At 36.4% G+C, this 72,089-nt stretch overlaps 2 protein-coding genes across 2 annotated transcripts in view; both read right to left on the bottom strand.

Annotated features, from left to right (window-relative positions):
• Positions 1-12,798, bottom strand: part of LOC117315184 (peptidyl-prolyl cis-trans isomerase G-like) — a 12,875-nt gene extending 77 nt beyond the window's left edge. Inside the window, exons 1-6 of the mRNA XM_033869329.1 lie at positions 12,708-12,798; positions 3,763-3,784; positions 3,251-3,444; positions 2,570-2,706; positions 869-935; positions 1-525 (exon numbers count right to left, since the gene is read on the bottom strand). The exon at positions 1-525 is cut by the window's left edge and continues 77 nt beyond it. Of these exons, the coding sequence (XP_033725220.1) occupies positions 1-525; positions 869-935; positions 2,570-2,706; positions 3,251-3,444; positions 3,763-3,784; positions 12,708-12,798 (1,036 nt within the window). The remainder of the gene's footprint in view (positions 526-868; positions 936-2,569; positions 2,707-3,250; positions 3,445-3,762; positions 3,785-12,707) is intronic.
• Positions 12,799-37,854: 25,056 nt separating this feature from the next.
• LOC117315183 lies at positions 37,855-55,806 on the bottom strand. Its single transcript, XM_033869328.1, has 4 exons — positions 55,683-55,806; positions 54,996-55,182; positions 42,700-48,168; positions 37,855-37,882 (listed from the first exon to the last, which is right to left on the bottom strand). Exons 1-4 carry the CDS (start codon positions 55,804-55,806, stop codon positions 37,855-37,857), a joined length of 5,808 nt encoding a protein of 1,935 aa, XP_033725219.1.
• Positions 55,807-72,089: the final 16,283 nt, after the last annotated feature.

The raw sequence follows: 72,089 nt of genomic DNA, 5'->3' as shown, positions 1-72,089 counted from the left end.
TAGTCCTGTAGTCATCATCAGATCTTGTTTTTGTTTTGGTTTGTTTTTCCCAGTTTTTTTCTTTACTTCTGTATTCATCATCAAGTCTAGCTCTCTTTTTGCATTCTCTTTCTTTAAGTTTCTCTTTAAACCTGTAGTCATCATCAGATCTTGTTTTTGTTTTTGTTTGTTTTTCCCAGATTTTTTCTTTACTTCTGAACTGATCATCAAGTCTAGCTTTTTTTTTACTTTCTTTTTCTTGAAGTTTCTCTTTGTGTTTGTATGCATCATCAAACCTAGCCTTTCTCTTGCAATACATTTCCTTTGTTCTTTCATTACTTCTAAAATCATTTTCAGCCCTGGTTTTTGTTCTCTTTTGTGCCTCTTTCAATTTGAAATATTTATCACTTCTTTGCATTCTTTTGTAATTCCTATTGTAAATCTTTCTTTGTTCATTTTTTTCATCCTTGCATGAACTTTCTTGCTCGCGGAAACAATGTTGGTCACCAATTTCTTTCATCTTGTTTGCACTTAGTTCTTTTTGAACTTTGAAATACATATCAAGTTTATCAAATCTTTCATGTTTTTTCATTTTGTGGCCAGAGAGGGATTCAAAATTCAGTTCAGCTTGTTTTAATGAACTAAATGATACAATATTCTGCTCAGACAAAATTTGTGATGAAATGGGCAAATGCAACTTTTGTTTTGTGCACAGGTCCTGGCTTTTTGTAACTTTGTGTACAGTAGGCAACAAAGACGACTTCTTCTCTATTGTATTTTGATCACTTTTTAACAGTTGTTCTTTTTTAACAATTACAGCTGTAACTTCAAATGGATCATGTGCAGAATAGTTCATTGAAAATCCCAAGTTAAGACAGTGTTCATATACCTTTTGAATAGTTGTGCAAGTCAAAAGGACGCTTTTTCCATTCGGAACTTGCAAACCAGAAACATTTCTTGAATGGGAATCAAAAACAAAGTAAATACTACTTTCTTTTATTACAATGAATGTATTTCCTTTGAATGTGATAAAAGCACCATGTGTTTCATCTTGATCTAAAGCCAAGTGCAATGCTTCATATAAGGTGACAAATAAAAATGCATCCATGTCTTGATCTGTGTTCCCCATTGTTCCTTGTAAGGATTCTTGGAATTCAAATTTGTAAGTTTTGCTATAACATTCCAACTGCCTTGGAATTTCTTGTATGGATACATACTCATTATGCATTGTAGAACTGCGAATAAGAAATCCATACAATTCATCTCCTTTTATCAATGTATGATTAAGATCTGAAGGTGTCCATGATGTCAAACATTTTTCTCTACTGTACATAAGCGCAGACAAGCTATTAAGTACACATTATTTTCCAGAATTTTCTAAAAACCTTTCATGACCCTGGTGAAAATGTCCTTGGACAACAGATATGATAGAGGATTGACCTAGACATTGTACTTCCCTTTCATTATTTTCCGATTCAGGAGATAACTGTACAAGGGAATCAACTGTTTGTGAAATAGATTTGGGGGACCTATGTTCATTTGCCTTGAAGTCTGTCTTTTTTGCACCAATAATAGACTCTGTACAGATATTTGCAATTCCTTTATCTCTTTGTGTTAAACTACCTGCAAATGTTTCTACATTTTTCTTGTAACTTTGAACATTCAAAACAGCATCATAGTGTGCTTGGTACTTATGAACCAAATATATGGCTTGTTGTTCGACCTCATTGTTCTTGTCTACTTGTTTTGCAGAAAATTTCATCCAAGACTACATATTATCCTCATAGATGTAAATATCTGTACGAAGGAATTCAGCAGATGAAAGGATTTCAACTTCTGTAGCCCAAGTACCATTGTCAAGCATACGGTTTTTTTTTATCCAGTCATGAACAGATTTGTAACCTGATCTTAAGTGGCTTACATATTGATGTTCCTTTGTAAACATATTTGATACAGCAACTTTTCGTAATAAATGGTAATGCATTTCATCACCAAATATACTGTAAGATAATGCTCGAATAAAGCAGTTGCCATCACCCTCAATGTTCTTTATTTGTATCGGTTCACCCAATAGCCTAACTTCAGAACAAATAGACAAAGAATCAACCTCGGTTGTAACACCCAAGATATTTGCAAGCTTTTGTTTTGTAGCTGTTGATAGAGGAACAAAAGTGAACATTTCTGGCTGAGATTCTTTTTCAAAAATGACATTATCTACTGAGTTTGTTTTACTAGAAGCATCATTTGCAAGTTTGTTTTCATATTGAGCCGCTTTCGACCAGGTTATTTCCTTTTTTTGTTTGTTTAGTTCATCTTGGATTGAACTGCCTTTTTTAGGTCCTTGTGTTTTTACAGAATTGACCAAATCAGCCAGCGGTTGGTGTAATAAGTTACAATCACTCTTTGATGAATTTGTAACGTTAGTTGTTTCAAGTTTCTTCTGATTTCTAATAATATTAATGCCTGCAGGTTTTAATTTACAATCTACGGAGCGTTTACATGATTTTTTACTGCTTCGGTTTTTGCTCTGTGGGTGTCCTATCATTTCACTATCAGCTGATATCTTAATCTTAAAATTTTTTGTTCTCACCCTTTTTCCGTTATTTGGCTTTTGGCAAGAATATCTCAATTTTGCTGTCGGTATCTTTCTCTTTTTCCTTTTGTCAGGAGCATTTTTGTGCAGCATTTCCTGTTTTTCCATTGGAGGTTTTTTCCGATCAGATTTTGCTGTAATTAACATGATATTATAGAGTGGTTTCTTGTGTGTTTTTACAGGGATTCCTGACTTCCCTTTACTTTTATTACACTGAAGTAATTTCGTATCTTCATTTCTTTCATCACTGTTTTTGCACAAACCAGTCTTGGATTGACAAGATGTTTTTTCCATCATGGTACTTTCATGCACTATGGCAGGATTGATTTCAGGGTGTTCTTTAGTTTCTATTTTAGTCTCCAGTAAATTTTCCTTTTCAAGAATTCTTGTGAAAACTGTTTTGTCGCAGTTTAATTTATAACAGCTTGTTTTAAATACATTTTCACTCACGCTGTCATATGTTGTTTCAATTTTTAGTTCATAGTTTTCCCCATTGATTGTTTGACAACTTGGTCGACAATTGTTTTGATCATTTGTTTGACAGTTTGCTTGATAGTTTGCTTGATAGTCTGCTTGATAGTTTGCTTGATAGTTTGCTTCATAGTTTGTTTCAATGACATTCTCAGATTTTGCTACTGTTTTAAGGAGGCCAGTAGTCTGCTTTTTTACTGTTTTTACCGAGGCCAGTATCCTCAGTCAAGTCACTTGTTAGGTCTCTGATACTGTTTTGAATGAGGCCAGTATCCTCAGTCATGTCTATGTCTCTGATACTGTTTTGAATGAGGCCAGTATCCTCAGTCACGTCAGTCTGTAAAACAGGTTGCACTTTCACTATCGACTTCTTCCAGTATCTTCTGCGTGGCATGGTTAACCTGAAATGGTACCAAAGAAAATAGCTTTGTTCTATCACACAACACCAAATGGAATAGGTATATTATAACATATTTTAACTAAAATTCTTACAGTTATCCAGTGTTTATGGTATTTTAATGATAACTCTTTAATAATGGCCCCTGAATTTGAAAAAAAAAAAAAAAACCAACTTAAATGTTGTCATCAAATGTTTGTATGAACTTTAAGCTTTTGCCAATTAAGTGTTTTGTTTCATATTCACCTCCTTACTGCCCCCAGTAATGTTTCTTTGAAATAAATGTGCTATATAAATAGTTCCAATACCTATTTTTGTTCACCTTTCAGATGAACTGGAAGTGTCTGAAAAAATATACATGCCTACCATAAGTTACGTAAGCTTTTGTATCATAACAATTTGTCTTTTTTTTGGCAGAAGGCTGATGAGTTGCCAAAATATATAGGCGTATAGCGCTTTTCATGAAATGGTAAACAGAAATTAACATTTTATTATCCTAAAGAGTTAAGCCTCTTTAACTAAAACTTGTATAATATAAAAACTACAAGACCCTGTTAAATTGAAGTATTTTGCATAAAACTTTTTAATAGAATTCATTCAAATTAGACGTAAAAGTTTTATCGCTGACTGCGAGATATCAAAGATTTTCTGTAATTTACTTAGCAAAGAAGAAACCAAACTTCATTGAAATGATGCAAAAGATTAAAGAACTATGACCATAGTTTTCGTTGGACAAAAAGATACTGATCATCATGAACATTATTCAGCAAAGAATCATCAAACTCCATTGGAATGACAAAACAGAAGTTTAAAACTACAACATATACTTATACATTTAAATGTACTTGTTAAGTTTCCTACTTAACTTGTGTGTATTGCATTTCGACTGGCTAGATTTATTTGCAATATTTCAATTACAAATACACTAAACAAAATGCATTATAAATATAGTGCAACACTCAATTTGTTTTGCTTTGTATTGTTTTTTGAACAAATCATTATCATAATGTAAATCATAAACAAGAGGCCCAGGGGCCTTAACAGTCATCTGACTCTAAATTAAAAACCTTATATAATTGTAGTATGTATTCTCTGTAGCAAGTTTATAGTGGCACCGTTTGCCATGGTGGCCATCTTGGATTTCTGACCAACCCAATAAATAACAACACTTGGTAAGGGCCATCTCAGGATCATTTCTGGTAAGTTACAGCTGAATCCAATTGAGGGAATTTGAGAAGAAGTTTAAAATACGGTAGGCATTGTTCAGGAAAACCATGATTGCACAATCAAGTTACAAATGGCCGCCATGGCTGCCAAGTCAATGATTTTACGAGGCGGAAAAATATTAACACTTTGTTGGCACTGATTCCTTACAATCCTCACCAATTTCCAACTCAATGGCACCAGTGGAACTGGAGAAGAAGTTTAAAATGTTTTTTCAAGATGGTTGCCATGGTTGCCATCTTGGATTTCTGGCCGAGCCGATAAATAACAACAATTGGTAAGGGCCATCTCAAGATAATTTCTGGTAAGTTAGGGCTGAATCCCACTGACGGAATTTGAAAAGAAGTTTGAAATAGGTGTTGTTTGCGCAATCATGTTACAAAATGGCCAGCATTGCTGCCATTTCAAAGTTTTTACGAGGCCGAAAAAATAACAGCACTATGTTCTTGGTCAGGACCATCTCAGGATCATTTCTGGCAAGTTTCAGCTCAATAGCACTGGTGGAACATGAGAAGAAGTTTAAAATGTGTTTTCAAAATGGCGGCCATCTTGGATTTCAAACAGACACAAAAACAAACAACACTTGGTCAGGGCCATCTCAGGACCATTTCAGGCAAGTTTCAGTTTAATAGCACTGATGGAACTGGAGAAGACGTTTAAAATGTATTTTTCAAGATGGCAGCCACGACGGCCATCTTGGATTTCGGACCGACCCGAAAAATAACAACACTTGGTCGGCATCATATCAGGATCATTTCAGGCAAATTTCAGCCAAATAGCACTGGTGGAACTTGAGAAGAAGCTTAAAATGTGTTTTTCAAGATGGCGGCTATGGCGGCCATCTTGGATTTTAGACATATATATTCTATGTAAATGACCCAGAATTTCAGGTTAATTTCTTAATACTCTCAGAATTATTTAAAACAAACACCAAGTTGTCTTACTGCTGGAAATATTTCACATTCTACTTTTCTGAAAACTTCACTTGCAAAATGCAAAAATCCAACAACAGAAACCACTTGTTAGGAAAAACACTTTTTTCAGCCCTGATTTTACTGTTTTTGTTAAATTTCTTTGATAAATCTTTAAATTAACTACAGCTCCCGTGAACCCTAACAATGAAGTAATTCATTTGAACAATTTTGCAGAACTCTGTCCCAGCATGCTACAGGCCAAATATCAGTACTCTAGGCCTTCTGGTTGTAGAGAAAAAGTCATTTGAATGAAAAACTTATATCAACAGACAATCAACAATGAGCAATAACTATTTGTCACAATGACCCTCTGGGTCTGATGACCTAAAAATGTGACAGTATATTCCAATTCCATATCTACTGTTATTTGGTAGGTTGCTTATATTACAAACTGGAGATTTCTTCATCTTACACCATTGGACATATTGAACATTACAATTCAGGCCTTAATGTCTATTAACTTTATGTTTCTTAATTAACCATTGTTTGCATTTATGATGAAATGATGAACGATGAAAATTAGGCAAAATTTAGGCACACAAATAAAACCACACATACATTGTTATACATAATGAAAACTTGAAAAGTAAGAACATGGTTCAGTGTTAATACTGAAATGCAAAAAAGAAGTAATATAAAGCCAGCCATATTAATTTTTGCAGGCCTTTTACCCCAATATATACATCTCAAATATGATGTAGTAGTTGTAATGGCAAAGAAATCGAAAACCGTCAGTTTTAAAACAATTGCATGGTACAAAAAAGTTTAACCAAACTTCAGATTAGCATGTCAACCAAGACGATTTCAAGTTACTTGACTTGCATAGTTCAATATACAATAACACCAGTTTTCCCAAAATTGGTTTGTTTTCCATAAGTAGCCAATTCAGAATGAATTCCAATAGAAATCAAACAAATCAGTCTAAAATGTGATTTCCCTATATAAACTACAGTAAAATGTACCCCCTCCCCAGGGGCAAACTGGTGACCCCATGGTCATGAAATTCATAAATTTAGTAAAGCACCATAAGACCCTTCCACCTATGAAGAGTATTTGATTCTACTTTATTTGGGTCTCTAGAAGAAGATTTTTTTTAAATTTCAGTCAATTTGACACTTTTTAGCCCCGCCCATCAGCCCCTGGGGTCAGTCAGGGCCAACATTTGCATACCATCAAACTACCATCCCAATCTGATAATGTTAACCAAATTAGAATGAATTCCAATAGAAATAAAATAAATCAGTCAAAAATGTGATTTTCCAATACAAACTATAGTAAAATTTCTCCCCTCCCCAGGGGTAAATGTGTGACCCCAGGGTCATGAAATTCATAATTTTGAGTAAAGCACCTTAAGACCCTTCCATCTAAAAACAGTATTTGATTCTGCCTTATTTCGGTGTGACAAGAAGATTTTTGAAATTTCAGTCAATTTGACCCTCTTTAGACCCGCCTATCAGCCCCTGGGGGTCAGTCAGGGCCAACATGTGCATGCCATCAAACTGTTATCCCATGCTGACAATGTTTACAAAATAGAATGAATTCCAATAGAATTCAAACAAATTATAGTCAAAAATGTGATTTCCCTATATAAACTATAGTAAAGTTTATCCCTCCCCAGGGGCAAATGTGAGACCCCAGGGTCATGAAATTTACAATTTTGGTAAAGCACCTTAAGACTCTTCCATCTATGAAGAGTGTTTGATTCCATCATATCTGAGAGTATAGAAGATTTTTGAAGTTTTCGTCAATTTGACCCTTTTTGGCCCCGCCCCTCAGGCCCCTGGGGGGAGGGGACCATATAATTTACAATTTTGGTTGACCTATAGTCATAGAAGCTTCCTGCCAAATTTCATAGAATTTGGTTTAGGGGTTTTAGAGAAGAAGTTGAAAATGTAAATTGTTTACGGATGCATGACGCACGCCGACAGACAAAAGGGGATTAGAATAGGTCACTTGAGACTGTGTCTCAGGTGACCTAAAGATAGCGAGAAAAAACTTCAATAGTCAGAATCCAAGATGACTGTCTGTCAGCCAAATTGTTTCCTGATTGATCCCAAAATGCAATATACAACACTAGGGACCAAGGGCAACCTATATATGAAAATTCAGAAAAATTTCTTCAGTACTTTCTCTGAAATAGCGCTAACAAACTTCAATTGTCAACAAGTATGTTGTTTTTCGATCAGTCCCAAAACGCAATATGCATCAACAGGGACAAAGAGGAATCTACATATGAAATCTACAGTACTTTTTGAGAAATAGGGACCAAGAGGAGCCTGTATTTTAAGTTTGAGAAATATCCCTTCTGTACTTTCTCAGAAATAGCGGTAACAAGAATTGTTTACAGCAGGACAGCAGGGGGCCAGATGGAGATGACAAATGGACGATGAACCACAGACGCAAGGCAATTTGAATATTAACCCACCATCTGATGATGGTGGGCAAAAAATGATTCAAACTGATATAATTTTGTTATTTGTGCTGAAATGCATTAGTTTTTTAATTTATATCACCAGCAGTTTTACATTATAACAACAACCATTAAAACTAGGCTGTTTTTAGATATTTCTTGTTTATTATAAATTTATCTGTGTTGATATTTTGACAATATTTCACTGTTTCTATAACTGAATATCTTTACTTGAATTTTGTTTACAAGCAAGCTATCCAAGTCATTTATTGTTGAGTTCAATAGTTTTTGCCACGAGAATCTTTGCAATGCTGTTTTCAATTTTAGATTACTGAGTTCATACTATCACACTGCAATGTCTAGTTTAACAAGTGTCTAGGACACTTAGCTATTTCCAAAGTAGAAGTAAATCAGGCATTATCATGATTACGATAGAAACTCTTGACGAGCTTAGTAATATCTGATCTAAAATTTTGTTGTTAACTGTTCTAGTTTGTCTAAGCTGAACAACTACCTGGTACTTATTCATTTATTGTTGCAAGTTTCAATTTCTTAAAGAATCAAGAATTTCATATGATATGCTTCATCAACAACAGGTTATCTTTACTTGAGTGGTATTGTTATGAATTAAGTTAACCATCTTGAATTCAAAATTTGCTGAAATAACAAGAGATCCAACAGGTCTTAACAGTCATTTGACTACCACGAGTACATCATCCTACTATTTCAAGTAATTGAAGGGGCATTTCTTTGGTTCACGATCAGAAAGATGCAACAAAAGGCCAAGGTAGGTGCCAAAGTCACCCTGACGTTAAAATTTAAAAATACAGAAAATTACCAAATGACTTTTTATAAACAAGGGCATCAACGTTCATCTGATTCTCAAGATCATTGTAACATGAATTCTATGAAGCAAATATAGTGGCATTGTTGGTCATGGTGGCAATCTTGGATTTAAGATAGACCAAAATAATAACACTTGATCATAACCATCCCAAAATCATTTCTGGTATGTGCAAGCTGAATCGCACTGGAAAAATTTGAGAAAAAATTTGAAATAGGTGTTTTTCAGGACATGTGGCTCCATGTCAAACATGTTTCAAGGCTGGAAAATAACAACACTTTGTTGGATCTCCTTCATTAACCCTGATCCCGCCACACATTCTATGTGTACATAAGCACTATCTACTAAGAATACATTTCTAGAACATTAGGAATTAGTGATTAATGACGTACCATGACGATCAATTTAACATTTCTGTTTACCAATTACAGCTTTGTTAAACCATGTAATCGATAGAAATCTATCTTTTTTTTTTATAAATGCAAGAACGAAAGGTCATACCAAAACTGATACTAGCAATCTACTTTTAACAGACATGCAGAGTCCATCTGTCTAAATTTCCATCTGTTTCTAAACTCCATATGCGACGTCACATTACTACCAATGATTGGGATGATAGTTTTGAAGAGAAGGCGCATGGAAGATTAATTTTAATATTGTGAATGGGTTTGTAACGCATTCACGAAAAGTCATGGTAGTATGTGTACTTAAAAGTGTGAGGATTTATACTCAAATCTGAAAGGATGGCCATACATGGGTCCTCAATGGGAATAGGTGTTATATATGCATCACATAAATCCTTCATATTTTGTGACATAATTACACATCCACATTAATATGTATATATATTTTAATTTTACATGTGACAACAAATTCCAGTAATAAATATTGAACAATATGACAAGTTTTTTTTACTGGCAGCTAGAAGAAAAACACGCTGATGGGATATGAGGTCGCAATATCCACCAATGTAGTCAGGTGGAATAAGACCTCATATACGAATAGGAGTATATGAAAGTGAGCAGTTTTATACTATCATTATCGTCCACAACTTGTGTGTGTGGTTATTACAGTAAATGTTTATTTGGTGTCAATTCAAGATTTCTCTATGTGTTTGTGTTTTGCCTTACATACATTAATATTGCAGAGTTCCAAGCAAAATCGGTATCAAAGCAGCACGTTTCACGGCCATGAGAAAATGTCAACGGACGATGCAACAATGTAACTGTTCAAACAGTTTTGTCTACAGAACACTAAAAACCCTAGTCAATGCTACGGTGTACTTACTCCAACAATGTTAGAGGTTTTACACGGCGAGATACTTTTGAAAGGTGAACTATAGTAGTCAGTACTTTGTTACTATACAGTTTCGGGGTTCGGGTACACAATTTCAAACCTAGGTTGGAATCAAAACCGACCCGTGACGGGTCACCCGCGTACTCGTTAAGCCCTTCACAACGGTAAACATATCCTTCAAATTACTACCTATCAATATCACCATTCCATCAATTAAAACTAAATAAAGATATGTCCATGTGTGGAGGCCTGATGGGTTTGGCCTAATGAATTGACTTTTCAAGTGATAATATTACCGGGTACGGTCCCCGGTGGGGGTTGGGACGTTGGAGACACGTGGTAATGAACAAAATCAACAACGAAATTCGTCACATTTTGAATCCTCTTCTGCCATGCTATTTGATCATCAATGGTAAAGCGTTCTTACAATATCAATAATTTATATCCAAGGTCAAAATGTAGGCTCAAAACATAAACGAAATGCAATTTTAGATCAGTTATAACAAAAACAGTTTGACCTGTCTTACCTAGGATTCCCAGCATGCATGATTACCGGACTTCCGGTTTGATATCATACTGGTGAAAAGTTTATGTAGGTGTTCGAATACCACCGGGCACGGTTTTTTTTTTCCTCTCCATGTCGCTTTACACATAAATAAGCTAAAATCTAAAGCAAATTATTAATAATAGGTCCAAAAAGTAATGAATTATAAAATATATAAAGAAATATATCATACAACATATGGAAACAAGGTCAATACATTTGAACAAACTTGGTAACCCTTCACCCCAGCATACTACAGACCCAATATCAACTTTTTGGGACTCTTGGTTATTTGGAAGAAGTCAGTTAAAAGTTTCAGACTATTTGATCCCTGTGACCTTGATTGAAAGTCAAGGTCATTCATTTGTACAAACTTGGTAGTCCTTCATCCCAGCATGCTACAGACACAATATAAACTCCTTGGGGCTCATGGTTATTGAAAAGAAGTCATTTGAACAGTTCAGCCTATTTGATCCCTGTAACCTTGAATAGAAATCAAGGTCATGCATTTGAACAAACCTGGTACCACCTCTATGTAGCATGCTATAGACCCAATATAATCTTCTTGGGATTCTTGGTTATTGAGAAGAAGTCGTTTAAAGATTTCAGCATATTTTATCCCTGTGACCTTGAATGAAGGTCAAGGTCATTCATGTGAACAAACTTGGTACCATTTCTCCCCAGCTTGCCATAGACCCAATGATATCAACTCCCTGGGACTCTTCATTATTGAGAAGAACTTGTTTAAAGATTTTAGCCTTTTCTGACTCCTGTGGCCTTAAATGAAAGTCAAGGTCATTCATTTGAACAAACTTGGTAGCCCTTCACCCAACCATGCTACAGACCCAATATCAACTCCCTGGGACACTTGGTTATTGAGAGGAAATTGTTTAAAGATTTTAGCATTTTTTAAATATGTGACCTTGAATGAAGTTCAAGGTCATTCATTTCAACAAACTTGGGAGCCCTTCACTCCTGCATGCTACAGGCCAACCATAAGGTCTCTGGGACTCTTGGTTATTGAGAAGAAGTCATTTAAAGATGTTAGCCTTTTTGACTCCTGTGACCTTGAATGAAGGTCAAGGTCATTCATTTGAACAAACTTGGTAGCCCTTCACCCAACCATGCTACTGACCTAATATCAACTCCCTGGGACTCTTGGTTATTGAGAAGATGTCGTTTACATATTTTAGCCTTTTTGACTCCTGTGACCTTGAATAAAAGTCAAGGTCATTCATTTGAACAAACTTGGTAGCCCTTCACCCCAGCATGCTACTGATTTAATATCAACTCCCTGGGACTCTTGGTTATTGAGAAGAAGTCGTTTAAATATTTTAGCCTTTTTGACTCCTGTGACCTTGAATGAAGGTCAAGGTCATTCATTTCAACAAACTTGGTAGCTCTTCACCCCAGCATGCTACTGACCCAATATCAACTCCCTGGGACTCTTGGTTATTGAAAAGAAGTCGTTTAAATATTTTAGCCTTTTTGACTCCTGTGACCTTGAATGAAGGTCAAGGTCATTCATTTGAACAAACTTGGTAACCCTTCACCCCAGCAACCTACAGACCCATTATCAAGTCCCTGGGTCTTTTGGTTATTGAGAAGAAGTGGTTTAAAAACTTTTTAGCATATTTTACCCCTGAGACCTTGAATGAAGGTCAAGGTCATTCATTTGAACAAACTTGGTAGCCCTTTATCCCAGCATGCTACAGCCCTAATATCAACTCCTTGGGACTCTTGGTTATTGAGAAGAAGTTGTTTAAAGATTTTAGCCTTTTTGACCCCTGTGACCTTGAATGAAGGTCAACTTTATTCATTTGAACAAACTTGGTAGCCCTTCACCCCAGCATGCTACAGCCCCAATATTAGGTCTCTGAGATAAGTTTACATTTGAAACTCGATTTCAGACAATAAAAAATGTAATATGTTTTAATAATTGTTTCAACATTTACGAAATTCATTATGTACATACCTGTACATTTGTGAGCATCAAATGTAGATTTGATTGCAAAACATATGCCACAATCTGCACACTTGTAGATAACGTTAGCCTCTGCCGCCATCTTGATTCTTCTCACACCACCTTGCTAAACTTGGAACCGTAGAACGGTGCCGGAATCTAATTCCGGAACACTCGTTTGCATGTTCTATGAATTCGCACAGTTAGAATTACCAAACGAGCGACCCCATAGATTACGCACACCTACGATGTATAAGGATTATGGTCATGAAAAAACTAAGTTCTGTGCCATGGTAACCATAAAAGGAGTAGACCAAAAAAACTAAGTTTTGTGCCCTGGTTACCAAAAAAAATTACGATGTTTGCACATCTACAATGTATAAGGGTTATTGTCATGAAGTTTCGTTGAAATCGGATAAGTAATTTAGGAGGAGTAGCCGGTACATCGTTGCATCTACAAACTCGCCCAAAAAACTAAGTTTTGTGCCCTGGTTACCATGGTAACCAACAAATTACGACGTGATATAGATTACGCACATATACAATGTATAAGGATTATTGTCATGAAGTTTCGTTGAAATCGGATCAGTAGTTTAGGAGGAGTAGCCGGTACATCGTTGTGTCTACAGACGGACAACCTGATTCCAGTATACCCCCCTAACTTCGTTGCGGGGGTATAATAAACAAAATCATGTTGATATTTAGGGTGTACCTTCGTTGCCCAGCCTGTAAGCTTTGTTTTCATCCCAGCTGCTGCGAATACGAGCTGGAACTTCACATAACTGGAGAAATCAAGGATACCTACTGTGAACCGTGTGCAACAAAAGGTATCTATTAAGTATTTATTGTCCTCATTTTGGCACCACACTGAAGATATGCGCACCCTTTATTAATCACTCTGTCTGTCCACAAATTCAGTTCCTGACTGATCAATTTACATGAAATTTGGTCAAGATGTCCTTTTCGCGAAAAAAAATACATTCTGGGGTCAAAAAGCAAGTTTGAAGAATTTCACTCAAGCACTCAACAAGTGCCATAGCCTTAAAAAAAGATGGAAGAAAATTGTGGATGCTGGCACAGGCACAGAGACAAAGTTTTTCCAACAGAGAGAGGCATTTGATCAAATGTATGGTACACGCGCCAGTACCAAGCCAGTACATGAAGTTGACACTCTACCTAACAAAAGTCAAGAAGCAGATGAAGGCAAGAGTGTGAAGGGAATGACAAAAGAAAAAACTAACAAAAGAAAAAGTACACAGGTTTTAGAAATACTGGAAAAGCACAACACAGAATTTCACTGAAAGGTAACAGAAATCCATGAGGAAAAAATGAAACGGCTTGATAGACTACTGAATCTGTATGAAGAGGATGTTTCTTCAAGAAAGAAAACAATGAGTGAAAAATTGAAGTTGTATTAACTTCCATGAATATTGCAGGCAGCAATATAAACTTTTCATATCCAGATTTGTATTCCTAGTATTGACTCGTTTTCTTCTCTGTGATGTATAGGCGTCCTGTTGGTCAATGTAATAATGATTTTACTTTTTAATTTTAACATGATGCAAACACTTATATGTATTTACTGTGCCAAATATGTTATGTCCATATAGATGATTGTTTATTCTTCACAATGTGGTAAAGAGGAGATCATGTCATGGCTAAAGATTAATAAGCAGACGGTAGATTTATATGATTCATTAGTACATCATTGTATATATTGACCTTATTGATGATAAGACTTTCATTATAATATGCTATGAAGGGAAAGAAAAGCATGACCTGCAAAAAGTAGGTCACTGTGATTTACATTATGAATGTTTGCTCTAACTCAAGTGAAACAAAATTATTTGAAAATTTAAATACTCTGGCTCTTAGTTAATAGATTTATATACTGATCAATATATTGAAGCCAAAGGTTGAGGTGATTTTCACCACAGTATTAAACTTTGTAGTATGGTTACCACCTTCTCCAGTACTATGCCAGTCGGAAATATGGATGTGTTGAGTAGATGGATTGTTGTTTACAGTTTGAAACTCAGTCACGTATAATGGTTATTTCATTTATGTAGAATCATAGAAGTGATATATAGTTATCAGTAACTTATGGAAAGAGAGTGTGAAAATGCCAAAGTGTGTGTAAAAGGAATGCCACAAAATCTCACTGAGAAGTTTTTTTTTTTGTTATTTTTATTTTCCCATTTTTTTGTTTTCATGTTTTACAATAAAAGTTCAAAGCTTCATATTGTCTTGTTTACTTAATACTACATTAAAATCTGTATAGTCACAACATGGCCATGTAAAAGAAGACAACCATTGACTCATGTCTAAACTCAATATCTTGTATTAGTGTCCATTTCGATATATGTTATGATTCTGATTTGGGTCATCTTCCTCATCCTGAATATAGTCGTCAATATGATCAGCGTTATCAATGCAAAAGTTATGGAGAATGCACACTGTATGTATAAGACTGCACACTTCTTGAGGTTTATGGAAGGGTACCTCCTGAATTCTTTTAAACCTTCCTTTCAGATGAGCAAAAGCTCTCTCCACTGTCTGTCTCACTGAGGACAGGCGCTTGTTGAACCGTACTTGTTGAGGAGTTAAATTGCCAAAGTTCTTGAAAGGTACAATAAGCCAGTTACGAAGTGGGTAGGCATTGTCAGCTAAAATATGGTGATCTTGTAGCAGCAAAATCCCCTGCTTCAGCACCAGTGTAGAGACCAGAGTTGCGCAGTACTCCTGCGTCATGAACGCACCCGGATATGGCAAAAAGACCGGCACAAAACCCTTACTGGTGACATTTTTTAAGGACTTGGTTCTCCTGAAAGAGCATTTGGCAAGCAAAAATGAAGATAACAGCGACGATGGTATGTTTATAAAAAAATAAAATAATAAAAACGATTGGTATATTATGTAAAACGAAACTAAACAACACGTGAAACAATAATTAAAATAATACAAAGCCTCATACTTTTTGAAACAATGTCTGTTTACGTTGGTATAACGTCTGCGGTCTTTTTTCAAGCTCTGTTTGAAAGACGTATACCTTGCTCCACCGACAGGAGTTACTCTCTTCACCTGTCCCTTGTAATTTTGTCCGGGATTATAGTTGGATTTTTTTTTATCGATTTGAAGTTTTTCCTTTAAAAACACAGTGGAACGTTTGTATATATGACATTGCATGAATAAGGCTAGTTTATTTTGTACATGAAATACAACGTAATAAATAAAATCCATACTAGATCAACAACACGTATTTTGAGTGGTTGTCCGTTCTGGGTTGCCGTAGATTTACGCCTGGCCGATGCGGACTAAATGTTCTCCGCCTCTGTACCCGGTAACTAGGTCACGCCAACTATATCCGGTTGCAGGCCGTGACCTTGCACACATCGATAAAGAAAGTAAGGCAAGTAAAATCAATACTTATTGTGTTTATTTTGTATTTCGAACGTATTTAGCCCATGACCCCCCCTGTTATATCAACCATTATACGGGAATTTGTAGTTTGTTTGCAGCTAGTGACGAGTAAAACGTTACCGTCAAATAATACGTGAAGGAAGGGTGAAAAAACCTCGTACTCACCATATTGCGACTATTCTCTTGAGTCGGCGTAAAATACACGTGTTTGTCGCGATAGGTGTATATAGCTATCATAGGTGATTTGACCTATATAGGTCGATACGCAGAGTGTGCCGGACCTGTTTAAAGAGTGGTATATCTCCTCTCAAATAAGTGAATGCTTATTCTTAAATGTGTACGAAAATCGTCGATATGCTCTGGGATTCCGAAATCGTCAAACACTGCATTCATATAATTGGTAAATTCCGGTATGTAATCTCTAGGCATGGGTGCGGAGGCTACTGTTGCCAAATGCTGCTTTTTCACAAAACCTAACAGTTTCCAAGATTGAACGTACTAAACGCAGCCATATTTACTAGACTAAAACGAAACTAGAGTGGGTTCGATCAGTGACATGCGCATTTGGGTTTCCTGTTTTAAATTTAACCTGACTATAGTTGCTGATCGAACTCGCCCTATGTGTGTTTTGGGAGGCTGCGGTATGTTCGTGTTAAATCTCCTTGTGATAGGCCGGAACTTTTGCCGATTTATAGTGCTACCTCCCAACAATGAAATTACAGTGGAACCTCATTATGTCAAGCTACCGAAGTATTCGAATTAGGCGAGGTGGATTGGTTAGTTTGCCTGGACAAACGGTAATAAAAAGGGGTTTTCGAGTTTAAGGTTCAACTATATGCCGCGGATACTAGGTTCTCAATATCTCAAGTGTTATATCACGTGACATGTAGACTGAGTAGAAGAGGCCAGAATTTATTTTATACAGCTATATTTAGGAATCTTGGTGCTGTAGTAACTGCACATTATATTCTTCTCTTAATGTCCTGTCAAAACAGGTGTACAACTTTCTTCTTCCTAATGTCTCCCTTGACAATGCCTCACGTTTGGCCTTTAGTTGAGCATTCGCCGCTGTGAGGAAGGATTTGGGTTCTGTCCCCTAGCTGAGACATACCAGAGTCTTTAAAAAAGGTAGTTGCTACTCCTGCTTAGCGCTCAGCATATTTGGAGTGGGACGACCGGTTCGCCCGTTGTCAGTATAATGTGACACAGCGGGGTGTGCTGCTGGGTGTCTTCGGCAGTATGTTTCAGTGAGGTAGCACTATAAATCGGCAAAAGTTCCGGCCTATCACAAGGAGACTTAACACGAACATACCGCAGCCTCCTAAAACACACATACGCACTCACCACACGCATGCATGTCGCACGCACGGGAGGCCGTCCTTAAATGACCTTAGCTGTTAATAGGACGTTAAACAAAATAAACCAAACTAAAACAATTAACTGTTAATAGGACGTTAAACAAAATATACCAAATCAAATGGCGTATCTTTGATGCTTATCTCGTTATAGGACGTTGAACAAATAAAACCAAACCGAACCATTTGGACATATAGAGACGTATCATCAGCGAATGGTTTAAAAGTGCATTTTATGTCCTGAACAAAGTCGTTCATGAATATTTAAAATTGTACTGTAAAGGAAAATTTAATTATATATATAAATGCAACTTTGAGACAATGTAAAATATGAGTTCATAGACTACTGAACTCCGTGACTAGGTCCAAGTATTTAAAATTCTTAAGTTTTATGCTTAAACATTTCTTTAATCAATTTTGAATTTTCCTTTTGATTTGTTGGCACGTTTTGTACACTTTGTACAAAATACAACCAGACTGCAAAGAATTCCACCACATGGGTAAAGCGTCCTACAGAGAGGATGTTATAAGACTTCATGTTAAATCTACTTTCAGATTGATGTTGACATGGAGAGAAACACATTCTTGAGTGAACGGATTGGAGGCGAGTTGAAATATATTTAGATGAAAAAGTCCTACTAAAACTGAATAATCTATAGAGAGTAAATAATATGAAAATTAAAATAATAAAAACTGTCCTTTTGTTAGTGTCGAGCGAAAAGCCTTTATGTCAGCGCTTCAGTGCATGTATTTTTTGATGACCAAGGAGACTGCCAACACGGCCAACTTTGCGGATCTCCTTGACCTGGCTTGACGAATAGGCTATTCATACCTCGACAATATCCACGTTGATGGCAAGGTCAAGTACTCTGATCGACAATGGTTTCACCATCACCAGGAAGGGCATCACCGATCCTGAAGAGTAAGAGAAAGGTAAAATCATTAAAAGCAACATCGTCTAAATTTGAACATACTCAAATTTAAAATATCAAAGTTGATGCATAGACTTATCTTCCAAGATAATTTTATAATTCTTTGTCAGCATTTCTTGAATGTCATGATATATGGCTATTATACTTACATTTGATGGAGGACAGTTTGACGTGTTTAATGTAGATAACTTAATCAATATTTTTCGTATTATAGGTCAACGGAAAATTCATCTCTGCCTTGATTAGCAACTTTGGTGACCGCTTCCCAAACACAGGACTCATCTCCAGCTTCACCTGTTTATATCCATCAGGCATCAAGGAACTGGATCGTGACAACATGGACTTTTATGGAGAGGAAAAGCTTCAGGTAATTAACAATAAGTAGAAAAGTTCTTGATGTGAACAGAAATTGTTTTAGATTAGATTGTATCAAACAAATGATTTGGTTTGGTTTGGTTTATTTTGTTTAACGTCCCATTAACATCTAAGGTCATTTAAGGACGGCCTCCCGTGCGTGCGACATGCATCACGTGGTGAGTACGTATGTGTGTTTTGGGAGGCTGCGGTATGTTCGTGTTAAGTCTCCTTGTGATAGGCCGGAACTTTTGCCGATTTATAGTGCTACCTCACTGAAGCATACTGCCGAAGACACCCAGCAGCACACCCCACCCGGTCACATTATACTGACAACGGGCGAACCAGTCGTCCCACTCCAAATATGCTGAGCGCTAAGCAGGAGTAGCAACTACCAGTTTTAAAGACTCTGGTATGTCTCGGCTAGGGGACAGAACCCAAAGCCTTCCTCACAGGGGCGAACGCTCAACTAAAGGCCAAAAGTGAGAAATTGTCAAGGGAGACATTAGGAAGAAGAAAGTTGTTAAGAAAGAAGAGAAAAGATAAGATCCCAAATTTAGTCGCCTCTCACGATCATGCAATGGGGGCAGCAGGAACAATTCTTACGCCCTACCTGCAGGGCAGGCACACGAAGTTGAAAGGTCATATGATTGTATAATCGGCTGCCGCCAGGTGCACTTTCGGGGGTCATCTCCGCATACTTTTTACGCATACAGCAAGTATATACTTATGTCAATATTGTAGATATACATGTTGTCAGGTAATTACATGAGGTCCTTTATATAATCGTAAAAAACAACAGATTAATCAAGACCTAACCTAAATATTAACCTGCATTGTTTAAATTAGCAGACGACAGTCATTCCCAGATATTTTGCAGTGCAATCTCAGTCGTTAATTTCTTCTCATTTTTCAATCGTATCTTTCTCTCCACCTTGTCATTGTAATATTCAATATAAATAATTTCCTGTAGGACTAGGAAATTGTGCATGGTCATTAGGCCCAGGCCTTTATATTGTATGGGTTGCTAATTTGACTGGATTTCCAAAGAGTGTGATATATTAGCTTTTTCATTTAAGTTAGAAGTATCAATACTAATTAATATTTCTCTCCACCTTGTCATTTACTCTCCTCTTTTCCATTGACCAATATATCTATAATATGTCTGCAATCTGAAGATTATCTTGATTGCAATAAGAGGTTTTTTTCAGTACTGTATATGTTATATATATATTGATGTCCTGAATGATGTATTGAAGTTTAATTAATTGTTCAAATCAAGTTTTGAAAACATATACATGTAATTCACAATATACTGCCATTGTAAATACATTTGTAAATTCACTCCAACTGCTGTCTTTGGTTTGGTTTGGTTTGGTTTATTTTGTTTAACGTCCTATTAACAGCTACGGTCATTTAAGGACGGCCTCCCGTGCGTGCGACATGCATGCGTGTGGCGAGTGCGTATGTGTGTTTTGGGAGGCTGCGGTATGTTCGTGTTAAGTCTCCTTGTGATAGGCCGGAACATTTGCCGATTTATAGTGCTACCTCACTGAAGCATACTGCCGAAGAGAACCAGCAGCACACCCCACCCGGTCACATTATACTGACAACGGGCGAACCAGTCGTCTCACTCCTAATATAATATGCTGAGCGTTAAGCAGGAGCAGCAACTAACATTTTTAAAGACTCTGGTATGTCTCGGCTAGGGGAAAGAACCCAAAGCCTTCCTCACAGCGGCGAACGCTCAACCACAGGCCAAAAGTGAGGCATTGTCAAGGGAGACATTAGGAAGAAGAAAGTTGTTCAGAAAGAAGAGAAAAGATAAGATCCCAAATTTAGTCGCCTCTCACGATCATGCAATTGGGGCAGCAGGTACAATTCTTACGTCCTACCTGCAGGGCCTCCAACTGTTGTCAATATGGCTTGTAAACTTGAAAAATATGTAAGCAGAGGTGTGAACTATGATACTTGTAGGTTTACTATGCCAGGTTATCTCTCAACACAACCTGTGATTGTTTCAGATAGTAAAGGTTTGTATGTCGAAAGAGTGAACAATTTAAGATCTCAACAAATTCATTTTGTTTGTAAACCAGGCTGTACCACAACATAAGGTGTCAATCGACTGATTGATCATCTGAAAAAGAACGAAACTCAATTTACTGATGTTATTGTCTATTTATGGTTGGGTACTTGCGACCTCACTAAAAAAGAGGGGAAGTACATTAAAGTCCGTAATTATAATGACGAAAGTGTAAACCACATAATATCAGAGTACACTAGGGGAAAACAGTTCATGTCAAGCCTTCACAACACAAAGGTAGTTTTCGTGGAGATTCCACCAATTTCTGTGGTGATGTGGAATGGGAAGAGAGGTCACCGAAACTCCAGTGAATTTGCTGACCAAGACCGAGAACTGGATCGACAGGTCACTCTGCTCAACTCCAAAATCAATGATTTAAATAGTAATTTTTGCATGAAATTTTCTTTAGATATGGTAAGGTATAGGTCAGGAAAAGGCAGCACCAGAAAGTCATACCAAATGGGTTTGCTTTCTGATGGTGCTCATCCTTGTCCTTTACTTAGCAAGGTATGGATGACCAGGTTTCACCACAGCATCATCAGAGAAAACACTCCCCAATCTGATGTTCTGCAGCTTTGTGTAGATGAAGTTTCAAAACTTTTGTAATATAATACATGTACTCACTTTTTCAATTCTAACTTCCAGATATCTATTCATATACTCCAGTTCACTATGTCAAACATTACATACTTTAACATACTGGTTCATTTCAAATGGACACTGACAAAACGTACTCCTCGGGACCATCTGTATTATATGTCTCCTGTCATTACAGCGCTTGCCCATAGTTGGAAAGCTACAATATACAGATTCTATAATTAGGATACTACAATTATCGCTGTATCTAACACTAACATACGTCTATATGTATGGTTTATATATGATATGTACAAATTATGCCATTTTTGCTAAACGCCTACGTCTTCTAAATCATACAATAAATCTAACTACACAAAACACCCATCAAATAAAAATCAAAGGTGTCAAATAGTCTTAAAACTAGGTTTTGTACACAAAACCTGGCCCCATACACACGAATATATACAGTCCGTGTACGCACAGTACCAAGTACGCATACGGAACATACACAGCGGGTGAGATACACCTAAATACTGTATTTAAACAGTGAGAATTGTCTAACCAAATATACACATTTATTATAACCTCATATATAGAGTTATAATGAATAGTTTAACTTATCGCAAGCTGTAGTTTGTGCTTTGAACAGATTTAACGCTCGCACTCCAAGCCCTCGTGCTCCAATGTAAGGTGTGTTCGTCATTTACCTGCTTGCCCTCCTCTGTTCTCACCTGCTCACACATGCATAACTTACCTTTGTACTCGCAGACGAAGAAAAGAGCGCGTAATTCAAAACACATCTACATAACTATACAAATATAGACAATGGCATGTGACAGTTTGGTTTGGTTTGGTTTATTTTGTTTAACGTCCTAATATTGTTAACTTGATCAGATTGTGTATTCATGCAATTTTAAAAACCATACCAATTTATAAATATATATATATATTTAAATTATTTATTGATAAACATTCAGGTGACAAGCTTTACATGCTGTTGTAGATTGAACAAGATACCCAATGGGCCTGTATCACTCACCTGGCTCTACAACAAATTTGAAGCTGATTAAGGTCATTTCTACAGATACTATGCTGATTACCATTTTATTCAAATATCAGAGAAAGCTAGGTTTCTCCATGTCAATAAATTTTCTAGTCCTTTATTCCAGCATACTATTGACCTAATATTCAGGTCTTGGTGACTCTTGGCTATAGCAAACTTATTGTTTAAAGATTAAAACCTATTTCACCCCTGTGACCTTGGATGAAGGTCAATGTCATTCATTTTAACAAACTTGGTAGCCCTTAATCCTAGAATGCTACATACCTTATATCAAGTTGGTTATTGAGAAAAAGTCATTTAAAGATTATAGCCTATTTGACCTGCGTGACCTTGAATGAAGGTCAATGTCATTTATTTTAACAAACTTAGTAGCCCTTCACCCAGGCCTAATATCAAGTCCCTAGGCCTTTTGGTTATTAAGAAGTTGTTTAAATGAAAAAGTTGACACCGGACGAACGGCTGGACAGACAGACGGCTGGACGGACGGCTGGCGCTGCACCATATACATGACAAATGACAAATATATTAAATATTTGCTCTTGGACCTATTTCTTCAGTTTTTTGATAATCATCCTAATGAGAGTTGTCTCCCTTGAAAAAATGGAACTGTATATATTGTCTTATGTGAGCATTTTCACATTAGTATTTTTTCAGTTTCACTCCAAGAAATGTTAGTATAACTCCAGATGGACTCTGTAACCAAATATCAGCACCCTAGTACAATTATAAAGTGATGTGTTAATAGTTTTCAACACTTGCACAAAAGAATTTTAAATTATATTCTTTTTCCAAAAAAAATCTTTAGTTTAACTCTGACAAAGGATAGTTTTACCCACTTAGGGACCATATTACCATAAATTACAATGCCTTTCAACACTTGCACAACCAACACCGACACTGACGCTGGAATGACAACATAAGCTCTCACTCTTCATTGAAAAGACGAGCTAAAAATGAATGGTGTTAAAGTGGATAACCCTGCCACAGTGTCTTTGTTTGGTATTATTTTGTACATTTGTGAGCCTGGATAAAGGAAGGAGACATTTTTTCTTACCTCAAGAGCACAGGGACAAAGAGGTTAATGAATGTTATTGGAAAACTTCCAATGCTCATTTACTTTATATGTTGATAATTTTTCATAACTTTGTAATGTAATGTATTTGCTAATTCTCCTTATTTCACAGGTAGATAGTGAGAGAGAATTCTTGAATTGTACTAAGTCCTATCTCCTTTTCAGATACATGTTGATCATTTGTTGATGTGATGTTATATGCTTAATATGTTGAATGAACAGCAATCTGATGCTTTGTCATTATGCATGGCGGGACACAATGTTCTTATAACAGGCCAAGGGGGAACAGGTAAAACTTTCACAACTAAACATATTGTTTCATCTTTAATGCATTTGAAAAAAAGTAAATGTGACATGTAGTACGGGTATTGCATGTACACAATATTCTCAATTCCATGCAATCACTTTACATAGATGGGCAGGTTTACAAGATGGAAGGTACTTAAATGAGGACCTGTTAAATCTATTAAGATTTGATGAATCTTTTTTAGAAGCCAAGGGAAGAATTTTGTCAACAGATGTTTTAATAATTGATGAGATATCAATGATAAGTTGCAAAACATTCACACAGCTCGAATTTCCTTGTAGAAAATTACGGGGAAATGACACAGTTTTTGGGGGACTTCAGATAATTTGTTCTGGTGATTTCTTACAATTACTCCCTGTGATATAAACAATAATTTGGTTAAAAAAATATCAGAATGTGAAAAAATGCCAGCACCAGATGCATTTCAGATTCAGTCTGTTGAATGTGGTTTGGGTTCCAAAAACCAAGATGACTTGGCTGTTCCTGGTACATCTGGTTCCTACTCTCAGTGTCTAAAAGACAGTGATGATGAAATTGAACGGGAATTCTTAGATCTCCCATAGGAAGCCACTTCATCATCAACAGATTGTACTAAAAATGTGAAGAAAGCAAAACCTGTTAGAAAAAGACTATGCAAAGGCAAAGGGAAAAAATGGGGAAAGGGAAAAAAAAGCAAAAAACATTACATGATGATGAATGTAGCATTTGTAGCAAGCTCTATAAAGATGAAGAAGAATGGATTAAGTGTGATGCATGTACAAGATGGCTCCATCGCTTATGTGGGAACATTAATGTGGAGGAGTTTTTAACTTTAAACGAAAGTGAGGATTCTTCATATAGATGCCCACTTTGTTTATAAGTTGACAAACACAAAAGTGTAGCTAGTACAAGTATTATTGTCAATGAACAAATGTTTCTCAACTTCTATATTTACTTACATATATATCTCGAGAAAAAGTTTGTGTTCATGTAGATTTTTATAGTGCTTTCACAGCACTTGCTGCTCATAAGGAAAGTTTATTTTTGAAAGGGCAACCTGATTACATTACAAATCATGTGACATCACAATGTACCATCATTCACAAAACAGGCTTATCAAGTTGCGCGGTTTTTACTATGGTCTATATGTTTTGAATAATCTGTGAATAGATTATTTTTGAAAAAATGTGAAAACCCTAGACCCTAGTTGCTTAACCTGAGAACATAACCCTGATTGATGTATGTTATAGGAGTAGGCAATGGATAGCCATGCCACTCCGTCAATGTTTTAGCTGTGGAGACTTTTTGATACAATATTTGATGTACCTGTTGATTAACCTGAGAGTACACCCTTGATTGATGTTTGTATGAGTAGGCAATGGATAGATATGCCTATTCTAATTCAGGCCTGAAATTACCCAAATCTTGAATTTGATTATTGATCATGAAATTTATTCGTCATTTTGTCTGGTAATTCACTCATTGCATAAACACAAATATTTTTCATTGTTGAAGTTTAAAATCTGACATTAAATAATATCAAAACATTTCATATTAATCAATATGATGGGCAATGTTTGATTATTTTACAGTTTAAGCATTTAAACACAAATCACATGATTACATCAAAATCTTGAGGCAGCAAATTTAGTATCCAAATATGACGGAGGATAACCTAAATAAATTGTGAGCATGTAACTGGTGTCTGTAATTTTTTATATATATTATCCACCTTGTTTGGCAATTCTGTCATCGCCTAAACAAAATGGTGAACATGTAACTGATGTCTGTAATTTTTAGCTCACCTGGACCGAAGGTCCGGTGAGCTTATGTCATGGCGCAGCGTCCGTCGTCCGTCCGTCGTCCGTCAACATTTGCTTCAAATCGCTACTGGTCAAAAAGTTCTTATTGGATTTTGACCAAATTTGGCCAGAAACATCCTTGGCAGAAGGGGAACAGATTGTGCATAAATGGTGACTGACCCCCGAGGGGCCAAAGGGGCGGGGCCCAATAGGGGAAATAGAGGTTATTCCTTTAAATCGCTACTAGTCATAAAGTCATGAATGGATTTGAACCCAATTTGGTCTGAAACATCCTTGGGGAAGGGGAACAGATTTTGCATAAATGGTGACTATGACCCCAAAGGGAACCAACAGGGGAAATAGAGGTAATTCCTTTAAATCGCTACTAGTCATAAAGTGATGAATGGATTTGAACCCAATTCGGTCAGAAACATCCTTTGCAGAAGGGGAACAGATTTTGCATAAATGGTGACTCTGACCCCAAAGGGGCCAAAGGGGTGGGGCCCAATAGTGGAAATAGAGGTAATTCCTTTAAATCGCCACTAGTCATATAGTTATGAATGGATTTGAATCCAATTTGGTCAGAAACATCAACAGATTTTGCATAAATGGTGGCTCTGACCCCAAAGGGGCAGGGCCCAATAGTGGAAAAAGAGGTTATTCCTTTAAATTGCTACTAGTAATAAAGTGATGAATGCATGTTCTAAAAACAATTATTGAGGACTTTCATACCTTAGATAGTCTGGACTTCATTAATCTTTAAAGCAGTTCGGATTCCCACACTATAACCATATATAGCATTGTTTGAGATTTACAAATAAAACAAATTGAATATGAACATTAATTTGACATTTGGTCTAATTCAACCAGGTGAGCGAAAGAGGCCCAATTCTGTCATCGCCTAAACAAAATGGTGAACATGATGTCTGTAATATTCAATATCTTGTCCACCTCGTTTGGCAATTCTGTCATCGCCTATACAAAATGGTGAGCATGTAACTGATGTCTGTAATTTTTTTTATATATATTATCCACCTTGTTTGGCAATTCTGTCATCGCCTAAACAAAATTGTGAACATGATGTCTGTAATATTCAATATATTGTCCACCTCGTTTAGCAATTCTGTCATCGCCTATACAAAATGGTGAACATGTAAATGATGTCTGTAATTTGTTATATATATTATCCACCTTGTTTGGCAATTCTGTCATCGCCTAAACAAAATGGTGAACACGATGTCTGTAATATTCAATATATTGTCCACCTCGTTTGGCAATTCTGTCATCGCCTAAACATGGATGTGAAAATAAAATATCAAGCAGAATATACATGTACTATGAAACAGGATGAAAATGTTCATGGTAATGTATTGTCCACCATGGCTGAGAACCAAACCGGCTTTTGCATCTCCTAGGAAGTTCAGAAACATGCAGTCTCTGCTGTAGTTGTGTCTTTGGGTATGATAATTTACCCAAATTGTTCTGGTTTATCAGGGTTTATCACCCTGTGAACATCCAGGGTGACATACGATAGGACTGATGTATGTTGTTCAGCGATGAAGCTACAAGCTACTACATGTGTGACTCAAACTCAAAATGACCTAGACTGTTCAGAACTTCATGAGGGAACAAAATGAATAAACAAACATTCCTGAGATTTGTCTATTCAACATAAACGACTGCTCAAGATAATTAATACTGTTATGCTCAAGATGGCTAATCTGACAAACTATAAATAGGTGTGGACTAATAAAATGTTTTACCTGTAAGTGATCGAGATCGGGTTATCTCAGTCGAGGGCTAAGATTCTGTAACATAATTCCAACCGAGGCGTTAGCCGAGGTTGGGATGTTACAGAATCTCAGCCCGAGACTGTTAACGCCTCGGTTGGAATTATGTTACAGAATCTTAGCCCGAGACTGAGATAACCTGATCTCGATCACTTACAGGTAATAGATTTTTTTTCTCGCACCTCTTACATATATCTAGTTGTATAATAACAACCCATCTATATATGCGTTTAGAGTGTAAGAGTATCCCGTCTGGGGCCTCCCGGTTCAAAGCCGATTAACCACTTCATCTGCGCTTCGAATTCAGTCATTTCGCGTAAAAATATAGTTCGGTTATATCAAAGAAGAAAAACAATGATCAATCGGTACATATTATTTTAATAATAAGCAACAACCAACCAAACAATGCATAGTAATTAAATACATGACAAAAACAGTTTGAATGCACATATTTCTAATAATATTGGTTAACTTGCGCGGATGAATACATGAATGGGTTAAAATTCCGCCAAAACTCACGTAAAGGTACCAGACAGATCGGACGAGATAGAAAAATCTAGCACTGGGTAGCACGTGAGATTTCCCTGTCCGAGGTGCGAGAATAAATGGTCACATCCCAACCAAGCAAATACTGGGTGATAATATAGACAGATGTGATTTAATGTGTATATATCATAGAAGGGAATCAAAATAATATACATATATATTAAACATTGGACAATATATACATTCGAAGAAATTCAGAAGATTTTCAAAGTATATAAGGAATTCAGAAATGTCTACTACAAGAAGCTCAAAGACAGATAACAGCCAAGGTAAGCACAGTACATGCAGATTTTATTTACTTCGAGATGTTGACGTTGACAGAGGTTCTGCTTTTTGGAAAATATATGGCTCTGCACCTTCCCTAAAAGCATTGGACTTGCGAGAAATGGTACTTTGACCAAGAATTACACTGTTCATTGATTTACAATAGGTCTGATATGTTGGATTTGCATTGCAACCATTGTAGATTCCTCTTTGTTGGCAAAAGATATTCTCTATATCATCACTGTTTAATCTTGCAGGTACAATATTTGTCATGGTTTGGTTACCAGTTTATTCTCCAGGAAAAACCCTGTAAAAACATACAAATACACAATTTTAAAACTACAATTCATAGTACCTAATGCGCTTTACATTACGATACATTTACAACCTCTTTTTACAATTTATACATATTTTCAGAGGATATACAATTTTAGAAAATTAAACTACAGAAAGTCCATAACGGCTATATTATACATTTTACATATTACCCTACACTAGAAATAACATACATACCCTACATCCCTTGGACAGGGGTTCCTCTCCCGTTAGTATATCGGGACTTGTAGACACAATGTTTCTGATATATACTGAAACGAAAAAGAAACGCAACTTCAAATTGTAGGTTTAATAAAATAATACTTGTGAGCATTATGTTTAAATTTCATATGTAATAGTTAATAATGAATATTGATGTAACATCCTTTAAATGTTTAGAGATTTTTAAGAACAGGTCACTTTGCTAGAAGGTCATGATTGGTAGTACCCTACGTGAATCCAAGTTGAAATGGCAGCAGTTTTGAAACCGTGCCCTAATATCGTGTGTGTCCTCCTCGAACAGTTATCACATCTCTAATTCTTTGTTGCATTGAGTTCATCAGGGCATTGACTTTCCGTATTGGAATGTTATTCCATTCTTGGACGAGTGCATTTGCTAACTGAGGGAGGGTATTTGGGGGGTTACGGCGATTTCGAATTCTTCTGTCTAATTCATCCCACAAATGCTCGATTGGGGACAGGTCGGGGCTATATGGAGGCCAATCTATAGGAACAATGTTCTGTGTCGCAAGAAAGTCTCTACAGACTCTTGCAACGTGTGGTCTCGCGTTATCTTGCTGAAAGGTTAGATGATGATGCCTAACAAACGGCACAACATGGGGCCTAAGGATCTCATCCCGATAGCGTACGGCCGTTAAATTCCCATTGACTATCACCAAAGGCGTCTTCAAAGCATGGGAGATTCCCGCCCAAACCATAACTGATCCACCCCCAAATCGGTCGTGTTCCAAAACACAGGCGTCAGCAAAACGTTCGCCTCGACGCCGGTACACACGTTGACGGCCATCTGCTCGAAATAACGTGAATCGAGATTCATCGGTGAAGAGCATAGACCTCCAACGTCTCATAGGAAAACGTCTGGGCATATGTGCCGTTGCCCATTGCATACGACGTGCTCGACGTTGCGGTGTTAGTGGTAAACCAACGTACTGTCGCCTTGCACGCAAATTAGCCTCACGCAGTCTGTTGATCACTGTTTGGGGATGAATTCGACGGTTATGATTACCAATCGTATTCCTTGCCGTTTCAGCGGCCGTTAATCTCCTGTTACGCAGGTGTGCCAACCTAAGAACCCGGTCTTGACGTCGCGACGTTACGCGTGGACGTCCTGATCTCGGCTGGTCATCGACTCTTCCTGTTGCGTTAAGACGTGAAACTAATCGACTAATAGTCGATTTGTGAACTCTGAATTGTCGAGCGACGTGAAGTTGCGTGTTCCCTGCCAGAAGCATCGCTATAGCACGTCCTCCATCAACCTTTGATAACCGTGGCATAATTGTAAAAGGAATTATTGTTTGCAAAAGTATTGGCGATGATGTGGCTCAATGTTAGTGATGAATTGATACTGGTTTGAATGAAAAAAGAACGCATATGTTTGTACAGGCACGGTTTTTGATGTTTTTACCGCGCCGGAAGTGCATAGGTCTCTAGTCACATTTGGGTGATTTTGAAGATTGGTATGGGTGTTAGGCAGGGTGCATGTTTATTTCCGCGATTTTTATACAGATATGTATATTTAATACAAAATTAATCACAATTTTCCATGTTGCGTTTCTTTTTCGTTTCAGTATATTACGAGCACACATGCATTTTTATAATTAAACAATAAGCTGGCAGATAGTCAGTCGACAGTCGGAGCCGTATATGTATACGTCCTCACCCGTGTGTCGCTGATGTGATAGTCCACGAATGGTGCGGTCCTACAGGTCGGGTACACTCAGTCACGTGACAACACATACATGACATACACGGACAACACGAGGTACATGTACAAGACGCGGGAATCTGAACATTACGTAAATGTAAGCACAAGACGCGGGAATACAAAACTTTTGCAAACCACACATGATGCACATTAGGTAAGTGTACCTAATATGACACAATTAAAATTCACAACTACAACACTCGTACCATCCTTTCAAATATATATGCCACTTTGGCAATTAATATATATATATATAATAATAAATTTATTACACGTAATACAAAATAACCAACTGCTACATACATGTACATACCGCAGCCTCCCAAAACACACATACGCACTCACCACACGCATGCATGTCGCACGCACGGGAGGCCGTCTTTAAATGACCTTAGCTGTTAATAGGACGTTAAACAAAATAAACCAAACCAAACTACTCAGTTTGTGTGTAAAACGCAAACTACGGTAGCCTATAAGTGCCGAGGAAGATGAAACTCCAGTTGGCATCTACATATGTTTGAACACACCATAAGTCGTGCGTCATGAATAGACATTCATGTTGTGTTGAGGATATGTGTATCCTGAGAGGGTTATACTGTTGGTACAGCCCGCAGTTAGACACTACTTCCTAGTATGGAGGCCAGGAGTGTCTCGTTCATGCTGAGGTATGGAGACCCGGTGAGGTAGTGGACCAGGTGTTTTACCGGAGACGAATCAGCAGCTGAGATACTGTTCAGCTACAGTCAAAGGCGGGAACATTCTGTGGTGGAGTAGACATTTGTACTTGTTTCGTGGAGGATAGACTTTGTTATGAACAGAGGGATGAGCTATCAAGACTGTTTGGCTGTAAGATAGTGATATAGTGTAGTGGTGTAATATATATATGTGCATTATTGTAGATTAGGGTTTGATATACATATATAGGTTTATTTTACCCCCGCAACGAAGTTAGGGGGTGTATACTAGAATCAGGTTGTCCGTCCGTCTGTAGACACATTTTGTCCGGACAACTCCTCCTAAACCGATGGGCCGATTCCAATGAAACTTCACACACATATAAATGGTCATGTGCAGATGTCCATGCCTCTTTCTTTTTCCCAAAATTATGGTTGCTATGGCAACTAGTCACTATAAATAGGTTTTCCGATAGGAACCATAACTTTAAGTTTGTCCGGACAACTCCTTCTAAACTGGACGGCCGATTTCAATGAAACTTCACACAAATATAGAGGACCATGTGTAGATGTGCATCCCAAAATTATGGTTGCTATGGCAACCGGTCACTATATTACTGGGTTATCTTAGTTAGCCTCTAATTAACAGTTCCAATTCACCATTGACTCGTGCATATTGCGGGGGTATTAGTCAGCCATCCTGGTGACAATTCTAGTTAATATTTGTGTAAGAGTGGTTTATAGCGTGTGTGGAAGATTATGCCTTTTATGACCAATAAATTTACGTAGATAATGTAAATAAATGTAAATATTTTAATCGAGACTTCTTTTATCAATAACAACATCATCTGTTCGGCATACGTTGACAATTATCTAGGAAAAAGGTTGAACGTTGGTTATCAATTTGATTCCGTTTTTACAATAGTCATGTTTCAATTAGTCTACCAAATGTCAAGCTGAAATCATTTATTTGCACTTCTAAATTCTTTTCAACATGGATTATCGCACTTTTTATCAAGATTGAGTGAAAGAACAATTAATTTTCTTGAAGAAAAGTTGTCAGAAAAAAAAATCTCAAAGTTTTACCAACGTTTTTACAGTAAAAATTATACAATCTTTCAAAATCCAAGCTGAATAAAATCCTAGGAATATTGTTGTATAAAGCAGTTCAAATTGTATGCCCGTTCGGCAATTTATATCGGAGGAAACAAGTCATAGAATCTGATCTAATAAATCTTGAATTATTGAATAGCACTAATCCATTATGTGGTAGCAAAGTTCTCTTGTGACTACATAAAATAGTACTTCTTGATTTTTTTCAATCTGAAATGTACAGTAATTGGCCTCAACATTTTTACTTCAATTGATCGGGACAGGAACATATAATAAGACGTTATATATGTCCCTGATCAGGAGAATATTGGAAAGTTAGTAAAAGAGGTATGGTCGTTTTCCGCTTATCCTGACCTAGGCCACGTAAAGCGATAGTCAGGGCTAAAAATACAGGTAAAATATCATGTGACCCCAGTGTTTCCCACACTACCAAAATAGATTGTCATGACTTCCGGTAAGATGGCGGCCGCGGTAAGTCGACTGTAAGAAGGCGGAGAGCAAGCGATGGCTAACACCTAAGATATACTTGAATATGATGCCGCATACTAGGAAAAACAAAACGCAGAAGCTACAAAATCAAGTTTCAACAAACAATTCTGTGAAAGGATATTTCCAGAACAACGATAAATCAAAGAAACAGCCAGTACGAGGCAGCATAGCAGAAAGCACGTGTTCTGACCACGGAGACCAAGTAAGCAATAGCAAAATTAAAACTTTAATCATTGAAATGGAAAAGAAAGTTACGAGCGAACTGCAAAAACAGGTCAAACAATTAGAACTCTCTTTCGCTGAACATATGAAAGAAACTGATGAACGCATTAACCGATTACAATCAGACTTTGAGAGAATCGAAGGGTCAATTTTAGAAAATGAAAACGTGAGATGCATTGACAGTATCAGCGAGAGAATCGCGGAGCTAGAAAGAAGGGCCGAGTATGCCGAGGCCAGAAGTAGGAAATATAATGTTCTCATTTACGGAATCCCCGTCAAGACCCCGACAAATACTATGGCTGTAGTAAGAGATTTCTTCCACTCAAAGTTAAATCTTGATGAATCTGTAACGAACAAAATTATTATCTGCAACGCACACCGGTTACCTGTATACCAGGCTCCAGGCCAGGACAGTGTCAACCGTCCACCTAGTATTATCATCAAATTTGCCACGATGGAGGATAGAAATAAAATTCTGTCATCCGCGAGGAACATTCCTAAAGGTACACGAATCACTATTAGAACGGATTTGCCACAAAGGCTTAAAAAGAAAAGAGCAGGTCTAGCTAGGAAAGCCTAATAGATGAAACAAAAAGACAAAACTATCATTACCAGAATCCAAGAATCTCTGAGTCTAGGGGATGTGTGGCTTGAGGTTAGGCCTAAAGACCCGTCCAAAGGAACATGGAAGAAAGTTTAACACCAGTGACTTGAGTGATAATTTCCTGTTAATTATGTTTTAGTTACTTTTGATGAAATTAGGCAGAATGCCGAACTGTTCACTACTTGATCTATGCTTTTGTATTTTGTTAATAGTTTCTAAGTTTCAAATATTCCAGTCATGATAACTGATACGTATTTGACCATGGATATGGGTCATTCTATTTTCAAATACAGACCGGCTTGATTGAATATGAGCACAGCAACTTCATACTGTAGCTGTTATTGTATGTCATGAATACAACTATAAGTATTGACAAACTTTCTTACAATGAACACAAACAATAACCAGATACATATTGAAGATTTTATTCCCAACAATCACATCCAACTAACACATTGTAAGTTGATGGTAATACACTTTGGATGTACAATGCATATATTTAATTATACAGCATGTGCATAATATGTTGTAACTTATTGGTTTGGTTTGGTTTATTTTGTTTAACGTCCTATTAACATCAAAGGTCATTTAAGGACGGCCTCCCGTGCGTGCGACATGTATGCGTGTAGCGAGTGCGTATGTGTGTTTTGGGAGGCTGCGGTATGTTCGTGTTATGTCTCCTTGTGATAGGCCGGATCTTTTGACGATATAGAGTGCTACCTCACTGAAGCATACTGCCGAAGACTCCCAGCAGCACACCCCACCCGGTCACATTATACTGACAACGGGCCAACCAGTCGTCCCACTCCCAATATGCTGAGCGCTAAGCAGGAGTAGCAACTACCATTTTTAAAGACTCTGGTATGTCTCGGCTAGGGGACAGAACCCAAAACCTTCCTCACAGCGGCGAACGCTCAACTAAAGGCCAAACGTGAGGCATTGTCAAGGGAGAAATTAGGAAGAAGAAAGTTGTTAAGAAAGAAGAGAAAAGATAAGATCCCAAGTTTAGTCGCTTCTTACGATCATGCGATGGGGGCAGCAGGTACAATTCTTACGCCCTACCTGCAGGGCAGTAACTTATTGTTACACAACCATTTCACTGATATAAGTGAATACTTAACTTTGCATGGTTTTAACATACGGAAGCAATTTAACTCTGAAAGTAAAGTGTATATATATACATTATGTATATATCCACTTATGTTTTACATATAAGATAAATATACTGATTAAAAGCCATAATAATGAATAATCAATGGTTATGAATGTGAAAGATTGAATTAATGTTATCCTAGATATAATTCAACACATATTAATAAACCATGCAAACATGGTATTATACTTAGTGAAGTTGAAAACATGAGGTCAATAACATGAGATAGTTCATCAGTGGGTCCATGTATGATGATTGGATGTTTTCTGTACTGCAGAATGTGCAGTGAAAAATTGTCTTTTCTTTCTTCCTTGTTTGCACTGTACATCCTTCACTTTATATATATATATATATTTAAAATTTTTGAATGGCCAGACTACAATTTAAATAGACAGCCATACTTGCACTGAGGAAGCTAGTCAGGAATGTTTAGTGGAAGGGTAAAAATTCTGTTTTGTGTTTATTTGTATCTTCATCTTTTTTGTGTATGTTTGTCAGTAGGATCTTTTTCTCGAGGATTAATCATGCATTGTTACGAGAAGAAACAAATTATGTTTTACATCTTACAATGCTTATATCTACATTCATAAATATTTTTTATTTACTGTAGGTTATGACGCGTTTAAATTTGCCGCTTACCCTATCACTGACGTCATCAAGTTCAAATACCGGAACAGCGAAATTTCCAGAAGAAATGATATAGTCCCTCATGACGTTATTAATAGCAAACACATCAAGTGTTTTTTTCACAAATTTGGCTTTATTTTATATTTCATCTACGTGTGTAGGTATCGTCAAATTGTTCATAATTACATAATTTCTGATTGTTTAAAATCGAAACCGGTTTTATGCGCTATGATGTACGATTAACATTTAGAAGTGATTTGGCGTTGAACGGGCATTGCACAGGACAGACTCGATTCCTCGGAAACACTTATGTTTCTGGTATTGACTGGATTTACGTTATTTTCAGAAGAATAACAGCTCTTAATTCTAAATGAAAGTTGTCTTGAATAGTAGGTGAAAACGATTCCAAGGATATTTCGTTCGAAACAGATTCCAGTCTAACCGGTCACATCAGTGTCGCTAACTTAGCAGATGGTTTTCAACTTCACAGGGGCTCGAATTTGTAAGGTAGGCCTTTGTTATCAGTGAATAATCACAAAACTAAAATCCAGTAGGCGTATACATGTACATACACAACCGGAAACTATGTCGAAACTCCCGACTTTTTTCACAAGATTTTTTTTTTATAAATACTTGACTTTTAATGTTGTCGTGTCTTTCATTTCTGAAAATTTGGAAACGAGCCCATGTGAGTGTGACGACATTGACAATTTGATAATTTCGTATAGATCAAGAATGGCGCTTATAGTAATTTCGTGTTGACTACATTTTTAGTATTATAAAATTATACTCTCATAACTTGTGACATTGCTTTATTTGTTGTTGTGGCTTCTGTTAATAAATGCTAGCATTCGGAAGCTCTCTAGGCCGAAAGTAACTGGCGGCCATTGTTCAACCTACAACACCTGGAGCTGTATTCTTCCACAGACCGAATCACTGTAAATTGTAGTATACAGTCTCATGAATACAATTTGGTTTACTAACGACATATTGACAAATTCAACACAGAATGTAAATATTTGCCTATAAAATATATATATACAATATATAAGATAACTATTTATATACACAAACATATCATGCCTATCCCTATTACACTACTGAACAACATTTTGCTCTAGAACTATCTCATGCAAAAATGCAGAGTCTGATCTCAACAAATAGAAATACCTATAAGTACTGCCTCAGTATGTAATCAGGAATATGTAAACGACTAACACACATTCAAGTAAATATATAACGGTAACAATATAATATAATATATAAAAATGTATCAAAGTGTTACTAAATTCAAACATAATCACGCCATTAAAAAAATGGCAATTATTTCATGATCAAAATTATTGTCCAAGTCCAACTGATCGCGACATCAGGGTCCACACCACACGCGACGTGTTAGCACAGCTGCATCCATATTAACAAGAGGCCCAGGGGCCTTAACGGTCATCTGACTCTAAATTAAAGACCCGTATACTATTGTAATATACATTCTCTGTAGCGAGTATAGTGGCACTCTTGGCCATGGTGGCCATCTTGGAATTTGGATCAACCCAAAAAATAACAACACTTGATCAAGATTATATCAGGATTCTTTCTGGTAAGTTAGAGCTGAATCCCACTGGTGGAATTTTAGAAGAAATTTGAAAAGGGTGTTGTTCAGGAAAACCATGATTGCATAATCATGTTACAAAATGGCTACTACCATGGCTGCCTTATCAAAGTTTGCATGAGGCTGAAAAATAACAAAACTTTGTTAGCTCTCCTTCCTTAACATCCTCACCAATTCTCAGCTCAACGGCACCAGTGGAACTGGAGAAGAAGCTTAAAATCTGGTTTTCAAGATGGCTACCATCTTGGATTTCTGACTGACCTGATAAATAACAACACTTGGTCAGGACCATCTCAAGATCATTTCTGGTAATTTAGAGCTGAATGACCTACTGGTGGAATTTGAGAAGAAGTTTGAATTAGGTGTTGTTCAGGAAAACCATGATTGTACAATCACCAATTTCCATCTGAATGGCACCAGTGGAACTGGAGAAGTTAAAATTGTTTTTCAAGATGGCCATGGCAGCCATCTTGGATTTCTGACCAACCTGAAAAATAACATCACTTGGTCAGGGCCATCTCAAGATCATTTCAAGCAAGATTCAGCTCAATCCAACTATTGGACTTTGCGTTGCCAATATGACATAGATATGGTGAGGGCTAGCAAAGAACTTTATTGCAGGATTGTCTGGCAGCCTTTATCATATATTATTTTGTTATTAATCAGTTACAGCATAAATAGCATACAGGCACAATATGATAATTTTTTTGGAAAGTTTGAACAGAAGTTACAATAATAAATTCCATGAAACTATGTAGTCCTTCAAATTAGCTTGCTAGGGACTATTAATATGAGGTTTCTGGACTTTATTGTAATTAAGTTAATGCTGGACGCCAAGAAAAAAACATTGCACCACTGCAGCTCAATTTCCTATGGACAGCGTAGTTCTTCTAATATAAAATATAACAAAGGATGAACATATACATAAAAGTATTTATTGTCAAATTAAACAGACATCGGCAAAGGTACATATGGGAAATATGCTCACAAGCATTTTTTATGGTTACAGTTTCATACAAACATGTCTGTTAGATAGAAGACATAAGGATAACTTAGTATTGAGAGATATTTGAGTTGGCAAGCAACAAATACTATTAATTTTCAAAAACAAAGCATTTTATAAATCTTCATTATATGTAAACAACACTGAAATGGTTAATGGTTGAAGTAATTGAGCTATGAAGATCAATTTGTTCAAGAAAATAATCAGCATTTTATAATGTATATCAATCAATACTCCATTAAAGTTAGCAGGACCGAACACACAAAAAAAAAGAAATAATAAAATTATACAGAAACAAACAAGGATTTCCTTCTAGTTCTTGCATAAAAATTAACAATGCAAATCAAGAGATATTTCTGACCAGCGGAAATATTAACGTCTGGAATTTTTGAAGCAATATTATAGGGGCTGGTTTGACAAATGTTTAGGTTAGATACAAATCAAAAGATATCACTGAGCAACGGAAATCAAAAGTTCTGGTAAGTGATATCATAAGGGTTGGTTTGACATATATGTATATATTAGATACAAAATACAAGTCCATAGATACCTCTTTAATACCAACGAAAATCGAAAGTTATGGTATTCATTGGGGCTGCATGGTATACATGTTTACATCAGATACAAAATATAAATCCAGATATCCCTTACCAGTGAAAATTGAAAGTTAAGGTAAGGAATTCTTATGGGCTGGTTTGTATGTTTAGATAAGATACAAAACACAAATCCATAGGTATCTCTTACCAGCATAAAAACGAAAGCTTTGGTAATGGATATCTTAGGGGTGGGTATATATGTACATAAAATACAATTCGCAAATTCATAGATATTCCTTACCGGCAAAAATCAAAACTTATGGTAACGGATATCATAGGGGCTGGTATATATGTTTGAATAAGATACAGATATCCCTTACCAATGAAATGTCTGGTAATGGATATATCATAGGGGCTGATATACAACGATAGCCAGGTAAATTTTACTTAAGGGTTGATAAACAAATCCTTGTAGTTTCAGTAAAAAGGTGAAGTGTTAAATAAATCAGAAAGTTGCCTATAATTATATGAATAATATTTTGTTGGAAGAAAAAATATTGATAAATAAACATAGCAACATCTTATTTGCTTGCTGTAAATTTGTAATGCTATAAGTTGCCAGTTTTTACTTTTCATACTTTGAATAAGCATACATAGTTTACCATTACAAATGATATGATCATGTTTACTGGTATACATTGACACAGATGCAGATCTGAATAATGTTCATAATGCAGGAAATACATTCTTGAAAACTCAATTTTAACTAAGCATACATATTTTAGAAGAAGTCACATGTTTTTCTACATATGTGTATACGTAACATACACTAACTTGCAAACTTTCCTTGTTATTTCCATGATAAGTTATAGGAAGATGTACAAGCACACTGAATATTCAGAGTCGTAAAATAGGTTTTATGTTTTATCAGATGCACTTGGAAAAACATGTAGAACAATTTTTCATATGGAAATTTTTTTACCAATAACAATAAATATAGTTTGTACTAACTTATTAATAAGAATTTCTATCCACTTCATATCCACATTTCAAGTTCAATAATTCATTCAATTCATCAGTAGAGGGTGAGTTTACGAGCGTTTATAGCTGCGGCAGTGACATCCCCTCTACACCATACTTACCACATATTAGTTATGAACTGAACTTGGATATGGATAGCTTGTTCAATTAGTATTGTAGATAAAAGTTAGTACTTCAACATGCAGGTATCATTTTCCTGCGGCTGCTTCTGAAATCTAAGAAGCTATAACATCTGTGACATACAGACAATGAAGATTTCCTGGTATTATAGGTAGAATTCTTCCATAAATTTACTGACAGTACCAATAAACCTTTTAGGACCCTTGATATCTTGTGTGCATTGGAAAAGTAAATTGGAAAAATATGATGTAAATATTGGTATTATGTTAGCTTGAATGTAGAATTTGAAAACCTTCTGTACAAATAAGCATAATATGACTATATTTTTTGTATGAGATTTAAGTTTAAAATGTATATTACTATATAAATTGTAAGAAGATACTGGGTCTCTAACACCAGACTTGAGACATTTTGACCGTTACATGTCAACATTTTATGACACTTCAGACATTTTGACATTTATATGTCTACATTTTATGACACTTCAGACATTTTGACATTTATATGTCTACATTTTATGACACTGCAGACATTTTGACATTTATATGTCTACATTTTATGACACTTCAGACATTTTGACATTTATATGTCAACATTTCATGACACTTCAGACATTTTGACATTTATATGTCAACATTTCATTAAACTTCAGACATTTTGACATCTATATGTCAACATTTCATTAAACTTCAGACATTTTGACTTTTATATGTCAACATTTCATTACACTTCAGACATGGTGACTTTTATATGTCGACATTTCATTACACTTCAGACATTTTGACATTTATATGTCAACATTTCATTAAACTTCAGACATTTTGACATTTATATGTCAACATTTCATTAAACTTCAGACATTTTGACATTTATATGTCAACATTCCATTACACTTCAGACATTTTGACATTTATATGTCAACATTTCATTAAACTTCAGACATTTTGACATTTATATGTCAACATTTCATTAAACTTCAGACATTTTGACTTTTATATGTCAACATTTCATTACACTTCAGACATTTTGACATTTATATGTCAACATTTCATTAAACTTCAGACATTTTGACATTTATATGTCAACATTTCATTAAACTTCAGACATTTTGACTTTTATATGTCAACATTTCATTAAACTTCAGACATTTTGACATTTATATGTCAACATTTCATTACACTTCAGACATTTTGACTTTTATATGTGTGCACTTGGTTACACAATATAGTTTGTAGATTTCATGATACCAAAAGATGAATGGTGTAATTTTCAGATTCAAGTAAGGAGCACAATCTTCTGTACATGTGTTGATTTCAATAACACCTACAGTCCAGTTTCTCACAATGTTCATAGTTATATCTTCTTTTTTAATCATGAGCAGTATATAATGTATGAAATATTCGCACAAGGTAAATTGTAACACATTGATGGATACATATTCGTGCAGTTGCACAAATGCGTGTAAATTGCAGTTATCTGATAATGAAAATAATAAAAGGAAATAAAATAAAATTTGTAAAATACAGAATCTTGACTTAAGTAAAACAAGGTAAACATTAAAATCTGAAATAACTCGTAAAATTTCACAATATTTTCTTTGAAGTCTTGACACTTAATAACATTTAGAATTCATATTGGCTTAAAGCTATAATGTGGATATATCCAAAGATACTTTTTGCATATAACTCCAATACATTTCAAGTAAACCACATTGAAATTGGTGAAAATGGTAAAAAAGAGGCCCAACAGGCCTGCATTGCTCTCCGTGCAGTGACAGCCACGTACAAGTTTCCATTGGAATTAGTTTGGTTAATGAAAGAATTTTAAATTATGATTCTGTTCAGATTTTAAACAGTATGTTAAGTTTAATATAATAACTGTTCAGTCTGTTGCAATTGTTTTGGTTACTCAAAATAAGTTTACTTGCCTCTTTGAAATTAACAGAACTCTGAACATTTTGGTTATTGAGAAGGAATTGTTTGAAGAAAGGAATACATTTGACAATTAAAATTAAGGTCAACCACTTGAAGAAACCGTGACATTGTTTCTTCAAGTAAACTAAAAGTGCAAAAGAGGAAGTTGACGCCGGACAGCTGCTGCACCAGTGGCAAAAAATTAATTTACTGATGAGCTGAATATTTCCACATGCAAGCGAGTCCTATGTAGTGAGAAACTACATAGGAGCCACATGTATGTGGTATGAAATTGGTGGAAACCCAGATACAGCTAAACCACCAAGGTGATGTATTACATGCAATCTCAAATATTGAGACGCATGTGAATACAGTCACCATTTGTTCACGGCGGGTTTTGAGTATTCACAGCACAGTATACCATATCATGATCAGACCAATAGGCATCTAAAACACCAGCTTTTTTCTCAGTGAAATTAGTAAATATTAAGTCCAATTGTGATTTCATTTTAGTTGTTGTCTGAGTGATAATTTGTGCACAATGAAATGTTGATTCCATAAATCTGACAAATGTATCATGTCCAGTTTTCTTCAAATCTACATTAAAATCTCCCATAATAACAATCTTTTTATTTATATCTGTAAGTGGAAGTAAGCGCTCCTTCATTACAGAATAAAAGTGTGAAAGAGGACAGCCTGGTTTCCTATACACAACTGAACATTGCACAAGTATTTGACAGAGACAGAATGAAATATATGAAAATTCTATGTCATTTGTGGAAAACATTTTATATGTGATAACATCTAAATGAGATTTCACATACATAACAAGTCCATGGTGTGGTCTGGATTGTGAGTGTTGCACATCATTTCTAAATATTCTGAATCCTTCTAATTCAAATGTTTCATTTCTGTCATTGATATGGAGTCGAGACTCTGCTATGCCCACCACATCAGCTGCAAAAACATTTGGATCTAATCTGATGTCCAATATATGTTTATTTAAAGATCTCGCATTGTTGAAAAGAAACTGACATTGCATATATGTATGATATAGTGGATTGAAACAAAGCTGTAATCCGTTTTCTGCCAACCTTTGCATCTCTGCATCAACCTCTTTGTCTTTTGTAAGGCTGTCTTCATTGAAGTCAATGATGTGAAGATTTTGTAGTGATCTAACCCGAGATAAAGCTACATAGTGGATATGTGGTATTTTGCGTTTCTTCGTTTGTGACAAACTGACTACAACTTGGTCCAGTGTAGCACCTTGTGCTTTGTGAACAGTTTTTGCAGCAGATGGTGTAAGAGGAAACTGTATCCTTTCAAATGTTTTTCTGTTGAACATAAATGTACGTTTTGTTTCAAAGATAGGCGTCCAGGATTTATCTATGTTTATGTTCAACAAATGTTGGTATTGGTTTCTTCTCATTGCTCCAATTTTTTTATTGCAAAATAATACCCAAACAATGGCAGGTCTAGTGGTGGACTGTTTGTATTCAATGTATTTAACTCTACATGTACTGCCATTTGTCAAACCATCAGCAACATCAATGTTTACAGAAATATCATAAATCATATCTACTGCAATAGTCAAACTGGTCTTCAGTTGTCCAGTATTAGCTTGTTTGTCTGGAAGTTTATCAATCAGAGACTTCTTGACATCAAGTGAGAGTTTTGTTTGGGAGAGAACATCTGTGTCAGCTTTGACATTTACTTTGTTTGTGGTAAGGTTTTGCATGAAATTATTGTTGAAATCATCCACAAATCTATTTTCGATGAAAAGATGTGGTGCTTTGACTGGATATTGAATAGAGCCTGCTTGCATTTGACGGCTCAAAATAGTTTGTTTGTCCTCATCGGATAACTCATTGTGTCGGAGTCTGTTAAGGAGTTTTGAAAACTCAATATCATCCTTTTGTCGCATGATTTCAGTAAGCTCAAACATGCTAAAATGTTCCTTCCAAAGATTTGTGGCAAGACCTTGACCTGGACATGAAAGATCTTTGAAAATCCAAGAATCTCCAACTGGGGAAAGCTGATATAAATCACCAACTGCAATTATGCTGACACCACCAAAGTCTTGTTTTGTACCAGTCAGCTGCTGAAGTCTTTCATGGATAAATGCTAGGAGCTTATTTCCAACCATTGATATTTCATCTATAATGACTACAGATAAATTTCTGTACTTTGTCCTGTATGTGTTTAGCTCATCAGCATACATGTTTTGCTGTGACTGGTACATCTTTTTGTGAAAAGCTGATGCTATTGTCATTCCATTAATGTTATAAGCTGCCTTTCCAGTATAGGCACAAAGTAAAATTCTGATGTCGTCAGGATTTTCTCCTTCTTCTGAACAAAGAGCTCTATGCAAAGTCTGATAAAGGGTATCAATGACTACTGATTTGCCTGTTCCTGCCCCTCCAGTTAAAAAAGCATACAGAGGTTCATCCTTATGTTGGATCCAGTGACTAACATGGTTGTGAAATTCTCTTTGTTTGCAATTTAAAGACTGTAGAAGTTTGTGATATTGATCATCAGGGATTCTAACAGGACTTGTTTGTACATCAGAATATTTTGCTGGCAATCCAATATCTGGTCCAATATCATAATCTTTATGTGGTTGTGTGTCTGGATCAAAGTGTACAAACTGTTCAGCAGGTTGTGGGCCAAGTTCTGAATCCTCTGCTTCAGTATGTTCAGTATTTGGAGCCACTTCATCAAAATCATCAAGTTCACATTCAGCCTGAAGCCTAGCTTGTTCTAGTTCCTCAACAAAATGCTCATATTTCTTTTGTACAGCTTGAATTATGTTTGCATTGCTTCTATAATGTTGCTCAAATGTTGTATATCTACTAATGATGTCAGTATTTTCATTTCGCCATGGAAGGAATAGGAGAATTCTTTCCCTATAGTACTGCTCAGAGTTGGTTTTTTTACTGTAACCTACATATCGTATAACTCGTTTGTTCTTTCTTCTTCGAATCTTTATTCCATTCTTTAAATGTACCAAAATATCTTCATTCGAAAAGTTTTCATTTTCATGTACATCATCCTCATTTTGGTTATCATTTTTCTCTGATTTTTGGTCTTTTGGAAATGATACTTCCAGTTCAGATACTACATCTGCTAAACACCAATTCTCAAGTTGCTTTGGTCTTTTTGCATACCTGGTGATCATATTATCAGCTTTGATATCAGTGGAATTCTCAGGTAAACTTTCCAGATCTTCTTGACATTTCAAGAGAAATACTCTATCATCTGGTGGGGAAGTGTTTATAAAAACTACATCTCTAGAAGCTTGTGTTAATGGCATTTGGAGTATTAGATAGCTGGCTTCTTGAGCACTGACTTCTACAAAGTTTAAGAATTTGTTGCCAATATGTCTGACCTGACGTCTAAGGTCCATATTTCCTTCAGCTGCTTCTTGTGAGGCTTTATCAAGCAAAGCACTGATACCTCTCTGAGACTTACTGATGTAAGATACTATGTATGTCGCACATGCGTATGGATCTAAAACAAACTGAATGTCTAGGTTTGCATGCCATGCTTTTAGTACTGCTGGGTTGTAATAGTTTACCCTCATTTCAGCTGGGGTTCTCCTGAGAAATATTTTAGGACCCTTCAGTGATGATCTGATACATTTGATGTATTCTGTTTCATTCATTTCAACAACGCTTTGTAAAAATGCATGGAAACTAAGATCGCAGCCATCTTTGTATTCATTCATCTTTTTTTGTAGTTCTGTGTATTTTTTTTTGTATTCTGCGACATCAGTTTCCAGTGGTTCTAAAAGCATAGTTCTTGGTAAAGGAGGGAGTGGGAATCCAAATCTACACACTGGTTTGCTACCTTTTTTGCATGTTTTAGAATGTTTATGTACCTGTAGTTGAACTAGTTCTGCAAGTTCAGGATTATCTGTTTCTAAGGAGCATGTGACATACTTTTCAACATAAGCAATGATATCTTGTTCATCATCATCTGGATATTTTGGAGCATTGTTTGTCCATAGAAGCATATGTATGTGTGGTGAACCTCTACTCTGGAATTCTACTCTACGGAATGTGTCCGTGACATCACCAATCGGGTTGTGATAACTTTTTAGGAAAGAGTTGACAAAAAGTTGAACTCTGTTATCAAAAAATCTTGCACAAGTGACAGGGTCTTTTTGAACTAAATTAGTTTTAAAACTCCAGTCAGCTGTTTTAAGATCATCATTCGACAGAGTTTTCCCATCTAACTGAGCTAAGGTTCTGAGAAGATCTGGCCATCTTGTATCTGCCGAGGACAAAGACATGAACCATGTTGGCAAGCCAAGCTGTCTTATCATTGCAAAGACATCTTTCTTTTTAGAGGACAGATATGCCGGCGAATTACGTAATGTTCTGAATATATAATAACCTTCATTTAACCTTACAATCGAACTAGTGGTTGACGAATCTCTAGCTTGACCTGCAGTCAATTTCTTTCCTTCTGATTTACATCGGCGAAGTGCAAGATTGACTTTGTCACCAACTTGTTTTGCTTGGATTTTTTTCAATTTGAAAAATATGTTAGGAACAGAATGAGCAGCCCTTCGATCAACACTTCTTAATTCCCATTTTGCAATGTCACTGTAATGAACAGGAATTTGCCGTTCACTGTTTTCTTTCCTTTTCTGACCACAAAATATTGAGGGAAAGCAAAGATATTCTGCATCTTTATCTTCATACAAACTGAGAGGTCTTTTATTTTCACCAGGTGCAAATACATAAACTTTGTTGGTATCAGTGTCAGCTTCTTCAACTAGTGTATCTGTATTTCCTTGAATACATTCATCCGGTGTAGCTTCACAAAATTTGTCATTATCAGATTCAACCTCTCTTTCATCTTTAGATTGCGTTTTGCCTGTGTATTCAGAAATTAACTCACTTTGGTCACTCTGAACATCTTCTTTCCATGAAGTATTGATACTGATTCCTGCATTCTTATACATTTCACTGTTTTCCATTAGCCATTGTAGAGCATTCATAACAGCATTTGGTCTTACATTTTCAGTGAAACATGCAGATTTATGAGATAGACGTTTTTTTAATTTTACAGCAACAGTTACATGCTCATCGATCTGTCTCGGTAATGCATTTACTGTTGGTTGAATATCAACAGGTACATTGACCACATTTCCTTTAGCTGATAGCTGGCCTCCTCTTGGCAATTCTCTAATTTGCATAAAAGGTATTCGCTGAGAAATCAGCCTTTCTTCAAGAGGATGCAACTGCAAAACATCTGGTTTTGTTGGCCATATCATTCCATTTTTTTGAGAGAGTCTTGGAATTTTTTCTTCCTTAAGTGATGCTAAACAAGTTCGGCACAACCACTCCTCATTATTTTGCGACTTGAAACCAGTACAATAAGCTTTGCTCTCAGTGCTGATGTTAGTATTAGAAAGCTTTACAACACTCCTTGGAAACCATGTTTGATGACAACAGGTACACACAAAGACTGGACCTTCAGCTGCTTTTGCATGAAATTTTTCAATGCATTGTCCAATAGAATCCCCAGAGTTTCTTTTCAATGACAGGTCTTCTTCATGCTCACAAAAATCAAGTTTTTGTCGTTTTATACCTTTTGCATGTCTGTCCATGTTTCTTTCACTAATTCGACATCTTTTCCGACTTTCTTGTTTGTGCAATCTTTCACTGTCCAACTGTAGAAGATCTTTTCTTTTTATTTGCTTAGCTTTAGTCTCATGTTCAGCAAATTCTTTGTTTTCTCTTGCTCTTCTTTTGCTTTTTAAACTACTTTGTTTAGTTCTTATTTTCATTTCTGGCTGTTGTCGAACAACTTTCTGAGCTTTATACTCTTGTTCACAAAATGCTTTGTTTTCTCTTGCTCTTCTTTTGCTTTTTAAACTACTTTGTTTAGTTCTTATTTTCATTTCTGGCTGTTGTCGAACAACTTTCTGAGTTTTATACTCTTGTTCACAAAATGCTTTGTTTTCTCTTGCTCTTCTTTTGCTTTTTAAACTACTTCGTTTAGTTCTCGTTTTCAGTTCTGGTTGTTGCCGAGCAACTTTCTGAGTTTTATACTCTTGTTCACAAAATGCTTGGTTTTCTCTTGCTTTACTCATGCTTTTTGAAGTGCTCTGTTTAGTTCTTGTTTTCATTTCTGGTTGTTGCCGAGCAACTTTCTGAGTTTTATACTCTTGTTTACAAAATGCTTTGTTTTCTCTTACTTTACTCATGCTTTTTGAAGTGCTCCGTTTAGTTCTTGTTTTCATTTCTGGTTGTTGCCGAGCAACTTTCTGAGTTTTATACTCTTGTTCACAAAATGCTTTGTTTTCTCTTGCTCTTCTTTTGCTTTTTAAACTACTTTGTTTAGTTCTTATTTTCTTTTCTGGTTGTTGCCGAGCAACTTTCTGAGTTTTATACTCTTGTTCACAAAATGCTTTGTTTTCTCTTGCTCTTCTTTTGCTTTTTAAACTACTTTGTTTAGTTCTTATTTTCTTTTCTGGCTGTTGACGGGCAGCTTTCTGTGCTTCATACTCTTGCTGATAATGTTCTTTGTTTTCTCTTGCTTTTCTTTTACTTTTTAAATAAATTTTTTATTGGTTTTAAAAACCCTTTCTGGCTGTTTTCGGAGTTTCTTTTCTGTCCCCCTTTATTTTTCTCTTGGTGTTTTTTCTTTGTTTCTCTTTTTTCTTTTTTTTTTAATGGGGGGCTTCTTTTCTGGTTTTAAATTTTCATCTTCATGTCCTTCGTACTCTTTCTTCTTTCCTTTTTTTCCAATTTTTAATTTTTTTTGGAAATGTGTTCTTTTAAGTTTTGGGTTTAAAAAAAAAATTTTTTCAAAAATGTCCCTTTGTTTTCTTGACCTTTTCCAAGTTTTTATCGCCCTTGAAATTTGAAAAAACAGGTCTTTCCCTTGTCCTGTTCCAAAAGGGTCAAATTAAAAATTTTATTTTTTAAAAAAATTGTACTTTAAAAATTAATGGGGTTTTCCAAAAAACTTACTTCAAACATGGCCTGGGTTTATAAATCTTGGGCTTTTCCAAAAAAAACGTGTTTTTGAAATCTTTTTTGAAAATTTTTCCGGGGCCGCCTTGGGGCTGGTAAATGGGTAATTTAAATGGGAATTTTTAAAAAATAAACATTTCCCTTTTGGGTTTTTAACCAAATCAAATGTTTTTCCTTTTTTTCCCCCAAGGGAAAGGGGAGATTCTGTTATCCCGGGTTTGCTTTTTAAAAACTGTACCCAAAATGGTAAAATTTTGGGGTTCACTCTTTTTTTAAAGAAAACCCTTTTTTTAAACTTTTGGGGAAAATTTTTGGGATTAAAAAAATTTGGGATTTTGGGAATTAACATTAAGGGAATGTTATTTTGGGTTTGTCTTTAAGAAACCCTATCTTCAACCCCCTCATAAGGTTTTTAATTCCAAAAAAAAACCCTTTTTTCAATTTGATCTTTTTTTTTTTCTGAGAAAGGCCCGGATAACCCCCTTTTTAAAACAAAAGTTTTCCAAGAAAATTCAGAAAAAGAATCCCCGTTGCCTTCCACTTTTCTGGTTTTTGAAATTTTGGGGGCAGTTTCCTCTAAATCTTTGTTTCTTTTGTTAAATTAAAGATTTGAGTTTTAATCCCCTTTTTTTCTATTCAGAAAAGGGGAAAAAAAAGGGTTTCCCCTCACCCAAATAGTTTTTTTTTTGGTTTCCCTCATTTTTTTCAGCTTTAGGGCGAAACCCCTTATCGTTTAATTTTGCCAAATATTTTGTTAAAATTTGAAGTCCTTTTGTTTTTTGAAAGTGCCCTAGAAAACAGGCATTCATTAAATTTCCGGGTTTAAATTTTTTCGGTAATTTTTTTTTTAGTGTAAATTTGCAAACCTTTTCCCCTTTTTTTTCATTTTTCGGCAAACCTTTTTTTAAAAAGGTTTTGTTTTAACTTCTGTTTTTCAAATTTTAAATTTTTTTCTCCCTTTTTTCCAAAAATCAAATTTAGTTTTAAATGGAAAAATGCCCCAACCGGTTTGAAAAAACCTTTTTTTCTTAAAATATTTTGGTTTTTTTCCCCACCTTTTTTGAAATACTTTTAATTTATTTGGGTTTTTCCGCCCTTTTACCCCAAAAAAATTTTTTTTTATCTTACATTTTTGGCAATTTTTTAGTTTTGGTATTAGGTTTCCTTTTTGTTTGGTATGATATGAAAATTTCCCTTTTTTTTCTTTTTAAATCTGCTTTCCCCTTTTTTTTTGTTTCGTTTTCCCCTTTTAGGTGTTTTAAAATTTTCCCAACCTTGCGTTTTTTTTTTTTTCAACGCTTTACTTTTGCCATTTATTTTGGGATTTTTTAAGGGCTTTTTTGTTTTTTCAAATTTTTACTCTTTTCTTTTTTGGTTTTTAACATTTTTTTCAAGTTTTGTTTGATTTGGGGTTGGGGATTTTTTTTTCCCCTGTGTTTTTTATTTTTTTTCAAATTCTTTTTTTTTCTTTTAAGGGTTTTTTTTCTTCTGCTTCGTTAATTCTGTCTTCCTTTGGGTTTCCCCGCATCTTTTTTCCCTACCCCAAAAAATTTTGGGGGGTTTCCTTCCTGCCCTTTTTTCAGGGGGGGGCCCCCGTAAACGTTTTCCTGTAAGCTTTTTTTGGGTTCGTAAAAAGATTTTTGGGGGACCCATTTCCATCCCTTTTTTCGGGGGAATGTCCTCCCGTAACCTTTTTTATTTGTTTTGGGGGGTTTCCCAATTTTTAGAGGGTTTTTTTAAACATCTCCTTAAGCCCCCTTAAAAAATGTTTTTTTGTTTTTGGTTCCCTTTCAATGTCCAAAAATTTTAAAAATTATTCCCAAATTTTTATTGGCTTTAAACATTTAGGGGTTTTTAAGGGTTTTTTTTCGTGGGTGAATAAATTTTTCGAAGTTTCGCTCATTTAATTGGGTAAAAAATTTTTTGCACTTTTTGTTTTGGCCCAAAAAAAACGCTTGGGAGGGTTTTTTTCGTTCACTCAATTCCCTGGTGGGGTTTTTAAAATTTAAAAGTTAAATAGGGGCTTTTGGTGGCCATCTTGTTTCACCAATGAAAAATAAATATCAGTAAAATCACAAGTTTTTATTCAATTGGGTAGCAATCAGTCCGGGTTTGTATGTTTCGCCTGCCCAAAACCCCCAAAAAAAAAGTTTAAATTTTTGGGGGACAAAAAGCCTTTTTAAAAATTTTTTTTTTTTAAAGTAAATTGGACTTAATTTTGGGTTTTTTTAAAAAAAAATTTTTTAATTTCCCCCATGGAACACCCCAAAAAAATTTTTAGGTTTAAGAAGGATCAAGGGAAATTATTTTGGAAGATTTAAAAATTGGGAAAACTACTTTTCAGGAATTTTTTTTTAAATTTTGTAACAAACTTGATTGAAATAAAAAGGGGGGGGATTTCCCCTCAAGGGCCCCACTGTTTTAAAAAACCTCTTAAATTTAAAATTTGTTTTGAAAATATTTATTGCAAATAGGGTTATTTTCAACCCAAAAATTAAAGGTTAATAATACCATAGTGGGAAATTTTTAGGATTGTAATTAAAGAAATTTTTGCGAAACAAATTTTAAGTTTAAAAACCAAAGGTCCCGTCGGGGCCCTTTGTTTTTTGAAAGTTTCCCAAACCTACCCAAATAGGGGCCAAGGGAACCTTAAAATTTGAAAAGTTCCTCATACTTTGAGAAAAAAAAAAATTTTCATTGAAAAATCCCAAAAAGGGGTTTTCCCCCCTTTTTTCAATTGGTTTAAAATGCAATAACAGGGGGTTTTTTAAATTAGGACCAAAAACCCGAAAGGTAAATTTTTAGGACTTCGACCTTAAGAAAGCAAACAAAATTTTTTTTAAAAAAAATGGCATGTGGCCATCTTTTTTCAAACCACCCCAAATGAAAAATGTAAAATGGAAGTGAAGGGGAAAAATTCATGTTGAAAAGACCCAAAACTTTTTGAACAATAACAAAAAGATTATTACACAAGGGGACCAAAAGGCCTTTTATAAAAAGGGAGGTTTTAAAAAAACCCAATGGGTTAAAAAAATTTTTAAATTTTTATAGAAAGGGAGTTTACACCACCACAAAAATTTTTTAAAAAAAAGAATCAACATTAATTTAAATTTTCCCCCTATAAAAAGTTTTTAATTAAGCATTTCTTAATAGAAACCAAAAAATTTTTTTTTAAATTTTTTGGCCTGATTGGGCCCTCTTAAACCCAAAACCAAACTTTTTTATTTTTAATGTTTGAGAAAAAGGTCATAAAAATTTTTTAATTAAGGTAAGACAAAAAAATCTTTTTTGGAAAAGAAAAAAAACTTAATTAAAAACCCATGAAATTTTTTAGTATGTAATGTGAGGAAGACAGGGGGTTTTCAAAATTTTACCTTTTATAACAATTACCGTTTAAAAACCAAATTTGGTGGTAATTGAATTCAATTCCCCGTATATATAAATTATTTTTTCTTTTTGCCCAAAACCCCCAATTTTAAAAAACCTGAATGTTTTCCACCGGTTAAAAATATTTTTTTTTAAACAGGAACTTGACCGACTGCAACCCAAATTGTTCTTTCCCATAAAATTTATACATTTCTTTTTCTGTTTTTTTGGCCCAATATTTTACTGGTCTATACCAAATTAAAGGAAAAAATTTTTTATGTTTTATTGCTCTTTGAAGGGCAGATCAGGATTTAAAAAATTTTTTTAACTTTTTCATAACAATTTGGCGAAAAAAATAAACAAGAATCAAAACCCAAGAAAAAATTTACCTTTTGACCCAAAAATTTGCAGGAATGACATGGGGGCACCCTTATAAATTGTTTTCCAAATTTTATAAACCCCAAATTCCATTAAAGAATAGCCAAGCTGTAAATGGAAAAGCAGTTAAAAATTCCGATGAAGAATCTATTTAAAAAACAAATTAAGCTTGTATTCCAAATTTCCCCCTTAGCAATTTTTAGACAGAGAATTTTTAAATTTTTTTCAAATACTCTATTTTGGGTTTTTTATGAACGGAACCGTGAAAATTTCCAGTTTGGCTTCAGAAATTGTTTTTTTTGAAAAATTTTTTTTCACTTTTTTTTTTTTTTTTTAACAAAAGATTTCAAAAAGATATCATTTAAACTTTATTTTAAATAAAGAAAAAATTTTTTTTGTATGTCATTTGATTTGGGGGTTTTGCAGAACATTTTGGATAGACAAAATGTTGGAAAAATGTTTCCCGCTAATTTCAAAAAAATGAAACGAAATAGAAACATTTCTATGAATTATTACTTTTAACCCATTTTGCCAAAGGAAATGAACATGAACGGGAGCGCCTTCATTAAAAATTTGCCCTTTGTGTTGGTTCATCCCTTTTAAACCCAAATGAACATTGTTAAAAAAAGGGAATTGGGTCGGTTAACATTTCCCCCTTTTTTTTAATTTGGGGGTCAGAAAAAAAAGGCGGGGGTTAAAAAAAAAAAACAAATTTTTAAATTGATCATTTGTTTATCCCAAAAATTTTAGTGGACAATTTATGTGCGGGGACTAAATAAAATTTTTTAAATTTTTTGCATTACAGATATAAAATTTTAGAAAAAAAATAAAAATTTGATGAAAAAACAAATTCTATGAAATATTCAAGGTTCATTTTAAAATTTACCCCAAGCTCTTTTTAAATTTGGCATTAAAAATTTTCCATGCCTGCAAGAGCCATGCTTTGAATTATTCATTTTTTTTTTAAAAGGGCCCAAAAGTTGGGGGAAATTGAGAAACAAAAAGTTTTAAAATGTTTTTTTTGGACCCTTTTATTATTTAATTTTAAGCCGAAAAAACATGGGGAGGAAAACTAATAACGATGTCTTCCCCCCCTTTTGGGGAATATTTTTTAAAAGCGGCTTCCTCGAACGAACTGAAATACTAATAAATTTTTTGGGGTTTCTCCAAAAAATTGATTTTAACCCCCACTTCCCCAAAAGGTTTTAAAATGATCGGGTTATGGCTAAAAAAAAAAAAACTTTCACAAAAATTTGGCTTTTATGGGGGTTTTATCGGTGTAACCGAGGAACCGTTTTTTAGATGGGCATTGGTCCCCTTTTTTTAAAAAATTTTTTTAAAATGTGGGATACTTATTCAAAAAAACCAGGAATTAGAAAAATCTCAAAAAATCCCCCAAACTTTTTGAATTCGGTCAAAAAACCCCCAAACCTGTTGACCCGGTCATTTTAGGAATTCGGTCAAAAAACCGGTTTGACTTGGAAGTTAAAATTTTTTTTAATTTTTTTTATGATTTTTTCATTTTTTAAAAAAAATAAAAATTTTCAATTTTTAAAAAGTTTAAATTTCAGGGTCAACAATTTTCTTGAAAATAAAATGTTAAAGAAAAGGGTTTGTTTAAGTGGAACAAAAAAATGCACCCCTTGCTTTCAATTCCCCCCGTTTAAACTGATTTTAATGGAAGTTCACCGGGCCACGAAGGGGCGATATAAAAAATAACAAAATTTTTCAACAAAATTTTTTTCCTAAACCCCAACAGGTTTGAATTAAAGAAAAAATAAAAAAATTTTCCAAAAACCTTTTTTTTTATTTTGAATTTCAGATCGGAAAAAAAACCCCTTTGGGGGGGTCATCTAAAGGTTTTTAGGGAAGTTTTCCCCCTCAATTTCCCTGGTGGACTGGGGGGAAAAGAAAAAGTTTTTAATTGGCCGGGGTGGGGGCTCTTTAATTCTGACCAAAAGAAAAAAAATTTTTGGGGGGCCCGACCCCGTTTTATTTCCCCTTGGAATTAGAAGAACTTTTTTCAAGATTTAAGGGGGATCTGTTTTGAAGGGTCTTCAAAAAAAAAAAAAAAAAAAAAAAAAAAAAAAAAAAAAAAAAAAAAAAAAAAAAAAAAAAAAAAAAAAAAAAAAAAAAAAAAAAAAAAAAAAAAAAAAAAAAAAAAAAAAAAAAAAAAAAAAAAAAAAAAAAAAAAAAAAAAAAAAAAAAAAAAAAAAAAAAAAAAAAAAAAAAAAACCCCCCCCCCCCCCCCCCCCCCCCCCCCCCCCCCCCCCCCCCCCCCCCCCCCCCCCCCCCCCCCCCCCCCCCCCCCCCCCCCCCCCCCCCCCCCCCCCCCCCCCCCCCCCCCCCCCCTTTTTTTTTTTCCGTCCCCCCAAAACCTGAAAAGATTTATTTCCCCCTTTTTTCCCCAAGAAAAAGGCGGCGGGGGGGCCCCCCCCCTTTGGGGGGGGGGGTTTTAAGTTTGGTTTGGCCCGGAAAAATTTTTTTTGGGCCCCCCCCAAAGTTTTTTTCCCCCCCCCCCTTTTTTTTTTTTTTTTTTTTGAAAAAAAAAGGGTTTTTTTAAAAAATTTAGATGATGAGATTTTGTCATGTGCCTCTGAAGCTGCTGTTTGTTGATAACCCTCTTGGCACAGGTGCCAACACAGCAAGGATACTTTTTGATGTAGGGACGATGAATCTGCACCCAATGCGCCACCAGATTCCTGTACTTGGTGTAGATCATGTCTGTACCACATGATGCCACAGGACAAGGCATGCCAGACTCCCTCCAGACAGGTCTTAAATCCCTGTCTAGAGCCTGCACCTCACGTACTTCAACCGTCAAATCAAGTACATCCATATCTGCAGACACAAAAATTACAAGAAAATGGTAAGCATTTATAAAATGAATAAATATCAGTTAATATATAATACATATATATGTGCGCGCTATAGTATATACCGAGTGATAATACCTCATATCCAACTCAATTCCAGGTATGTCAATTTCAAATTTAATACTGCTAGCTATCAACAAATTTAGTACTGATAAAACAATACTAGACGTAAAGTGTATATTTATATTTATAATCCATATAAACTTCCCTTAGTCACAGTTAATTTTATTGTATAATAATATAAATTAACCATTATATAATAATGATATGGTATATATAAACTATTTTGCTTAAACAAACATGCTCATATAATTCACTGTTACTTTATTACTTCTTTTTAAGGAAAAGAGAATTGAAGGAAAGAAAAAGAAAGGAGAGGAAAGAAAAGGAGATGGTAGAAGACATTCTGTGGAACCGGGCCCTGTACTTATGGTGAAAATATTTTCTTGGGGACTACCACCCGACCAGCACGAGTTTTAACTGGAGTCTTCACTTGAGTTTTAACATTCCCCATTTCTGATGTCATGTCACCTACATCTACATCAATTCCAGGCTCTGAATCAGATGAACAAGTCTCGTTCTCTTCCATCCAGGCCTTCGGAACAATCACCCCCTCATAAGGTTTTAAATGGTCTACATGAACACTTACGGATGTACCTTTAGGTTCTTTTTGTATCTCATAAGTTACTTCTGATATGACCTTGACGACCTTGTAAGGTCCTGTCCAACCCATACAAAATTGCCTACAGAGTAAGTCCTAGGTTTTAGCCCACAATCATAATGTTTAATCTGGCGAGCAGCCGCTTCACCAAGATATCCATATGCATACCCAAATGCACTCCCCAAGGTTTTCCTTAGCCATTCTACATATAACTGCGGGCAAGTTTCTACTGAAGATGATGAAGGGACACCCATCATTATATCTAACGGACAGTTGGTTTCCTCCCTAACATCAACAAAGTTGGACTACAGCCTGTGCTACTCTGTTTAGTTGCCCTATATGCCATTCGCATGTATGGTAAGTGTTCATCCCAACTATCATAGTGCTCGTTTACAAAAGACGAAAGCATTGGTATTAACGTACGGTTAAATCTTTCGACTAACCCATCTGACTGGGGCCTATAAGGGGTAGATCTCATTTTTAAGACTCCTAGTTTTTCACATAACGCACTGAACAATTCACCCTCAAATTCTGCCCTCTATCTGTATGAATTTGAGCAGGTACCCATAATCTACTTATGAATTCTGTACACAGCTTGTCTGCTACTGTCAGTGAAGTGTGATCAGAAACCGCATAGGCCTCTGTCCACTTAGTGAAATAATCACACACTACAATGATATGTTTGTTTCCAGACTCTGTTACAGGAATTCCACTCAAGATGTCTATGGCTACCCTATCCAGAGGTCTTGCTACCTGCGTGATTGATGATTGTAAAGGTGACTTTCCCAACCCTGGACCAGCCTTACGCCTAGCACATTGATCACATTGTCTACACCACCTTCTGATATTCTCAGATAAACCAGGCCAAACAAATCTTTTCTTAACTAGATCTGTAGTTTTATCCCTACCTAGGTGACCTGATGTACGGGCTGTATGTAACTGATTGAAAATTTGATCTCTCAGGTTCTGTGGAGCCACTATCCTGTGAGTTACCTCCTCTGCCGGATTAACTCCCCCTGACAAATACAGGATACCATCCTCTAGGAACACAAGCTCCTCCCAGGATTGGCAATAAACCCTAACTTCATAAGGAAAAGCTGATAATGCCTGACGTCTGGGTTTATGAAGTAATGTTGCTTTGAGATGTTTAAACTGAGCTATGTATTTATCTTGTTCTTGCCAGGTACGGATTGTGTCAAGGCCCCAACTATCCAACCAATTGATCAACTCATGAGATGCGACAGCTGCCACCACTGGAACTTCATCAGACACATTCTGACCACTACGACAGTAAACGGGACTAAAACTGGGGTGGATTATCTCCCTTTGATTGTAAATGACAGTCTACACACCCTTCCCATTTACCTCGATAAACTATCAGCATTTTGGTGTTGTTTGCCGGGCCTGTGTTTGATTTTGATTTCGATTTCCTAATCAAGAAATTCCTTCCCCACAAAAAGTGCTTAAAGTGAGTGAGAACAGTTACTACTGCTAACAATTCCCTATGTGTTGTGCAATAGTTCTGTTGGGATCTACTCCGTGTCTTACTAGCATAGGCGGTAACATGTTCATCCCCATCTTGTATTTGTGAGAGCACAGCCCCCATCCCTGTATTACTAGCGTCAGTGTCTAAGACAAACTTTCCGTCTGAGGTTGGGTAAGACAAAACTGGCGCAGTTGTTAACAGCTCTTTCAGCTTAATGAATGACTGCTCGCAGTGTTCGTCCCACCGAAACCTTTTGTCTTTTCATGTCAAATTGGTAAGATGTTTGGAAACACTAGCAAAATCCGGAATGAACCTACGATAGTATCCAGCTAGACCGAGGAAGCCTCTGACACCAGATATGTCCGTTGGACGGGGCCATTCCACGACAGCCTTAATCTTTTCTGGGTAAGTACTAACGCCAGCTTCGGACACAACGTGGCCAAGATACAGAACTTCAGTTTGGAAAAGACTACATTTTTTTGGTTTTAGCTTTAAGTTTGCTTCCCTTAAACACTGAAACACTGACTCTAGGTTCGTTAATGCATTGGTGAAAGAATCCCCGAACACTATGACGTCGTCTACCTACAAAAAGTAGCTGGGGCGTTACAGAGCCCGAACGGCATTATATTGAAGTTGTAAAGACACTGGTGTGTGGAAAATGCTGTTTTTAGTTTGTCCTGGCTATCAATCCCACATTGCCAGTAACCGCTAGCTAAGTCCGAGTATCTAGAGCATCATCTATGTGAGGTAGGGGAAAAGCATCTGTTTGTGTTACTGCATTTAGCTTCCGATAATCGATACAGAAGCGTATCGTCCCATCTTTTTTCTTTACCAAAACTATTGGAGCTGCCCATGGACTGTTACTAGGTTCTATCACCCTTTTGTTTTGGAGCTATCCTACGTGCTGGGATTTTTATAGGAGGTGTCTGTCCAGTATCTATTTTGTGCTCTACAACATCTGTGTGACCAAGTTTTCCATCTGGACCAGAAAATATATCCTTATATTCTGTCAACAGGGACTTAACCTTACCCTTTTCAGTAGGTGTCAATTCACTAGCATTACATGTAGGTACCGACCAACTAGGCCTATCTAACCCTTTACCCTGCATGGCTAACACTAGGGAGAAAAAAATCAAAAAACAAACCTGCCAAAATTCTATAAAAATATAGAAAATACTGATTAGGCTAACAACGGATTACCCGAGCAAATAATCACGGCACCAGTTTGTAACAGGCGAGGTACACCTGTCGAGTCGTGAGGTATAGTACCCAGGTTCTGTACTCGAGGTTCCGTTGTTTATAAGTAATATATAGGCTATAAGTAGAATAAGCAAGAAAGGCAGATAAACATTCAATAACACATTTATTATACCCCGTGGATATTTAACATACGCAAATACAAACAATAATACCTAGAAATATACGTAACCTTACTACCCTATCACCTAATATATAACCCTGTCCTACTCGGTAGCTACTTATAACTTCGCCTACCGGTATACAGATGTGTGTGTAATAAACCACCCCATCCCGGTTTCACAGAATATGTGACTACAATGTTAATAATATAAAGTACCCTACACTACTACATCACAGTTAAAGTTAGAGAGAGAGAAAAAGCTAAAGAATGAGCTGACCTGCGACTAAACGCACCCGTCTGGCTATCGAAATACACGTGCAGACGCTATTTATACTCTAGCCAACAATACACAATTACTAACCAATGAGACTAACCAATGAGAGCTAAGGTTACATAACGATTACGGAAGAATAGATTAGCGGAAGTAGATAGACTTCCGGTATATAACTAACGACGCCAAGTGAAACACGAGGTATGTTCTAATATATATAACCTACACTATTCATTCCTGCTACAAATGACCTTAGCTGTTAATAGGACGTTGAACAAATTAAAACCAAACCAAACCAAAACTTATAATATCTGAACTATACAAGACATTTTTACTCAGATTTCCACCCGTACCTAGGCTGAATTTTCCTCTAAAGTACACAAATTGATCCCAATCCTTAGATTGTTCTTTTACTACCGCATTTTCCTTCTCGGTACTGTCACAGGATAATAATACTCCACCCTCTATCCGACAAGTTCTGGAACATGCAAATAACTTATTATTGCTCTTAATGGATACGTTTTACCCAAAGGGTCAGGATGACCTATATCCATCGTGTTCCGTCCGTCGTCGTCCGCCGTACGTAAGACCTTTTCTTTTCTTTCAAAACGCTACTCCTCCTTAAGCCTTGGGTGGATTACTTTCAAATTTGGTTTGAAGCATCATTGGGGGAGGGCAATCATATTTTATATAAATGAGGCTGGTGCGACCCCTGGGGCCCAAAAAGGGGAACTTTGTTGAAATTTTGCTATAAAATCCTACTCCTCCTTTACCCTTGGGTGGGTTACAACTAAGTTTGGCGTGAAACATCATTGGGGGAGTCCGGCCTATCACAAGGAGACTTAACACGAACATACCGCAGCCTTCCAAAACACACATACGCACTCACCACATGCATGCATGTCGCACGCACGGGAGGCCGTCCTTAAATGACCTTAGCTGTTAATAGGACGTTAAACAAAATAAACCAAACCAAACCTTAAATGACCTTAGCTGTTGATAGGATTATCAGATTATTTGTATTGTGTGCCTTTGAATATCGTGCGTTCTTTTTAATTCGGTATGCATCCAATTAATGCGAACGTTATTTGTTACGGTTTTACCTTCTGGACAAGTTATGCACTGCTTTAGAAGAGAATGCTATATCCACGGAGCTGTTTGGGAGGCATCGCTCATACATTGACCTCCGAACAGCAACATGGAATACATTAGATGACAGATTGAGCTCACATTGTCCTTCGTCTTCTGTATCTGACACAAACATAAGTGATAAGTTTGGTTTTGGTTTATTTTGTTTAACGTCCTATTAACAGCTTACAAACATTAGTGTATTAATATCTTAACTTGATCATGCTTTGATAATGCCATCATGTACATAAACTATGTCAAACGGTTTCCCTTAGGATATTTCCCTCATGGGAAATATCCTATCTACTACAATACTTGATATTTGTCCTAAAGACCCTGCAGATGTCATAAATAGTGGTGTGAACATTTCCTCTGCAAGAAATATTCAAGCAATGTTACTAGTTTTACAAGATCAATAAAGAAAACAAACATGAATTGATTTTTAGGTCATCTGACCCAAAGGGTCAGGATGACCTATAGCCATCGTGTTCCGTTCGTCGTCGTCCGCCGTGCGTAAGACCTTTTTTTCTTTCAGAACGCTACTCCTCCTTAACGCTTCGGAGGATAACTTCCAAATTTGGTTTGAAGCATCATTGGGGGAGGGCAATCATATTTAATATTTTAATATGAGGCTGGTGTGACCCCTGGGGCCCGAGGGGCGGGGCCCATAAAGGGGAACTTTGGTGAAATTTTGCTATAAAATCCTACTCCTCCTTTACCCTTGGATGAATTACAACTAAATTTGGTGTGAAACATCATTGGGGGAGTCCGGCCTATCACAAGGAGACTTAACACGAACATACCACAGCCTCCCAAAACACACATACGCACTCACCACACACATACATGTCGCACGCACGGGAGGCCGTCCTTAACTCTTTCAGTACCGTTGTCGACTATAGATAAAAATGTGCTCCCTCTTCCCCGTTGTCGACTATAGTCTACATAAAAATGTGCTCCGTCTTCCCCGCTGTCGACTATAGTCGACGTTTTTAAAGTTTTTATTTGTTGACATCAACCGATAAATACAAATACCAAATACAATGATTTATAAAATGTGTTCAAAGCTTTTGAAACAAACACTTTGGGGTTGTTAAATAATTTTTATTTCGTTTGTTTTACGTGTTTTTTCGGTAGAGTAATAGTTGATATTTTCTCAAACAATATGGCGGCTTGCTACATTTGCATTTTAGATATCGGAGTCTAGGACGTTTCCGAGTGATAAATCTCATCTAGAACTTATTTGGTTAAATATGTCTTAATCATATACAAAGATAACACTAACCTTTCTGTTTCTATATGAAAATAACAACACGCCAAAAATGCATATGTACTCTGCCATTTTGTTTAAACTTCCGGGAGCGAGCCTAATAACTACTTCGGTACAGAAAGAACACAAAGTACGGAAAGAGTTAAATGACCTTAGCTGTTAATAGGACGTAAAATAAACCAAACCAAACATGGTAGCCATAGACAGTCTGCATCCAAAGAACTTTGGTATTCAACAAGTAATGTCAATTTCAAGAATTTTCTACACAAAGTTTTAGATTCCAGTTCCGAAAGAAGTTACCAGTTAATCCGAGGCCGAATGTTCCTAAATGTGTCAGTGGATATATCTGTAGGGGTATATCCCTTCCTCTGAATTCTCCCTTTCACCAATCAGATTACACATGACATCACTCCCGACTAATGAAATTCCTCCCACCTACAGTGTCCACTTTTCACCACTGTCCTTCAAGCCCTATTTACCAACACACTCATTAGTCAAAGTTGTCTTCGAAGTTCCTTAATACAGATCTAAGATGACTTCTTGCACAAGGTTTGGTTTGGTTTATTTAGTTTAACGTCCTATTAACAGCTAAGGTCATTCAAGGACGGCCTCCCGTGCCTGCGACACGCATGTGTGTGGTGAGTGCGTATGTGTGTTTTGGGTTTGGTTTGGTTTGGTTTATTTTGTTTAACGTCCTATTAACAGCTAAGGTCATTTAAGGATGGCCTCGCGTGTTTGCGATATACGTAAAAGTTGGAAGATCGGGGATGGAGACAGTATGGTACAAAGTACTATAATTTGTTAAATTAAATTTAGTGATAAGTTCTGTTAAATTGGTTTGGTTTGGTTTATTTTGTTTAACGTCCTATTAACAGCTAAGGTCGTTTAAGGACGGCCTCCCGTGCGTACGACATGCAAGCGTGTGGTGAGTGCGTATGTGTGTTTTGGGAGGCTTCGGTATGTTCGTGTTAAGTCTCCTTGTGATTGGCCTGAACTTTTGCCGATTTATAGTGCTACCTCACTGAAGCATACTGTCGAAGACCCCCAGCAGCACACTTCACCCGGTCACATTATACTGACAACGGTCCAACCAGTCGTCCCACTCCAAATATGCTGAGCGCTAAGCAGGAGTAGCAACTACCATTTTTAAAGACTGGTATGTCTCGGCTAGGGGACAGAACCCAGAGCCTTCCTCATAGTGGCGAACGTTCAACTAAAGGCCAATAGTGAGGCAGTGTCAAGAGAGACGTTAGGAAGAAGAGAGTTGTTAAGAAAGAGAAAAGATAAGATCCCAAATTTAGTCGCCTCTTACGATCATGCAATCGGGGCAGCATTCTTATGCCCTACCTGCAGGGCAGTGTTGTTGTTTACAAATTGGACGTGATATTTTTATGAATGAAGTTTTGCAACCCCTCGACTTGTGTCACATGTCGGCCCAATCGTAAGTTATCTGTTGGCCATACGAGCTTTCTGTGTTGCCCCATTGTCCTTCAATTTACAAATAGGCATAATATAAAACATGATCTGGTCTGATCTTTGAATTTTTTCCTTTCTTTTCTTCCTTGGGGATACCATATTAATGAATATCAATTGATCGATATCCTTTTTAAGTTAACAATATCTAATAGCGAAAATACCCAGTAGGTTTGTTTGTTTGTTTATGTTTTACGGCCCATCGACAACTAGGGTCATTTAGGGCCAAACAATATTCTAACATGTTTTATTTTTAAAGTTAAAATCGGATAAAATTTGTCATTTTTAAAAGCATCCGTATCGTATATTTACATCATTATGATAAAAGGTGGATAAAAATGGTAAAATATATATATGTACGAATAGATTATGTGAAATAATATGTACGAGTAGATTATGTGACCTTTGTTATAAATAGAACGTCAAAGACAGTAACGTAAAAGACATCAAAGTCTATAAAATAGATCGATTTCTTTCAAGTAGCTAAATATTGTTTTCGAATCCACGGAACTGAAAAGGGTTTTCATATCCGGGACTCGAAAGTATTTATCACGAATATGCTTAAAATCGGAACATTCTATTAAAAAATGCTGCACTGTGAATTGAACATCACATGCATAACACACCGGTGGATCCTCTCGTTTCAAAAGGAACGAATGAGTAGGATATGTGTGCCCGGTACGGAGCCGAGAGAGGACTATTTCCTCTCTACGATCCTTCCGACTTGGTTTTGATGTTTTAAGTTTTGGTTGTACTTTAAAAAGTTTGTTGCTCGTCTCGAGAGACCAGCGTTGCTGCCATTTACTCTGAATGGCAGAACTAATTAGAGGTTTGAAATCTGTATATGGTATTTTAATATTTGTTTGTTGCAGATTTAGAGCAAGTTTTGCTTGGCGGTCAACAAGTTCGTTGCCTTTAATTCCGACATGGCTCGGAATCCAAAATAGTGTTATTTTGCATTTTTTTAAGTTACGAGATATTCGTAAAACAAGGTTTTGTATGAGTATGTTCTTTGGATCTCGTGATTGTAAATTCTGAAGGACGGATAGAGTCGGAACAAATTATTGCCTTTCTGATGCGTTGTTCTTCGATATGGTCGAGGGCCAAATCGATGGCACATGCTTCCGCAGAGAAGATAGAGGCACCATCTGGTAAGCGGATTGAAGAGCAGTGGCGATCGGAATAGCATGCTGCGGAGACCTTTACTCCATCTTTTGAGCCATCAGTGTAGATCTGAACATGATCAGGAAAATCTGCAATGCACTCCCGAAAAGAAGATTTGTGCTCTTCGGGTAATACACTCGACTTTGCCCTCTCATGTAGAGTAAGGTTAATATCAGGTGTTTCGACAAGCCACGGTGGTACATCAGTTACGGTGTACTCGCCTATGTTGTCTAAACTGATGTTAAGTTCCTGAAGAAAGTTAGAAATTCTAATGCCAAATGTTGGTAAAAGTTTTTGGTTTTGATTAAATATGTTTTGGTATTTCGGATTGACAACAAGGTCAAAAGCTGGATTTTTCGGGTTGGATTTCAATCCCAGTAGGTAAGTGCAGATGTTTCTCATTTAATTAACTTAAATGCACGCTTCTTTGTGATAGCAGCACCAACAACCAGTCAGTTTACCAGTCTTTAAAAACAAAATATCTTGCATACATCACATTAAAAACAATATGACCATCTTTTATAGTATGCCATAATTTAATGTAAACACTACTCTCCTGAGGTCACATTCCGGCTCTATCGAAACTACGTTTGGGAATAGGTGGTCTTCATTATACCACCAGAAGCACCTATAGCAATAATTGTCACGTCTAGTTAGTTTAACAGTCAGTTCTTGATTTGTGTCACCTTTAACATCTAAGCAATCTTAAATGTGTTTTTTTTCTAATGTAAATAAATATTTCAATATTTTAAAATGACAAACATAAACAACAGCCACATTTCTAAATGCATTGAAATTTTAAGTGAACTTATTACGGTTAAAAACAAGAGGCCCATGGGCCTTAACGGTCACCTGAGATTTGAATTATTTCAGTTTATTTAATTGACCCTTTTTGCCCCCCCCCCCCCCCCCCCCCCCCCTCCCTATCAGCCCCTAGGGTCAGTCAGGGCCAACATATGCATATTAAAAAATGTGATTTACCTATATAAACTATAGTAACAGAATGGTGACAATGTTTACAAAATTAGAATGAATTCCAATAGAAATAAAAGTCAAAAATATTATTTCCCTATATAAACTTTAGTAAAGTTTAGCCCCACCCCAGGGTCCTGAAATTCACAATTTTGGTAAAGAACCTTCAAACCAAGCCATCTATGAAGAGTGTTTGATTCCAGCATATCTGAGAGTAGAGAAGAAGATTTTTGAAGTTTTAGTCAATTTGGCCCTTTTTAGCCCCGCCCATCAGCCCCTTGGGGTCAGTCAGGGCCAATATGTGCATGCCATCAAACTGTCATCTCATGCTGACAATGTTTACAAAATTAGAATGAATTCCAATAGAAATAAAATAAATTAAAGTCAAAAATGTGATTTCCCTATATAAACTATAGTAAAGTTTAGCCCCTCCCCAGGGGCAAACGTGAAACACCTGGGTCATTAAATTTACAATTTTGGTAAAGCACCTTAAGACCCTTCCATCTATGAAGAGTGTTTGATTCCAGCATATCTGAGAGTAGAGAAGAAGATTTTTGAAGTTTTAGTCAATTTGACCCTTTTTGGCCCCGCCCCTCAGGCCCCTGGGGGGTGGGGACCATATAATTTACAATTTTGGTTGACCTTTAGCTATAGAAGCTTCCTGCAAAATTTCATAGAATTTGGTTTGTGGGTTTTGGAGAAGAAGTTGAAAATGTGAATTGTTTACGGACGCACGACGGACGACGCACGACGACGGACAAACGGGGATTACAATAGGTCACTTGAGACTTTGTCTCAGGTGACCTAAAAACCCACAAAGATGTTTGTTGACAAAAATAATTTTTTGTTTAAAATTTGAGTCTTAATGCACTTGTCATCATCCGTGTACGTGGCCGGCACGGTGGCGTACAAGAAAGCGCAGGTGGGGTCCGTGGAGATGGCGACACACTCAGCGCTGGTGTTGATACGAAACGAGTGCGCGCATGCCCATCCTCGGAGACGGTAAGTTTAAAAAGCGTTGATTCCCTAGAGGTGTCAAAGTGAATGACGAATCAAGGGGTCTTTGTAGTAGACGCCACCGTCGTAGAGAACGTACACTGAAGGTAATTAGAATTTATTGTCATTACACTCAATAAATTCCGTTATCTCAGTAGCCAGGCTAATAGGGTTGTGGGACCTTGCATGGGATACCCTAAGAGTTGTTCCCCTTTGTCTAGTCCAGCCTCTTTTTCGAATAAGCTGCAAGGTAATGGATGGTTAATTTAGCGTGTTAATCAATTTTAAAAAAAAAAAAACAAAAAAAAAACTCCCTTATTTTTATCAGAGAATCGAGTATGTTTATTTTTGCCCCAAAATTGTTTTTTTTCTTCATTGGGATATTGGTATTGGACCCCCGGGAGTAAGAAAGGGGGGAAATACTCCTTTAATTCGAATTTTCTAAAAACAAATTAAAACCTAACTATGTTTTAATTATTTAAATTAAAAATATTAAAGAAAAATTTCCCAAATTTTGGGAAGGGAGGGGGAAACAAGAAAAGGAAAGGTTGGACCAGGAAAGAAGGGAAAGGGGAAAGAAAGGAAAGAGGGAGGGGGGGGGAGGAAAAAGGGGAGAAAAAAGGAGAGGGGGTGAGGGGGGGTGACCCCCGGGAAAAAAAAAAGGAAAAAAGGCGGGGTTTAAAAAGGGAAAAAGGGGAAAGGAAAAAGAAGGAGGGAAAAAAGGGGGAAAAAGTAAAAAGGGGGAAAGGAAAAAAGGGGTTTTTTTTTTTTGAGAAGGAACCTGGGTGGGGGGAAAAGGGAAGAGAAAGAAGGGGAAAAAAGGAATTTTAAGGTTTATTTGGAAGGGGGAAAGAAAGGGGAAAGAAAAAAGGCCCATTTTTTGGGAATTTAAGTGGGGGGAAATAAAAGGAGGGAAGGAGGGGGGAAAACAAGGGGGGAAAAGGGGGGGGGAGGGGGGGAGAAAAGGGAAGGAACTGGGGAATTTTTAAGGAAAAAAAGGGAAAAAAAGGGGAGAAAAGCCAAAAAAGGGAAGAAGAAAATGGGGGGGAAAAAAAAGAAAAAAGGGGGAAAAGAAAGAAAAAAAATTTTTAAAGGAAAACCAAAAATTAGAAGGGAGGAAGGGGAAAAAGGGGGGAAAGGGGAAAAAAAAAAAGAGGAAAAAGGGGAAGAGGCAAAAAAAGAAGGGGAGAAAGGTGGAAGGAGAAAAAGGGTAATGGAAGTAAAAAGGGGGGGGGAAAGGAAAGATAAAAGGGGAAAGGGGAAGAAAGGGGAAAAGGAAGGAAAAGCGGGGAGTTTAGAAAAAGGTTTTAAAGGAAGGGGGAGAAATTTTAAAGAAAAGGGGGGAAAGAAAGGAATGAGGAGAAAAGGAGAAATCGGAAAGAAAAAAGTTTTTTAGAAAGGAAAAAGAAATTTAAGAATGGGGAAGAAGACAAAAAAAAAAAGGGAAATTAAGGGGAAAATAAAAAAAATTAAAAGGGAATTTTTTGAAAGGGAGAAAGGGGGAGAAAGAGAGAAAAGGGGGGGAAAAAAAAAAAAAAAAAAAAAAAAAAAAAAAGAAAAAGAAAGAGAAAAAACACGAGAAAAAAGAAAGGGGTAAAGGGGAGAAAACAAAGAGAAAAGGAAGAAAAAAGAAGAAAAAAAAGGCGAAGGGAGGAAGAAAGACAAAAAAAATATAGTCAAAAAGAAAAACAAAATGTTTAATTAAAAGAAATTTGGGATTTTTTAAAAATTTTAAGGGGTTTTAATTCCTTTCCCTTTTAAACATCCCAAGGAGCGTGGACGAAGGCCTCGAGGCAAAAACTTTTGGGAAAGGTAAAGGCCACCTACCGGGCGTTTTGTGGGAAAACGGGGAGGTCCAACAGGAACCGGAAGACATCCAAAGGAACCAAAAGAGGGTCCCAGAGGAGGACCCGGGGGTAAAAAACAATCAGCTAATTTTGGAAAACCCCAATTTTTTAATACCTTCCCCCCAATGGTCCCCATGTCTTTTCAGTTAGGGGTCATGTACATCTCTTTTAAGGAAAAAATTTGGTAAAAAATTTTTGGACCTAGGGGTACATTAGATTTAGCCCCGAGCTAGGTTGAGAAAAATGTAGTCTTTTTAAAGGGATCATTACAATTGGGGGTCCCCCGGCAAAATCCAAAGTAAATTATTGAAAAATGGACCAACTTTTTGATATACCTGATTTTTTGGGTTTTTTAAAGGGCCCAAAAAGGGCCCAGGTTTTTTTGATTAAGCATATGAGCCCCGGCGTTTTGTGCCAAAAACTTAAAGGCTTTGGGGGAAAAATTATTGTACAATTAGACTACCCCGGGGTTGTAACCACTAAAAATTGGTCCAGCATTGATCATGAGTTGGCAAAGTTTTTGCGGCCCCGCCTTACCCGGCTAGGCACTATAAAATCCATCCCGCACCTTCGAGAAAAGCATGCTTAATTTCGGGGTGTTGTTCGTAAGTGCTCTTACCTCAACAGCAAGTTTCGGGGAACACGCGAGTTAGATTTTGGGCTAGTAATAAGGCAAGCCATCCCGAATTTCCTCCCCGTCAGAGCCTAATCCTCAGATTTTTACGGGGCCCAAAACCAGAAAAAATTTTTCGCTTTCTTTCCCCCCGACATTTTTCCCCAAATGCAGCCCAGAAAAATCCAAACCCAGAAAATAGGGGAGTTAGGAAATTTCCCCCAAATTGGGGTGCCAATCGGTACGGCGTTTCACAATTTTCCAGCCCAAGCTAAGCATGAATTAGCGAGGTTTCAAAAATGGTTCCGTTTGGGGAATTTATCTAGGCCCCAGACAGATAACGAAACTAAAAAATCTAAAAGTCTCTTTGGACAGTCCTAGTACAACTAGAAAAAAATTTTAGGAGGAAAAAAGATTTAGGTAGAGTTGCGGCCCTCCCTAAGCCCCCCTTAGCAATTTTAAATATCACCTTTGGGGATTTTCCAAAAAAAAAAAAAGTGGTGACATGCGAATGATTACTCACTTGTCTACCCAGCGGGAAAACGTGTCAAGACTTAAGATCAATCTAAAAATCATTTTAAGTACATTTCATTTGATAAGGCTTGGAAAATGGGAAAAAAACGGGAAAAAGGGGTTTACGGGGAAAAAAGATATAAAAAATCGGCATTTCGGGTTACCCCTATTCATCCTGGTGAATTTTGTTAGGATACAAAGTTGTGGGTTTTTTACATAGCAAGTGTTTGCCATTTGGTTGTAATATTCTGGCATTTTTTTCAAAAATTTTTGCTTTTTTCCTAGAGGGGCATTTTCGCAACAAGCTTAAAACGCAATATTAACTTTTGGATGTTTTTTTCTCCTGGGGTCTGTTGGAATTCCGCTGAATTGCTTGTTTAATGGGTCTTTCTAAGTTTTTGCAAATTTTGGGTTTTCCCCTTTTGTTGATGTAAAATGAAGGAAAAAACATGTCTATGTTTTTAGGTTTGGAATAGACCCGTGGAAAAAGGTGGTTTGGGTTTTTAAAGAAGTGAAGAGCTGTGTCCTTAATTACTCAAGTGCTTTTTAAGTCAAAAATTTAAATTGGCAGACCCACATCCTTTCAGGAAAAATTGCATTTTTTGCCAGGGGTATACCTAGTGCTCGTGCTTTTGTAAGGATATACGAATCCATGTCGGTTCAAAAAGGGGGTACCCTTACATTGTCTCGGGGGCAAACTTTAAAGGAAGACTTAGGACATTCCACAAGTTTTTTTCCCTTTTTTAATGGTTTTGTTTTTCCCAGATAGGAAAAGGTTTTCAAAAGGAGTTTTGGCTGTACCAAAGTTTTGGCAACATGCATTGGTTGTGGGGGACTCTTTTAGAAACAAAGGTTGGGAGGAAATGGAGAATTTGACTTCTCGGCTGGGTTTTTGGGATATTACTTATCTTTAACGATTCCAATATTTTTGCTCTTTTTTTGTGGGGAGGAACTTCAGAACAAGAAAGTTATTTTTTATTGTGATAACAGGCCCTGGTGGGAAATTTTTAAAAAAAAAAATCTTCTCGTCTTTCAGAGTTATGTCCCTTTCAGACCCTTTTTATTAGATGTATTACCATATGTCCAGTTTAAAGCTGCACGTACCGGGTTAGTAAGCTAAGGCAGATGCACCTCTCTTTGCAGTTTCACCGTTTTTGGGAATTGGCCCCCGGATCATCCCCAAAGGTTGGTTTCCACAGGGTTCTGGGCAATTTTTATGCGAATTTCCCCAGATTATGATAGTTCGGTAGCTGATAAAACCCCGTTATTATAGAAACGCAAGATATCCCTTTTGGCAGTTCAGGTCACAAGTCCCGCAATTTGGCATCCCCTATTCAAATTGTTAATTTTTTTTATTATGTTAAAGAGGGAGTTTCTTTCCAAAAGTAGAAATACTTTGGGGGGGTAAGCTTCTATGTAAACTCATTCTGTACAGACCAAAATAATACATTTTTTGTTCAAAAAATGTTTTGAGGGTTTAAGAGAAAAATTTTTGGCGGGGTGTGGCCCCTGTGTCAGTGAAAATTTTTTATCCAAAAACGAGGCGAAGATGTTCACGAATATTTTCGGCATTTTTGGGGGTTTTTTGAGATGGGAGTTAACTGTCAAGGAAGAAATAAGACAGCTAAAATTTTAGGATGTGCGTTGTCACATGAAAAATCAAAAAGATTGTTTTGACAATGGCTTAAGTGTTTAAGGGAATTCCATTCAGGGAAATAAAGGGATAAATGACAGATATTTAAAAAGGGAAAACTCGTTAAAAAGCTATACACCATGTATTAGTTTTCGTCTTAATTACTGGGTAGCTTTTTGATCAGGAATTATATAGTTTTAAAAGGGGCTCTTTCCCCGTTAAACTTTTTTTTTGATAACAAATTTTTTATATGGTGCAATGTAGGATGTACGATTTCCATAAACGCAGGGGAGGAGCATGCCCTAAATAGGGGCCCGGGGGTACCCTGTTAGTATGGAACGAATTTGGGATGACATAGAGTGGGAGGGTTGGCGGTTTAAAACAAACCCTTTATACGGTAATAGTTTAAAATTTTCACTTGAAGGTCAAACCCGATATGCTAATCTTTACTGTGGGGGAAAAGTTGGGCAAGGCGTTCCCGTATTGGGCTGTGCTCCCTTTTTTAAGGATATTCTAGTGGATCTGGCAAAATTTCTCCCCCCTACAAAATGATTTGGTCTCGAAATTTCCAAGATTTCATTGGGGGGAAGAAGTGAATTTTGATCAAAAAAGTGGAATCGGATTAAAGGAGGGCTAGGTTTTTGGTTTCAAGGCGGGGGGGGGGGTGGATATATTGAGTACCCAGACCCAACTGGGCAACGTTTTTATTTGAAGATGGGTTCACCTAAGTGAAATTTGGGAATGAATTTTTCTTAAAAACAAACAAGGGGAATTAAACGTTCTATTTGGGGGGGGAGAGGGGGGGAAACCCAAACAACTTTAATACGGCATGGCTTTTGAGGGACCCCCACCCCCCCTTTTTTGGGGTGGGGGTGGTCATGAGAATTTTAAAAGGGTTTTCCCCTCATTCCCTTTGGGGGAACCACGTAAATCTGGGTTATTTTCACTATCGATAGTGTCTTTTTTCAGTTTTTCCCGTATGATTTCTAATGGACTTAGTGTGGTGCATAGTATGGAACATTATCAATTGTGTTTAAAAATTACTTTGCTTAGTGGCCTTATCGATATACAATCAACTTTGGCTTGCGCACTTATCGATAGTGCGTTTTTTAAATTTTTTGTTTTGGCACTTATCGATAGTTTTTTTATTTGTGGTTGGATTATCGAAGTCATTTTTAATTTTTGAAAAATTAAAAGGATTTATAGATAACGTTTTTTTTGATATCAGACATAATTTTGACCCAAAAAATTTTTTAAATAAATTTTCAAATTTTTGATGAATTAATTAAAATAGTAGATCAAATTTAAAACTTTCTGTTTCACTTAAGTCTCTGTGTATGGGTTACCTAACACCAATTTTTAAATGTTGATTGTTGATTATTAAAGTTGTGATTTGCCAAGCATTCCCATGAGGGCAAAACGAAATAAAGCCATGACCCGAATGTTATTTGGTGTTTTAGTTTAATAAGACATTTTATTGTTCAC

The sequence above is a fragment of the Pecten maximus genome, chromosome 17, assembly GCF_902652985.1.
Source record: "Pecten maximus chromosome 17, xPecMax1.1, whole genome shotgun sequence".
Taxonomy (NCBI): Eukaryota; Metazoa; Mollusca; class Bivalvia; order Pectinida; family Pectinidae; genus Pecten; species Pecten maximus.
The sequence above is the reverse complement of the archived record's forward strand: the minus strand, read 5'-3'. Positions and strand labels throughout refer to the sequence as shown.

Bases quoted from the DNA above. Each gene is read 5' to 3' on its own strand.
- LOC117315183 (XM_033869328.1), bottom strand. From the start codon at position 55,806: ATGGAAGAGAACGAGACTTGTTCATCTGATTCAGAGCCTGGAATTGAT. The intron at 48,169-54,995 runs GTATCCTTGCTG...TTATTTAAAAAG, and splicing joins CATCGTCCCTACATCAAAAA to TAAAAGAAAAGCAAGAGAAA. The intron at 37,883-42,699 runs GTTGGCAGAAAA...ATTTTATATTAG, and splicing joins GTTGATGCAGAGATGCAAAG to AAGAACTACGCTGTCCATAG.